At 36.2% G+C, this 72,089-nt stretch overlaps 1 pseudogene; it reads left to right on the top strand.

Annotated features, from left to right (window-relative positions):
- Positions 1 to 46,078: 46,078 nt before the first annotated feature.
- On the top strand, positions 46,079 to 57,383 carry LOC140877757 (uncharacterized; annotated as a pseudogene).
- The last annotated feature ends 14,706 nt before the right edge of the window (positions 57,384 to 72,089 follow it).

Genomic DNA, 72,089 nt, shown 5'->3' with positions numbered 1-72,089 from the left:
AGAGCTTGTGTCATCGACTTTCAGGGCTCGTGGGAGACTAGACTGCCATTAGTGGAGTTTACCTATAACAATAGTTTTCAGTCGTCTATAGGTATGGCTCCTTATGCAGCATTGTATGGGAGGAGATGCAGATCTCCTGTGCATTGGGATGAGGTTGGTGAGAAGATTTTACTGGGTCCTGAGATCGTGCAGCAGACAGCTGACATTGTGACTCAGATTTGGGATCGTATGAGGACTGCTCAGTGTCGTCACAAGAGTTATGCAGATACTCGACGACGAGATTTGGAGTTCGCAGTAGGTGATCATGTGTTTCTGAGAGTGTCACCTATGAAGGGAGTGGTACGATTTGGCCGGAGAGGTAAGCTTAATCCGAGATATATTGGAACTTTTGAGATCTTGGAGAGAGTTGGCACTTTGGCCTACCGTTTGGCCTTGCCACTAGGGCTTGCGGCAGTGCACGATGTCTTCCATGTATCCATGCTTCGGAGATATGTCTCTAACCCGTCGCATGTGTTGAATTACGAGCCCCTGCAGTTGCCACCTGATCTAGTTTATGAGGAGAGGCCAGTACGGATCTTGGCTAGGGAGGAGCGGAGACTTAGGACGCATGTCATACCGATGGTCAGAGTCCAGTGGCTGAATCACTCGGAGGAGGAAGCTACTTGAGAGACCGAGGCAGACATGAGGACTCGCTACCCGGAGTTGTTCGGGTAAGTACTTTAATTTCGAGGAAGAAATTCAAATTAAGGGGGGGAGAATTGTAACACCCAGTATTTTTAGTACGTAAATTCGCATGCATAATTAGGGATTTTATTTATTTAGAATTTTAGATTATGGGTTAAATATTTATGTGAAATTATTTGTGCATGTTTTAAGTTATTTTTAAGCATTTAACCCATAATTAGTGATGTTCATGAATTATGGAAATTTAATTATTTTATCGCGTAGACGGCACCGTGGACGGACGAGATGACAACTTTCTACCCAAATTATTTTATGAGTCTTTTAGGAGCCCAAAAATATTATTTTGAGTTTTATTTCCTCAAAATTATCAGTATTTAATTTTATATAATTTTAGGAGTCCATTTTTACCCAAATTTAGCCAAAATATTGACTTTTAATTACCTTTAAAATTCCCTAAAATAAATATTTCGGGATTTTAATTAATTTTTATGTTAGTTAGTATTTTTAAAAGTTAAGATTATCTTATTTATGTTATTATCTCCCTATATTAGTTATTAAAATCCTATCTACCCAAATTAAATCCTAAATCTACCCCAAACCTCACGTTCAATCCTTTTCTCTACAACCTAGCCGCCTCCCTCCCCCATTATTCATCTCCTTCATTGACCAAGTAGCCTCCAAGAAGTACTACATAGCCTCGATATTTTTGAAGCATCAAGAAAGGTTGTTCGTCGTACCGTCGTCCCGGAAACGTTCTACGCACTTTGCCCTATTAATTCTACGGTGCAAGGCATGTTTTCTTTCACTTTTCTTTCACCATATCAGTGTTATATGTGTGTGTTGGGTATGCATCAGTTTTTATTCAAGTATTTTCAGAAAATAATAGAGATGGGTTGAATGTATTCACTTGTTCATGTTTTTGTGAATCATGCTCACATTTTTGGCTAGGGGGCGTGCATGGCTGCTGGTCAGGGCTGTCAAGGGGTTCTTCGGGGTCCTTTGGCTAGCTTGTCTTGGTCGGTTATGGGCTAGGTAGAGGCCTGGGCGAGCTGGTGCAAGAAGAAGCCATGGGGTGCGCAGGTTAGGGTTTCTGGAAGGGGGGTTCGGCCTTGGGCTAGGGTGAAGGGCTGAGGCCGAGCCAGGGCCGGTTAGGACCGCCCAGACGTGGGCTACGTCTGGGCGGTGGCACTCCGGCTAGGGGCGGCCGGAGCTGGCCGGCAGCAGACCAAGAAGGTCTGCTGCTCATGGCCGCAGCTAAGGTAAGGGAGGGGGTGTTCGGGTGTAGGGTTTTGGGGGATCCGGGTCGGGTTGTTGGGTCCGGGTCGGGTTCATTAGTCATGGGTCAAGTCTAGTGGGTCCGGGTCCGGGTTAAGTGAGTCGGGCTCGGGTATTTTTATTTTTAAGTTTTAAGTTTAATTAAGTGTTAAATGGGCCTAATTAAATCCAAAAATTTAATTGGATTCCATTTAATTATTTGGGTTAAATTTAATTATTATTGGGCTTAAATAAATTTAATTAAGTTAGTCCAATAATTTTTATGGGCTTGGGGGCCCATGGAAGTTATTGGGCCAGTCTTTGGGCTTTTGGGCCCATTGGGCCAGATTAAGTTGTTATTGGGCCAAGTATGTGCTAATGGGCTTTAATTGATTTATTTGGCTTAGAAATGTGTTAATGGGCTTAAGAATGTTAATGGACCAGTCTCAGTGTTAATGGGCCAGAATTTAAGAAATTGGGCTTGAGTGTTAGGGTCAGCAGTCCAGCACAAACCATGAGAAATTTCATGTGTCCTAAATATATATTTAATTATTTTATGCATGAATGTTATTTTAGTATTTATATGTTAGTATAAAAATTAAATTAAATATATATGAAGGACACACATTTTATTTAAGTACATGCATTCATGAAATAATTTTATGGCATGATTTAATGTTTAAGGTTGAGCTAGAAAATAATTTTTATGTTGGAAGTTGAAGTAGTGTGACAATTTAAGGGGGACAAGTCCCCACATGTTAAGGGCAGTTTACTGTCAATTTAAGGGTAGTTTACTACCAGTAAGAGGTGATTCGTCACCGCCGCGTACGTTGGTTTTAAGAGACTGATCAGTCGAACTTTTAAGTTTAAGGTTACACTACGGATATGACCATGCGATGTTAGAAAAATGTTATGCTCAACAATGTTTATGTATGTAATATATGATTATATTTAAGATCAAGTTTAAGTAAGATTTTAAGTTATAATTCATAATTTTTAAGCATGCTCATTCATGTATATGTTATGTATTAGTATTCCAATTATTTAAATTATTTTAAACCCTTGTTATGTTAGCATGTTGGGTCTCTAGGCTCACTACACTTATATGGTGTAGGTGAGTACGTAGAGGAAGATGTAGTTCCTACCGGTGGTGAGGACGTATGAGCGGACATACAGTGATCCCCCGTGACCATCGGCTGAGTCCTTATGAACATTTTTAAGAATTTTTAAACTCTGTTTCTTATTTACTTCTTTTATGTCTTTCCAGTGGTGAATTTTAGTACTATTTTTATTAAATAATTTTTATTGCATGCAAACTTTTAAGTGGATTGTTTGACAGTATTTTATTTAAGTTTGACTCAGTTATTTAAGTAAAAATGTTGCATTTTATTTATGTTATTTTTAAATCTGTTTATTCTGTGCATATATGTATGGGCATGTATGTACATCTATTTTACTTAGTATTAATATAAAAAAAAAAATTCCGCATATGTTATTTTAGAATGTTTGGGTCGTTTCAGTTAGAACCTAATGGGGGGGGGGGGGGGGGGATTTTGGTTCTATTGGCAACTTTAGCAATTTAAAGCAATTATGCTAGTACGCAAGTGAAAGACTTAAAACAACCAAATATAAGTGCGGTAAATAAATGCGTAATGTAAATAAAGCAGTAAAAGGGATAAGAGATGTTTATGGAAGTTCGACGATAAATCGTCTACGTCTCCCCTTCTTGGTTAAGATCGATTAACCAAGGATCCACTAGCACTTCAACGTCTTAGCCTTGATGGCTCGAAGTATAGTCGTACAACTCAACACGATCACCGTGCCGATACAACTCGAATACTTGGCCTTAAGGGCTCCAAGGATAGCCTCAACACAACACACTTGGCTTCATACTCAAGTGTTTACAACGATAGCACAACACACTTGACTTCACACTCAAGTGTTTACAACAATAGCACAACCAACTCACAAACTATTTTTACAAACACTCTCAAATATATCACACAAACACTTTGATAGTGAGAAATTGCTTGCAAAAGAGAGAATAGATGAGTTGGGATGTCTCCAAATAAACTTGGATGGCCTCTATTTATAGTTGGCAAAGATTTGAATCTGATTTGAGTGCTTGGAGCATGTGTTAAGAAGTCAAGGAGTGACAAAAAGTGTTCGGCGCCGCTGCCTACTTTTTCCCAGCACTGAGCGGATTTTGTGGAAAAATCATAACTTCATATCTAGCCGTTGGATTGCTCTCAAATTTGGACAGAACATGTAAAACTTCCTCATCACGATTATGACTAGTGAAGATTGGATTTCAATGTCTAGAAAATTCCCAGTAATTTTCGGAAGTTGCTGCTCCATACTTTGGCTTCTTCTTGTCTTTTTCTTCATATCTCTTAACAATGTTTCATCCATTCAATGAGCAATACAAGACTTTATAAATACATGTATAGCTTCAAAATAGCTTCCAAGAATTTAATCATCAATAAATCTAATCTGTAAAATCTCACTTTAAATGGTTAGTAACAATTAACCGAGTTTTGTAATAATCAAAACATAATATTATGAGACTTGTTAATGCATTAAAAACATTAATCTCATAACACGAGATTTGTATGCGTTTAAGGCGTAACAATCTCCCCCTTTTTGATGATCACAAAACTTGGTTAAATAGGAGAAATAAATGTACAATATTAAATAAAAAATTTAAATTTGTAAAATATAATTTCATGAATAAAACTCCCCCTAATTTAAACAATTAGTTAAGAAGAGAATTAAAAATTTGTTTATCAAATAGCCAGTTTTATTCTCTATGCATTTAAGCAAACTAACTCTCCCCCTTAGTTAAAGTATTTAACCAAACTAATTCTCCCACTTTTTGTGATAATCAAAAAGACTGGAAAAGTAAATGCAAAACATGATAATTTAATATAATTTCTAAAATGCAACACATAAATTTCACATAAAATGTGAGCTTTATAACTTTGAATAAATACAATTAATTTGTATTATCCAAAATTAAGTTGCTCGAATTTTATATTAAGCTCCCCCTTAATATGACATTAAATTTATTTATGTCCACAAGCGATTACAACTCAATCATGCCAAGTTCACCATGCAAACGAATAAAAGTATTTTCATCTAGTGGTTTTGTAAAAATATCAGCAATTTGATTAGTTGTGTCAACATATTGAATTTCAACTTCCTTTCGTTCGATGTGGTCACGAATAAAATGATGACGAATGTCAATATGTTTGGTGCGCGAATGTTGAATCGGATTCTTTGTAAGACATATGGCGCTTGTGTTGTCACAAAAAATAGGAATTTTTGAAAAAGATACACCATAGTCGAGCAATTGATGCTTCATCCAAAGAATTTGCGAACAACAACTACCGGCAGCCATATATTCGGCTTCGGTCGTTGACAACACAACACAATTTTGTTTCTTTGAAAACCAAGAAACTAAACACTTTCCTAAAAAGAAACAAGTTCCACTAGTGCTTTTACGGTCCACCTTATATCCACCAAAGTCGGCATCACAGTAAGCTTTTAAATCAAATAAAGAATTTTTCGAATACCACAAGTCGAGATTTGGAGTATTTGAAAGATATTTGAAAATGCGTTTTAAGGCGAACAAATGTGATTCCTTTGGACATGATTGAAATCGTGCACACAAGCAAACACTAAACATAATGTCCGGTCTACTAGCAGTAGCATAAAGTAAGGATCCAATCATACTACGAAAGGAAGATTGATCTACAAATTTACCATTTTCATCCTTGTCGAGTCTGATTGCTGTGCTCATCGGTGTGGATGATGATTTTGTGTTCTCCATCCCAAACTTCTTTAGAATATTTTTGATGTATTTGCTTTGGTTCACAAAGAACCCATCCTTGCACTGTTTGATTTGCAATCCGAGAAAATAGTTAAGTTCCCCCATCATGCTCATCTCAAAGTGTTCTTGCATAAGCTTGGAGAAATCTTGACAAAGAGTTTCGTTAGTAGAACCAAATATTATGTCATCAACATAAATTTGCAAAATCAATAAGTCATCTTTAGCATGTTTGGTAAACAACGTAATATCAATCTTTCCTCTTGAAAAACCATTTGAAAGAATGAAAGTTGATAATTTTTCATACCAAGCTCGAGGAGCTTGTTTCAAACCATACAATGCTTTGTTTAGTCTATACACATGATCAGGCAATAATGCATCAACAAAGCCATCAGGTTGTTCAATGTACACTTCCTCTTTTAATTCACCATTAAGAAATGCACTTTTGACATCCATTTGAAATAACTTAAAATTTCTAGAGCAAGCAAAAGCAAGTAGCATGCGAATAGATTCTAGTCTAGCAACAGGCTCATAAGTTTCATCATAATCTATGCCTTCTTCTTGACTATATCCTTTAGCTGCAAGTCTAGCTTTATTTTTAGTGATAGTACCATGCTCATCAAGTTTATTCCTAAAGACCCATTTAGTACCAATAATATATCTATCATGCGGCCTAGGAACAAGATACCAAACATCATTACACTTGAATTCATTTAATTCATCTTGCATAGCAATAATCCATGAATCATCTAATAAAGCATCATCAATGCACTTAGGTTCAACATGCGAAACAAAAGCAAGATGATTGCAAATATTATTAAGTGAAGAGCGAGTGGTTACTCCCTTCGAAGGACTACCAATGATAAGATCCATCGGATGATCTTTGTGAAGCGTCCAATCCTTCGGAAGTGGTGTTTCCTCAACAGAAACATCTATATCATTTAAGCTTGAGGAATTCATCTCTTCTTCGAGTAAATCTACGTCATCATTATTAGTGCGAGAAACTATAGACATAGATTCGTAAAATATAACATGCATTGATTCTTCAACTAGTAAAGTGCATTTATTAAATACTCTAAAAGTCTTACTTGAAGTAGAATATCCGAGAAAGATGCCTTTGTCGGACTTGGCATCAAACTTACCGAGGTTGTCCTTACCATTATTATGAATATAGCATTTTGATCCAAAAGCTCGAAAGTATGAAATGTTAGGCTTTCTCCCTCTCCATAATTCATATGGAGTTTTCTTGAGAATTGACCTTATTGATACACGATTGATAATGTAGCCGGCAGTGTTCAGTGCTTCAGCCCAAAAAAATTTTGGTAGAGAATGCTCACATATTATGGTCCTCGCAATCTCTACAAGTGTCCTATTTTTTCTCTCAACGACCCCGTTTTGTTGAGGAGTCCTAGGACAAGAAAAATTGCGAACGATGCCTTTCTCTTCACAAAAATTTGTAAAACTCTCATTTTGAAATTCAGTTCCGTGGTCACTACGGATCTGTTTGATAGAAAGATTTTTCTCATTCTCAACACGTTTGACAAAAGTTTTAAAATAATCAAAGGCATCATTTTTGTGGGCTAAAAACAATGTCCATGTGTAACGTGAGAAATCATCCACAATGACAAATGCATAAAGCTTCCCTCCTAGGCTAGCGTTCCTCGAGGGACCACATAGATCTAGGTGAAGAAGTTCAAGGAGCATAGAAGTTGATACAAAATTTTTGCTTTTAAAAGATTCTCTTGTGTGTTTGTCAAGTTGACACGCATCACAAACAGAAGCTAATTTTAAATTGAGTTTTGGCATACCAACAACTAAGTCAAGTTTAAAAAGTTTTTCTATGGTACTAGGACCAACATGACCTAGTCGTCTATGCCAAAGAATGTTGTCATCAACATTCAAGGATACAAGGCTTTTGATGTTTGATAAAGATAAATTATTTAAAGAAACCTTGTATACATTTTCACTTCTATATCCTTTGAAATTTATGGATTTATCAGTCATGAGTGATATAGTGCAGTGTTGGGGAGTGAATTTGACTTCATAACCTCTATCGCACAATTGACTTATGCTTAGTAGATTATGCTTAAGTCCTTTCACTAGGAGTACATCATCAATTAAGCAGGATTTAGAAATACCTATTGAGCCGATTCCTTCAATTACTCCTTTGCTGTTGTCTCCAAAGGTGACAGTTCCCTTCTCCTTTGGTTTGACGGATTGGAGTAGATCTTTGTTCCCAGTCATATGTCTAGAACATCCACTGTCTAGATATCATATGCTAGGAAGAACAGTTTTCCTATTTCCCTGCAAGAATTGATTTTGGTACCCTTTAGTTCTTTTGGGTCCACAGTGTTAGAAAAAACAGATACAAAATAAACTTCTAAGAGTTCAGTCTCTCATAGCAACATCATCGCCACTTTCTAAGAATGCTCCCAGTAGTAGGTAGGGCTATGACCTCTTTAAAAACCTATTTCCTTGGACAGAGCAGCGTTCATCAGGAATACCAGTCGCAATTCAAGGCAGTTTAAACCGGTTTATAATGAACTCCCTTAGATCATGATCTCATAATGCCGACTGATGAGTTGTTAAGTACTCTTAGGCCTCCATTTCATATAGCTCTTTTGATCATATTAAAATCTTAAAGATCTACATTTATATCTAGCATGACCAATTTTACAATAATAAGAGCATGTAAGGGGTGATCTCATTTTGGCTTTAGCAATAAGGCTAGTAAAATCTATTGATTTCTTACCATACCCTATTCCACCCTTATCAAAGCTACATTTTTGCATGCTTAGTAAATTATTCAACTTGTTACTACTAACATTGAATTTACAAAATGATTTTTCTAAGGTAGCTATGTCATCCTTTAATCTTAGGTTTTCATGCTTCTTAGATTCTAATTCATTTTTGAGGTTTCTATTTTCTTTTCTAAGTGATTTAGCCATGTCAAACATAAGCTTATAATCTTGTAGTAATTAATCGTAAGATGGTACCTCATCATCATCGTCGGAGGCGATGTCATCATCCTTGTCCATGAGACATATGTTGGCTTCCTCCTCATCGCTATCTTCATAGGCTTCCATCTCAAATGTCTCATGTTTGAGCTCTAGGAGGTCAATCTTTGTTTCCTTGACCTGGTTGGTTCCCTCGGGGCATATCTCCAATTTATCCCATATTTCTTTAGCGAAGTAGCACATTGATATTTGGTTGTACTCGTTCATATCTAAAGAACAATGCAAAATATTCATAGCTTTAGCATTTTGAGAAATTAATCGCATTTCCTCCTTGGTAAAGTCATCCATTCCCTTAGGAATTTTAATCCCTTCAACCTCTTTCATAGGTTTGTAGGGACCTTTTACCGTAACTTTCCAAAGATCATAATCTACGGATTGAATATATAGGGACATTTGATTTTTCCAATATCCGTAGTTTATGCCGTTGAAAAGAAGAGGACGATTGATTGATTGCCCTTGAGCATAATCGCTTGCTAGATTTTCCATAGAGACTTTTTGAAATATTTTTCAAAAGTGTGGCTCTAATACCACTTGTTAGAACCTAATGGGGGGGATTTAGGTTCTATTGGCAACTTTAGCAATTTAAAGCAATTATGCTAGTACGCAAGCGGAAGACTTAAAATAATCAAATATAAGTGCGGTAAATAAATGCGTAATGTAAATAAAGTAGTAAAAGGGATAATAGATGTTTATGAAAGTTCGACGATAAATCATCTACGTCTTCCCTTCTTGGTTAAGATCGATTAACCAAGGATCCACTAGCACTTCAACGTCTTGGCCTTGATGGCTCCAAGGATAGCCGTACAACTCAACACGATCACTGCGCCGATACAACTTGAATACTTGGCCTTAAGGGATCTAAGGATAGCCTCAACACAACACACTTGGCTTCACACTCAAGTGCTTACAACGATAGCACAACATACTTGGCTTCACACTCAAGTGTTTACAACAATAGCACAACCAACTCACAAACTATTTTTACAAACACTCTCAAATAAATCACACAAACACTTTGATAGTGAGAAATTGCTTGCAAAGGAGAGAAGAGATGAGTTGGGATGTCTCCAAATGAACTTGGATGGCCTCTATTTATAGTTGGCAAAGATTTGAATCTGATTTGAGTGCTTGGAGCGTGTGTTAAGAAGTCAAGGAGTGACAAAAAGTGTTTGGCGCCGCTGCCTACTTTTTCCCAGCACTGAGCGGATTTTGTGAAAAAATCAAAACTTCATATCTAGCCGTTGGATTGCTCTCAAATTTGGACAGAACATGTAAAACTTCCTCATCACGATTATGACCGGTGAAGATTGGATTTCAATGCATAGAAAATTCCCAGTAATTTTCGGAAGTTGCTGCTCCATACTTTGGCTTCTTCTTGTCTTTTTTTTCATATCTCTTAACAATGTTTCATCCATTCAATGAGCAATACAAGACTTTATAAATACATGTATAGCTTCAAAATAGCTTCCAAGAATTTAATCATCAATAAATCTAATCTGTAAAATCTCACTTTAAATGGTTAGTAACAATTAACCGAGTTTTGTAATCATCAAAACATAATATTATGAGACTTGTTAATGCATTAAAAACATTAATCTCATAACACGAGATTTGTATGCATTTAAGGCGTAACAGTCACTATCGCTTGCTTCAGAGCTATACTGCTATGAAAGTTTAGTGAAGGTGATGATTATAGGTTTTCACACTTATAGAGGCGTGAATAAAATTTCAACTCTGCCTCGTACTACTGGTTCATGATTTCGTTCTTCTATTACTGGCTTGAAATCACCTTATGCTTCTATTCTGCAAAGTCTTCTGTTCTATCTTCTTTAGCATATACGGAAATAAACAATTCTGTTTACTTACCTGCCAAACAATTTCAGTACTTCTTCTGGCAACTTCACCAACTTCTTGCTAAGTCCTGAAGTTGATATAAAATCAAGCTGATTCTATGTTCATCTGAATATTCTTCTCTTGAACAACTGATCCAGCTCTTCAAATCAACTCCTTTCTAGACATAGAATATTCTGTATCTTTTTGAGTTGATGATTCATAGCTTTGGAGTTGTTCAACTCACATACTCCTCAGTGCATTCGGCTCAAAAACTTACCTCAACACTGTTCTGTTCTGTCTGCGATTCTGTTTTGTCTGAGTTTCTCATGCTATCTGCATAATCTGTCTTATTCGATAACAGAAGCAATATATATGGCAGAGATTATAACATACAATGTCAGTATAACATACATATAATCTCATGCTTCTGAATAGAACACATGCTTGCATATTCTTATGATTTTCTTATAATACATGCTTGCAACGAATTCACTAACTCTAATGAATTCAATAACTCAGGCATACATATCAGCATATAAGCATGTAATTCTTATCTCAATAAAGCAAGTAGTGTTCAATCAAACAATCATCGTCGCATACAATTCTGTAAAACAAGTAAAGCATACTCATGCAATACTATAAATGCATGCGACTCCATCTATCCCGCTCAACTTCTATCTTAGTCCAAGGCTTTACGCTTTGATACCACCTGTTGTGGGAACCTCGGGTTTCTAATCTCATCTTAGGACAATAAACGATTAATTAACAATTAATCAAACAATACATGAATAATAAACCAAGAGCTAAAAAAAAATTTTTTTTTTTAAAGAAGGCCCCTCGCTCGATCGGTTAAATGTTACCGATCGAGCGGGCATAAAATTGTAACTCTTGAGTCTGAATCCATATTGGCCTCGCTCGATCGGTGAACTTTTGCCGATCGAGCGGCCAAGAAAAATGGATTTCTCTACTTGAAAAATACAGGCCTCGCTCGATCGGTGAAGTTCACCTAATCGAGCGGGCACCCTATTCAGAAAATAACAATGTAACTTTGCTGTACAATTTGATTCCAAATCTCATACCAATTTCATATAAACTTCTCAACATGATTCTAGATAATTTACATGCATTCAAACTAATATCAAGTGATCTAGAATACATGAATTCTCAAGTATAAATCAATACTTGGCAAAAACAACATATACAAAGGTTCTTGCTTTCTAACATGTTTACCAAATCATAAATACATGTCATCTGCTTAAAACCCGAGTCACCACAAGCTATGTCTCTTCTTAAGCTATCCAAGCCAACTCTAGCTTGATCTTGCCCCAACCTGATGCAATGCACACATACAAACAAAGCAACAGCCGGATAACTCCGGTGAGAATAAATCTTAGTATGAAAGACATGCATCTACATCAGTTAAACATATAATTCATTCATATCATGAACGTTACATAATAACATAACATGCTAGCATTTATAAACGCATATTCTAAACCATAGAAATCTCTAGGTTAATGCATAAATGCAATGAATGTGCCAAGGAATAGGCTATCAAATCTGATATCAATAAATCGTAGTTTTGGGATCTCGGGGAAATAAAATCTTTAACCGACCACCGACTCCCAATCGAGGTGGTGTTAAATCTCTCAATTCCCCTGACTTTGGTGCAACTATAGTGAGTCATCTAGCTCTGGAAACATAAATCTATATTCCATGCCATGAGTCATCTGACTCTAAAAGTAAATCTACATTCCATGTCACTCACTACAGTTCTCCAAACGTCATCTGCACTCTAGGCCATTCTGCCCTCTGTGCTTTTTAGGCTAGAGTTCAAGATGAATGCAACATGTTCTGTATGCATTAAATGCTATAAAACACCTTGAACACATTAATCATATAATCATATGAGCATATAATCACTCAACGATACCGAAAAATCTGTAAGTATCACATGTAATACATAAAACATGTTCAATACAGAAAATACTATAAATTAAAGAAGACAAGTAAACATTTACATAAATATTCTGGGAATTCAAGAAGATATCTATCTTGAATAATCTATCTTATTTATGTAAACGTAAACAATAACATATATGAAAACGTGCATGTATGTGATTTCAGGCAACTCGATAATCAAAACAACCTCGAGTTATTCTGCCCATCTTATTAATGTCTATTCATACATTTCCTTCTGAATCTGAGAAGCTCTAATTCTGGACAATAACATCAAAGAACTCTTATCAAAATCTGCTCATATCATTGCAATCATTCAAGGCGAACTAGCTTCAAACCTTCTTCCCTCTTTCTTGGTTTAAAGGCTAACTTCTCGAACTCGTCAACTCGAACACGATCTCTTGCAATTCAAATCTGAAATGCATTGATATATCATTCAAGAAGAGCTTTCTATATCATTTCATTCTTATTTAGGATCAAACAATCTAACAACTTGATCCCATGACAGAAATTCAAACCGACGGCGTAACGGATCAAAACCAAAAATTCCAAAAGCATAAACATCATCTTGTTAATTATTTAAGCTCAATATCATCACCAATTCATCCACTTATACACGTGACCAGCAGCTCTTAAAAATTCAGATTGTACAAAATTCTTCAATAATTCAAAAACATGTCCAAACGACGATCTTTTCTCGATCCGTCTTAGATATGCTATCGTCGGATATACTAGAACACGTTTATACAATCAAATCATAATTCTAACAACAACTTAAAATTCAAACATGGTAGAACTTCATAAAACTTACGTCAAAACGTAGCACTCGGAGCTGTGATCGCAAATATATGCTTAATCGGAAATTCTATCGGGCGGATTGAATTTAATCGGGACTTGAAGGGACAAAAATGGCTTAACCCTTCGTTTTTTTTCTTCTCTCTCGTTCAATTCTGAACATTCTGATCCCTTTGTCACGTTTTTATGGCCAAGTTGCAAGGAATTTGCAGTTTGGTCCCTGAACTTTGGCCTAATTGCAATTCAGTCCCCGAACAAGAGATTTAATTCAATTTCAATCCTAAATAATTTAAGAATATTAGAATTTAATTCTAAACTCTAAATATTCTCAAATTAAATATTCTCGGATTAAAATTAAATCATTTCGGACCTTATCGCATTTTAGTCCTTGAACTACTCAATATTTGCAAATGGTTCCTTGTTCGGATTTCATCCTCAAATTAAATCCTTGATATTTATAATCTTGGAATTACATCTTAAATTCCATAAATATCAATTGCAAATATTTTAATCTTTTAATTTAAGAATTCCGGATATTAAAATCTTAAAATCCGAAAAATCCTCAAATTAAATATTTCTGGCCCGAAATTGAAATCTCTAATTTCCATACATTCTTAAATTCATCTTTTCTCTCTTATTCAAAATTTAAATCTTAAATCCCGTAATTAAGAACTTAATATTTTCGGGCCTTACACTACGATTCAAAAAAAAAAAGAGAAGGTATAAAATGATGTCTATTGATAGGGAATATGATACTCGATATTGATGATTTCTTGAGTATTCCCGAAGAAAACCGCATCCTTGTTATTTGTACGTTCTTGTTTTTGAATTTGAATTGTTGATCCATCACAGGTAGTGAATCTTTTTATTATAAATGAAGTTATATTGTTGTCGTACCAGAGATGAACTATCGAATATGGATCCATCCAAGGTTCAGATGTGAATCTTGAGTGTCTGGAGAGACTTTAAATCTCTATCTAAGATCAGGTACGAATCTTGAGTGTTTGGAGAGACTTTAAATCTCAAATCCAGGATTGTATACGAATCTTGAGGCCTGGAGCGGCTTAAAACCTCAATGAAGAAGTTTGTTTACAAATTATGCAATTTAATTTTTATATCTTGAAGTTGATATATGTTGATATTGCATGTTTATGTCTTTTATACTGAGAATAATATTCTCATCGGAGTTATCCGGCTGTTGTCTTGTTTGTAAGTGTGCATGACTACAGGTGGGCAAGGGAGAGTCAAACGAGATTTGGATGGCTCGAGTTTGAGATATTTAGAGTGGAGACTCGGGTTAAGAAGTCGATGAATATAGTTAATGCATGTTAGAAGGTTTTTAGTCTAGTTTGAGATTGGAGCTAGATGTACAAGTGCTGTATTATACGTTTAGAAACTTGTATATGATTATTGTTATGCCTAAATATGCATGAGATTATGTTTAGAACTTGATTTGTATATCAATGCATGTGTTTAGACTTGTTTAAGCATATTTGGAAAGGAGTTTAAGATCAAAGTTTGAGCTGCCAAAACAGGGTCATTTTCTGTCCAGAGCAGCGCCCGAGCTGCAGTTTTTAACAGCCCGAGTGAAACCCTGAACCCGTGCTGCTGTTTTTGAATTTTGAGGGAGCGCTCGAGCGGCGGTTTTTGACCGCTCGAGCGCACCCCTAGTTAAAATAAAATAAATTTTTTTTGCTTTGATCTTTCTCCTTGCTTGTTTAATTACTAATGCTTATTCATTCATTGCCCCTTAAGAATCGAGATTAGCAACCCCAGGTCCCCACAGTAACACTGTTGTGGTATGATTTGAGAAAATCCTAGTATTCAATCTTCAATTGTGGATACGGTGAGGAAAAGGGTTGATCGCAAGAAGAAAAGAAAAGCACCGATGTTTGTGACACCGCCTAGTTCGACGCCCAAACCTAAGAGGAAGGGCAAAAACCTGTTTTGACTATCAATTTATCGTAGTTTATGTTCTACTGTATATATATACTAACCATTTTATTTATGTTTTTTTCAAATGTGTTCTTGTGTAGGATAATATAATTGAATGTATTGATGATAATAGCAATAGTCCAGTAGAAGATGATCTACTGAGATACAAAGGTAGACTCGATTACTGTGGCCATGAAGAAGCAACTGATGAAGAGAAAAATTTGTTGGCAAACTATCTTTCTAGGGAGGCTTTGAAGTACGCTTTTTATTTAATTATTTTTATTTTTGTTTCTAATATATATAGATGTATAAATCATGTTTTAATACGAAAATACATGTAAATTCTTATATACAGTGTCATCATTTGGGAGGAGGACACAGTAATACTAGGAGGAAAAAAGTTTTGTGAATTTCTGTTTGGTAAACCTGTTGATTTCGAAATCATTAATGTTTATATGCGGATTATGCAACAAAAGAGTAAGGAAAATGGGTCTGAGATATTTTGCATGGACACAACGGTTCAGGTTCGTAGCAATCCTAATATTTTTATATTATTTTTCTTATGTTGCGAGAAATTCAAAAATATGATGCATTGTTTGTGTGGTTTGTTAGAGGTGTTGGAAAACTGGCGAGTTCCCAGACCAATTACGATTGATACCCGGTGCAGCGGAAGTTTAAAAATTTTTCATGGAACGTTTCCATGGTATGGGTATCAACCGTTCATCGATTGAATTACGTGTGTGTGTAAAATTTAAATAACAATTAAATAAATTTTACCTCAAATCTCGCAACGAGATTAATGGACACCAACAGAACAATTCTGCTCTTGTTGTCTCTCCCTGGAACCGATGAACGCCTTCAATCAGGTCCACGAACAGAGGTTTAATCCCTCTGATAGATTGCACTAGAAAATCTATCAGAAGTTTTCTGCGAAGAGAATAAACGAATCTGATTCGCTATTCCTTACTGCGATTCAAAATCACAGACCGGAATTTCTCGGGCAGAGGGGAAGGGTTCGGCCGATTTGTTGAGAGAGAGGCTAGGGTTCGATTTTTGCTCTGTCTCAAAAATTATGACCTGTTGTGTGTAATTTCTGTACTGAAATAACTTATTTATAATGCAGGCCACTAACACCTTAGGGCCCATTAGTCATAAGCTGGGGCCCGACAAGCAAAGCCCGCTCGTTCAGAAATTAATATAAAATTCATCGTGACTCCGATTGATGAAACGATTTCACCAATGTGCACAGAAACCATTTCTGCACGTTTTAAAGTCAAAATAAATTTTCCTGAATCCGAATTCAGTGGTTTCCAAAAATGTCCATCCCTATGTCATTTTAGGAAATCCTACTCCCTTACTCTTATTTAAGAAGTCCAACTCCTTAGTTCATTAAATTTAACTCTTTAAATTTAACTATCTCAACGGGGATTAAAACTCCATTACACTGTGTGACCCTCAATGGTTCAGGGATACAGCTAGCCGTGGGCTCACAACTCCTTGTGACTCGGAACAACACTTTCCGACTTGCCCAACGAATCATGGTAAAGCGCCTAGCAACATCGCCCCATGATTCCCTAGGTATCACTGATAGTGCCTACAAGAACCAGTAGATTTTGGTTAACGTACAGTACGGTCCCTTCATCCAAATATCCCGATCGAATCAACAACCATTGGTATATCGAGAGTCGCTCAAGATTCGATAACTATGCAATACATCTTGAAGATCAAATTAGTGACATCGCATGTGCTACTAAGAAACCATTTCTTAAATCACATCAAGTACTCTGGCCAGAGATTTGTCACACTAATATCTCAGATCGCATAGGATATCCACACTCGCAAGTATGTGGTGAATCCTTGACAACAATGCATTGACTCCTATATGTGTCGTAACTGTACCCAATCTCGACACCTGATGACCCCCTCAGAGTCGGTAAACGAGTCAAAGCACAGTACTAGCATATAGAGTCTCCATGATGTTTCAAGTCGTAAGGACTAATGGTGTACAACCAAAACCGCGGACTTTATCCACTCGATAAGTGATAACCACTTGGAAAGTCCGGATAGGGTAGTTCGACTATTCATCCTATGAATATCCATTTGCATGCTTCGAACATCTCCATGTTCCCTACCAATGAAACGTGGTACTCCGCATCGCAAATGCTAGTCTCAAACTCGAGCGATCCTTATCCTTATTATCGGACGGCTCAATCGACTAGGAACGGTTTTAGAACATACAGTGACTATAAGATGTATTTCATGATAGACATCTCCATGTTCTACCACATCTTACATACACTATAGTATATTCAAGGTCTTTATCAAAACAACAATAGTATATCACAATATAACAATATGAAGTAATATAAAGTCATTGCCATAATAGTGTAAATAATATTAAACAAAAGATTGTTTATACAAAGAGTCATCAAAGCCCATAGCCACACAGTTGGCTCACTGGGCACCCACTCTTACAAGAGGGAAGTCTTTTGGCAGTTGGAGAAAATAGGCACTAAATGTAAGTTGCGTAGCGATGATGATTATGACGCCTTTGTTGCCATTTTGACATCTTACACGAGGGGAAGACTGAAAATGTTGAATGAGGAACTATTTAGAAGATGTAAATATATAATTTTCCCTCTGAATCAAATGTGGCATTGGTTTCTACTTGTTTATAGAACTTCTGACGGTGTATTTAGAATTTGAAACTCAATGTGTGACCCAACTTCAAATGGAACTACGTTTATGTGAGTAAAACTATGACCATATTACATTGTATATTTGGTATTGAGAATCATTTTTTAAAAAATATAGCTTTTGCAGGATACGTTTTTGGCTGGATGCATCCACTCTCAATAAGGTTTTGTTGTGGACAGCGAGGCAGTGGTGAGTGTAGCGTGTCGTGATCAAGGTGAAACACTTGAATACGGCGTCTATACATGCATGTGGGTCGAGTGCTTGGCCCATGACACAGATCTAATGTGGGAGTATAAAAAAGATATGAAAATGAGTGCTTATCGAGCCCGTGTTGCAGCCTTTATATTATCCGATGTGAATGGATTATTGAAATAGTTCTTAGTTATGTGAATTTTTTATGGTGGCAACCATATGCACGTTTTTATGGTGGCAACCGTATGCACATTTCGGTTTCATTTTGATGGTGGCAACAATATGCACATTTCACATTTCGAAATTTTCATTCCATGTAATAGACTGAATATCGATGCTTGTATGGAAATGTAGTAGACTGAATATATGAGTATTTACAAACTCTATATAATGCAAGTACATATGATATATTAGGTACAAATGCATGCATAATAGGTACACTTGATCGTAATATATGTACAGATCGTGAGAAACCAAGCATATTTTCAGTAATTGTTGATGAATGGAAACAATTTTATTTCACAAGTACACATAATAAATTTACGAGGTACAAATGCGTGCACAATAGATACACTTGAGCGTCATATAGGTACAGATCATGTGAAACCAAGCACATTCAGTACTATTTGATTGGTTGTAGATAATTTAATTTTCTAAGTACACATCATAAGCCTACGAGGTACAAATGCATGCATAATAGGTACACTTGATCTTAATATAGGTACATATCGTGAGAAATCGAGCATATTTCCAGTAATATTTGATGAATGTAAATAATTCCATTTCACAAGTACACATAATAAATTTACGAGGTTCAAATGCATGCCTAATAGGTACACTTGAGCGTCATATAGGTACAGATCGTGGGAAACCAAGCATATTTCCAGTAATTGTTGACGATTGTAGATAATTTAATTTCCCAAGTACACATCATAAGTCTACGAGGTACAAATGCGTGAATAAAAATTACGTTTAGTATTTAATGAAGTACTGTTGTGAAAATTCCTCGCAAGCGTACGAGTGTCAAGTTTTAATATAGTGAATGAATCAAGTATCGTTCCCTCAGAGAGTAAATTGAAAATATTTAGTGTTTGTAATTAAAATAGTCTAAACTTTATCTAGAAAATCAATATATGAGAATTTTGCAGAATAATAAAATAATCACTGAGTTTTTAGCAAGCACGCACACAAATTCAAAAATTAATTCAATGAGAGAAAACAGTCTAGAGGTTATGATTTCACCTGTTTTCAACAACATCTACTCTTAATTAACTCATCTTCATGAATTTCATTCAATTAATAGCCAAGAACACTAAAGTGTATTATTCCTCTCTCCCGAGCAACGAATAATTTGTATCTGCTAGAGGTCAATTCCAATATCCCTATTAAAAATCTAATTGTAGTGATATATGTAAATCAATGTTCTACATAAGACTCCATTAACGCTATATACTCTCCCGAGTTATATAAACAATTTACGGTGTATTTTCTATTGGTCCTATCCAAAAGTTCCTCTCCCGAGCATCAATTTCGAATAAATATAACAGTCCAATTATTGATCAATTAATTTAAAAGAGTATCAAAACTAGAAAAACAATTAATTTAGGGAAATTCAATCCAATAAAATTAAGAATTCGTAAAAGTGTCTCAACTAGGCTACATCAACCTCTAGACTATGAAAAGTTTAGTTCATAATCAAATTCTGAATAAAACAAATCATGTTCAAAAATCTAGACATCAATTCAACAATTAAGAAAGATAAAAATAGAAGAACAAATCCGTAGTCGCTCTTCCGTGTCCGGTTGATCGATCTTCGTGTTCTTCCTTTGATGTAGTGCAGATTTCTCCTCCAATCTTTTCTCTCAAATCTCAAGTTTAAGCTCTAAGAATTCTTTGATGTATTGTGGCGGCTCTCCCTTCCTATTGTGTCTTTGAAATCTCTTTTATATGTCCTCGAAGCCCGCCGAATAAAGCCCGAAAAAGTCTCAAAGTCTCCTTCCCGAAAAATTACAAAATCTCACTTTTGGACGGCGCGGGCGCGCAGTAGAATGGCGAGGGCGAGCCTGAGCCTCGAATTTGGCTTCCCTTTTTCACGTCCAGGCGGCGCGGGCGCGCCCTCCTCTCGCATGTGCTGTTCTGCAGCGCGCGATAATTTCAAAAAAATCATATCTCCCAAACTAACCGTCGGATTGAGCTGAAATTTTGACAGGAACTTCAAAACATCCTACAATTTATTATGAACGGTGAAGATTGGATTTGTATGTCTCAATAATTCCCAGTAATTTTCTGAAGTTGCTGCTCCATAATTCATTCATCCGCTTCTTCTCGCTAATTTTGCTCCAATCCTTGCATCTCATAAAAACAACAACTAGCGCGCATAAAATCCACTCGATACATTAAAAAATCCAATTAAAATCATATATAAATTAAGTGCATAAATTACAAATTCCCCCAAACTTAGACTTTTGTTCGTCCCGAGCAAAAAAATAATGAGTATAGTTAGCCTCCGAATTTTTACATTCCAAGATTAAATACACATGTAGGCAAATTTTCTCAAGAGTTCTTGTGTGTGTGTGATTTGTCAATCTCATCTATCCACCCAACTTTCAATAAAATCATGCAATCCGTAAGCTTCACATATTCATTAATCCCGCCCTCAAGTATCAAGACACTCTCCACCAAGTTCAACTTCTAATTGCACAGATCAACAGGACTTTTTCGGTTAACATTAGGCTCAAGTATAATCAGCAGGAGAAAAGCATCCATATGTATATCAGTATAAACAAGGACTCAGGATTCAAAGCAAAGGGAATTGAATATTTTCAATTTGTGCAGGATGATGAGTAGCTAAAATTTTTTATTTGCATTACCAGACATTAGTCTTGTCTTTCTTCTACTCCATACATCTCCATCTCTTTTCCTTGTATTTGGACTAGAATTTCAATCCTTTTTTTTTTCTTTTCAAGGCCTCCCCTCACCTTACTTTCTCCGCCATTACTTTTCTTGGAACTTTTTAGCTACTCAATTTATTTTGGATTTTTCATGATTTATATGACTAACAAATGAATAATGGCTAAAAAGGCTCAACGAATTCAAAAATGCCTAAATCACTTCTGTGCTCTTAAAAATCTACCCCAGTTTCAAGTAAAAATCACAAGAGTTAAGAATCAAATCCTCTAATCCACATCACAAATCCACATAATTTCTCTAATTTCTAGGAGTATCGAAAATCATGGCATTCTTGCATGTAAGTAAGAACTCAAGATTAAATAGCGCTAACATGAACTTTTCAGCACAAAAAATTATTTTCATCATAGGCCAATCACAATTGCATATTATGTCTTCAAATCAACCTAACTCATGAAAATTTTCAAATTTCACACATCCCCCCATACTTAAATTGTGCATTGTCCTCAATGTACAACAGTAAATCAAAACAAGGACACATACCTTGGGCACCGAGCGTCAGTACTCGGCACCATCTTAATCACTCAAAACTCTTCATCAGGGTTGGCTCCTAAACTTTTTCACCTACACAATTCAAATTCATTATTGATGTCTAGTTTCCTCATGATAAAAAAAAAATAAAAACAACTAAAATTAACAAATAAAAATAAAGCAAATAAATAAAAAAAACTTGGGTTGCCTCCCAAGAAGCGCTTAGTTTATAGTCTATAGCCCGACTATACTCTGGTTCTAGCTCATTTCAGTCTTGTTGGAGGATTTTTCCTTTTCCTTTACCCTCCAAACATACTCAACGATCCTCTTAAACTTTTATTTGTTTTTCTTCTTCTTCTTTGGAACCTTCGGATCATTTTCTCTTGGAAATTCTACTTTTCTCTCGACTTCATAGCAGCTCTCCATCTTCTTTGATTGTTCAATCAGGAATACCTTCTTCGTGGATGGATTTTCAGTCTCCTTGAACACATTAAAAGTAACTTTCTCACCGTCTACACCCATCGTCAACACACCTTTTCTAACCTCTATCTTGGCGTCAGCAGTAGCCAAGAATGGTCGCCCCAAAATCAATGGCAAATTTTCGTCCTTCTCCATATCTAACACTACAAAATCCGCAGGAAAAATAAATTTATCTATTTTTACCAGAACATCCTCAATGATTTCAAGCGGATATGTGATAGATCTATCAGCTAGCTGCAACATGATTGTTGTGGGCCTTCACCTCGCCAAGTCCTAAGCTCCTGAAAACAGATAAAAGCATTAATTTAATGCTAGCTCCTAAATCACAAAGTGCTTTATTAAAATTAGAAGAACCAATAATGCAAGGAATCGTAAAACTCCCTGGATCCTTTAATTTTTGTGGTAGCTTCTAGTGCAGGATAGCACTGCACTCTCAGTCAAATTCACCGTCTCAAACTCTTCCAACTTCCGCTTCTTTGACATCACTTCCTTCAAGAATTTAGCATAATTCGGCATTTGCTCCAAAGCATCAGAAAGGGAATGTTGATATGAAGTTTCTTAAAAATCTCCAAGAATTTGGAGAAATGCTCATCAAGAGTCTTCTTCTTGAATCTCTGCGGGTATGGGAGTTGAGGCTTATACATCGGTTTCTCTTCAAGTTCGGGCTTCTTCTCTTCAACCGCTTCCTCAATTTTCTTCTCTTCAACAGCAAGTTCTTGGACTCCAACTTCTTTTCCACTCCTCAACTCTATGGCCTTACACTGTTCTATGGGATTCACCTCAGTATTGCCTGGGAATTGACCGCGATTATTATCTTTCGGTGCGTTTGCCAATTGCCCAATGCTAGTCTCCATAGACTTCATCATGGCACCCATATTTACCACATTTGTCTCCAAGATATCAAGGCGAGACTCAGTTCTCGCCATCCTCTTACCTGATTCCTGCACAAAGGTACTAACCACATCTTCCAAAGAGAACTTACCATCACTCTTATTAGTATTGTTAGCATATGAAAAATTTTCATTATCCTGCAAACTAGGGTGATAAGTATTGGGAACAGGATTACCTCTATAGCCTCCATATCCTCGGTAGCCATTAGGATTGATATAATTAACTTCCTCTGGGGCATGTGATCCTTCAACTCCAGTTGAATCTGCAACATTCACCTTATTTAAAGTAGCTACCTGTGTAGTCAGTGCAGATAATTGGGCAGTGATAGATGTGAGAGGATCCACTGCATACACTCCAACTGGCTTCTTGACTCCCATATGCTCAGATGGTCATTGAAAACTATTAATTGTCATCTGTTCCGGCATATCATAGTCCTGAGCGGGATCCTTTGCAAATATAGTACTTCCAGCCGCAGAATCCACATTCATCATTGTAGGCGCATTCAGTCCGTTGTAGAACCACTCGATTTGCTCCCAATCTGCAAAATTGTGGTTAGGACAACGTCTTAATAATTCTTTATACCTTTCCCACGCCTCGTAGAGCTGTTCAGAATCCATCTGCCTGAATGTGCTGATCTCAATCTTCAGTTGGGTGGATTTGGCAGGTGGAAAATATTTTGCAAGAAATTTTTCTGCCATCCCCTCCCAAGTAGTGATGCTTCCTAGCGGCAGTGATTGCAACCAACTCCTCGCCTGATCCCTGAGAGAAAAAGGAAACAAGCGTAAATGAATAATATCCTCAGGAACACCATTATATTTTACTGTATCGGTAATCTCTAAGAAGGTCCGTAGGTGCAGGTGAGGATCAGCTGTAGCGCTTCCATTGAATTGGTTTGATTGCACCATGTTGATTAATGACGGCTTCAGTTCAAAATTGTTGACGTTAATGGTCCCTCGAGCAATTCCAAAATAGTGAGCCTGGATTACTGGCCTGAAGTGATCTCTGATTGGCACCAGAGGAGCTTGTTGCGCTTCTTCTTCAGCCATGTTCCTTAATTCTTCTCTTCTCGCTCTTCTCAAAGCATGTGCAGTGCGCTCGATCTTCGGATCAAAAAGTAAAGAATTCGCACTTTGAGATCGTCGCATAAACTGCAATTTAAAAATAAGAGAAAATCAATTAGTAACTTAAAATAAAATAAAAAAAACTCTAAATTAAAATCTAGACTAATTGGTAATAAGACTAAAAAATAATCAAAATTTACTCCCCGGCAACGGCGCCAAAAACTTCTTGTGAAAATTCCTCGCAAGCGTACGAGCGTCAAGTTTTAATATAGTGAATGAATCAAGTATCGTTCCCTCAGAGACTAAATTGAAAATATTTAGTGCTTGTAATTAAAATAGTCTAAACTTTATCTAGAAAATCAATATTTGAGAATTTTGCAGAATAATAAAATAATCACTGAGTTTTTAGCAAGCACGCACACAAATTCAAAGATTAATTCAATGAGAGAAAGCAGTCTATAGGTTATGATTTCACCTGGTTTCAACAACATCTACTCTTAATTAACTCATCTTCATGAATTTCATTCAATTAATAGCCAAGAACACTTAAGTATATTATTCCTCTCTCCCGAGCAACGAATAATTTGTATCTACGACAGTTCAATTCCAATATCCCTATTAAAAATCTAATTGTAGTGATATATGTAAATCAATGTTCTACATAACACTCCATTAAAGTTATATACTCTCCCGAGTTATATAAACAATTTACGGTGTATTTTCTATTGGTCCTATCCAAAAGTCCCTCTTCCGAGCATCAATTTTGAATAAATATAACAGTCCAATTATTGATCAATTAATTGAAAAGACTATCAAAACTAGAAAAATAATTAATTTAGGGAAATTCAATCCAATAAAATTAAAAATTCGTAAAAGTGTCTCAACCAGGCTACATCAACCTCTAGACTATGAAAAGTTTAGTTCATAATCAAATTCTGAATAAAACAAATCATCTTCAAAAATCTAGACACCAATTCAACAATTAAGAAAGATAAAAATAGAAGAACAAATCCGTAGTCGCTCTTTCGTGTCCGGTTGATCGATCTTCGTGTTCTTCCTTTGATGTAGTGCAGATTTCTCCTCCAATCTTTTCTCTCAAATCTCAAGTTTAAGCTCTAAGAATTCTTTGATGTATTGTGGCGGCTCTCCCTTCCTATTGTGTCTTTGAAATCTCTTTTATATGTCCTTGAAGCCTGCCGAATAAAGCCCGAAAAAGTCTTAAAGTCTCCTTCTTGAAAAATTACAAAATCTGACTTTCGGATGGCGCGGGCGCGCAGTAGAATGGCGAGGGCGAAGCCTGAGCCTCGAATTTGGCTTCCCTTTTTCACGTCCAGGCGGCGCGGGTGTGCCCTCCTCTTGCATGTGCTGTTCTGCAGCACGCGACAATTTTCAAAAAATCATATCTCTCAAACTAACCGTCGGATTGAGCTGAAATTTTGACAGCAACTTTAAAAAATCATACACTTTATTATGAACGGTGAAGATCGGATTGGGATGTCTCAATAATTCCCAGTAATTTTCTGAAGTTGCTGCTCCATAATTCATTCATCTGCTTCTTCTCGCTACTTTTGCTCCAATCCTTGCATCTCATAAAAACAACAACTAACGCGCATAAATTCCACTCGATACATTAAAAAATCCAAGTCAAATCATATATAAATTAAGTGCATAAATTACACTTATCAAGTACGTATGAGAGTGAATCGAGTACACCATGGAGTACATATGAATGTGAGTCAAGCACATTCATGTATATGATATGTTTACATAAGTATGAAACATGTGATCAAATTCTTTGTAATTTTTAGAATTCTTTAAGGATTGTGATCATTAGTATGAAACACGTTTTCAACTTCATTGTAACTAGTACAAGAATGTATATGATATGCTTGAATGATATGATTTCATGTAGTGACCACCAATATCCAAAGCATGTAACGACATGCTGACATACTTAAATCTATGAGTATTTAGACAAACAAGGTTGAATAATTTCAAATCCAAAGTATTGAATCTTAATTGTAACATAATAAATTTACGAGGTACAAATTCTTGCACAATAGGTACACTTGAGCGTCGTATAGGTACAGATCGTGTGAAACCAAGAACATTCAGTACTATTTGATCGGTTGTAGATAATTTAATTTCTCAAGTACACATCATAAGCCTACGAGGTAAAAATGCATGCATAATAGGTACACTTGATCGTAATATAGGTACATATCGTGAGAAATCGAACACATTTCCAGTAATATTTTATGAATGTAAATAATTTCATTTCACAAGTACACATAATAAATTTACGAGGTACAAATGCATGCTTATTAGGTACACTTGAGCGTCATATAGGTATAGATTGTGGGAAACCAAGAACATTCAGTACTATTCAACACAAACATCGATTTTATTGGTGTGATGAATACCATGGTGATATACACGACAACAAAACAAAGTCCAACAAGAGCACAACTATGAATCCGAGTTATGTTGACTCACCGGATCATTAATCATCATCCACCTCAATACTTGGTTTAACTCAGCAGCTTGATCACCAACTCCCTGAAAGGAACAACATGATGGGTGTTTACATTGCACGGATATGTTGTTGTTTGGGTTGTACATATTTTCTCATTGCAGTTGTTCTCATTCTAGTTCTTCTCATTGTCCTAATGAGACATGGATGTGATTTTTGATTTTGGTACTAATTTGGATGCAATAATTAGACAATTTTTTGTTCGTTAGTTGTATACCCGATTTGAGTTCAAGAGTACCATATATTAGAAATAACTATACCTAATTTCGCTATATTTGTACTCATTTTTTAGTCTCAAATTCAACATGCTATTGTCGCTTGTAAAACAAAGTACGGTGCTAAACAAAAGACACACACACACACACACACACCCCATCACAGCAACCTAATAACACAGAAAAAAAATCACAAACACAACAATATCAAAAAATTTTCAGAATACATATTCGACTTAATATGTAAACGCAAAATTTTGTCCACAAAACAAAGATGTTCTCAAAAATTAAATCACAAATAAGATTCCAACTACTTCAATTCCTCAAAACAAAACTTCGAGAAAATGTCAACAAAATAAGGCTATCAAAGCAAAACACCAACAATGCTATGACCATAACGTGTATGCCTCCTCTTTGGTAAATCCATGGATGATTGTACTTCATTCATCCTCTTCTTCTTGTGGAAATATAAACACAGTGTATGTCAATAGTGTGTGTCATATAATATATGACAGAAAGAAAAATAACTAGGCAAACATGTCATTATAACTGCACTAAACAGTAAGATTGCTTCAAGGAAAATTAAAAAAAAAAACTATTCTATAGCTTCTTTGCAACTGCGTTTATTATGCCCTCTCTTACGAAAACGACCACAATTTGCAACACGTGTTTCAACCTGAGAAGGTATCCTCTTAGTCTTCCTACGACCTGGTTGACTGCGTACATCAGGAGCATTGATTATAGATCTTTCACCAATAATGTCCTCATACATGTCAAATGTAGGTATGGGATTAATAATTCCTTTGTAGCTTGACGATACATTTCACTGTGAAAATACCGGTCACAGAAAGAGTAGAGCGACAAAGACTTCGACTTAATAGCTGCACAAGCATGCTTGCATGGTAACATGTTGATCTCCCAAGATCTACATGAACAACTTCAATCATTCAAATCAACAACAAATTATTTATCACCATCAACTATCTCAAATTTCCAACCACATGATCTTTGAACTATCAAGTTTCGTGATTCAATATATGTGCTTGTTAGAGTTTTCTCCTTCTTCGGGCTTAATTCTTGGACCATGGCTAAGGTTTTTTTCTGACGCTGGTGCATCATGTTCATGATTTGAACACGTACAGGGACGGATCCATGTTTGGCCCGTACTGGGCTATAGCCCAGCCCATTTGTTTTGTTGGTAGGAAAATTGTAATTTTCAAGCCCAGTCCAATTGTGTCTTTTACAAGGGAAAACGTATTGTTGGGTCTTAGTCTTAATTATATTAGTTTAGATAGAATAGTTATTTTACTTCACAAATTTAAATTTGGTTAATCATAATTAAATTCTTTTTCTCCCCACGGCCCTCCACTTTTGTGCCAAATATTTTCAAACCTCAAAGCGTGTGACCTTGTGTTTATCTGACTATTATTTTTTCAAAATACATTTTATATTACCAAAATAAATTGTTAATCTTTTTATTATTATGTAAAGTGTCTTGGAAATATATATTTGTATGGCTTTCATAAATTTAATATAATCTTCTAACAAATTAATAGAAAAACACTATAAATCTATTTTATCAAATATTTTATTTAATAAAAATTTATTTTGAAAGTACATTTAAAATTTAATAAAAAAATAGTTTCAAAAATGAAAGAAGAGTGAATCTAAGATAAACGTGTTGGAAGATTGCAAGAACGTTACAAAATAATTTAATTAATAGGAATTTTTTTAAAAATGATTTCTGTTATTTTGTCTTAAAAAAATTAATCCTCCCAAGTGCATTTGAAGTGATTTGAATACAATTAAGATGGTTAGTTTTTTTTAAAAAAAAAATTATATTGACGAATATCATTTTGTTAATTGTCTCCATAGTAATATATATGATAGATTCGATTTATTACTTTAAGTTTAAGCCCACCCAAATATTAATTTCTGGATCCGTCTCTAAACACGTATATGATCCACCATACCCACAATTGGAAGATAACGTGCTGGTTTAACCAAATTATTCCAACATTCAGCCATGTTATTATTCATAACACCCCAATGTTTTCCACGAAACAAAAGCATTAGCCTAACTTTCAGGTTCTGAATTTGTAATAAACTTTCTTGCAAGAGGCATGGATTCTGAGATATTGTTAATGTGTGCACAAACTCCTGATGAGAAGGGGCGTATGCAGCCTTTTTAAACACAGAAGACCAATGCTTCTTGTTTTGTAGCGGATAAATTCGCATAACCTACAATAACAACAAAATTAATGCATTATTACATCGAAATAAAAAAAATAACAGACTTCTGGAAATTCATATTACAAATAATTACCAACCTGCATTACAAAATTATCCACCAAGTGCCTCAAACAATAAACATGGTGACTACTGGGAAATAATAAATGAACAGCCTTGATGATACCAGAATGTCTATCAGAGAAGAAGGTGAAAATTTCTAACCCCCTGATATGTTGTGAAAGTAGAACATTTCTCAAATTAAAACAAAACTATTCCCAGTTACAATCATTCTCGGCATCCACTACAGAATATGTCAATGTAAAAAGATCATCATTAGCATCATTTCCCACAGCAAGTAGGATGTTACCTTTATACTTGTTTTTGATATGAGTGTCATCCAGAAAAATCATTGGTCTACAACCAGTGGCAAAAACACTGGGACATGCATTGAAAGAAATTAATAAACATTTATATTTATTAGTTAAAGCATCAATCTCGTACTCTGACACACTTTCAGGATTTGTTTCTCGAACATTACGACAATATCATCTCAATTTATCGTAACAACCATTTTTGGTACCATAGATATCATGCATCTCTAATTCCTTGCCCTTCCAAACCTTGCGTTACTCTAATTCTACTCCATAATCCCTATATATATCTTTCAACAATGAAGATGGACGACAAAATGGCTCTGCCCTTAATTTTTATTTCATCAAATTTGCAACCCAAGTTGCATCAGCTCTTGGATGTCCTCCGCCACATAAATTATCTTCTTCATATGTATGTTGTAAATTGCATTTTCTAATACCAAATAGATTGTCTGTTTTATGTCTAGAGGCATAAATTCTCCATTTGCAATTTACTTCACAACAAACAACATTAATCTTCTTGCTATCATTTTTCTTATAACAAAATGAGCATCGGGTTGCAACAGAATAATTTTTAAGATACGTTCGAAATTATGTAGCATCCTTAAATGTCTGCCTCTGCTCGCGAATGCAATGTAACCAAGAGTCAAGTGAATTTTTGTACGAGGGCTTGTTCAACTTCATTATCACTTCTGGATCTGTAATCTTCTTCAACCTTTATGAATTTCATATTCATAACTTCAGAATTCAACATACCACGACAAATGTATTGTATGAAAGAGTGGGTGCCCTGTTAGCCAACTTGTGGCTAAGGGCCTTTATGACTCTATTTGTAAACAATCTTTGTTTAATATAATTTACATTTTATATTGGCATTCACTTTATCTTGTATCATATTATTATGTTGTGACGTACTATACGATGTTTAAACAAAGACCTTGAATATACTAAAGTGCATGCAAGATGTGATAGTAGATTTGGATGACTATCATGAAACACATCATGTAAGCACTGTATGTTCTAAACGAGTTCCTAGTCAATTGAGCCGTCCGTAAATAAGGATAAGGATCGCTCGAGATTGAGACTAGCATTTGCGATGCCGAGTACCACGTTTCATTGGTATGGAACATAGAGATGTTCGAAGCATGCAAATGGATATTCATTTTATGGATGATCGAACTACCCTATTCGAACTTTCCAAGTGGTTTTCACTAATTGAGTGGATAAGTCCGCGGTTTTGGTTGTACACCATTAGTCCTTACTACTTGAAATATCATGGAGACTCTATATGCTAGTACTGTACTTTGACTCGTTTACCGACTCTATGAGGGTCAACAGGTGTCGAGATTGGGTACAGTTACGACACATATAGGAGTCGATGCTTTGTTGTCAAGGATTCACCACACGCTTGCGAGTGTGGATATCCTATGCGATCTGAGGAGATATTAGTGTGACAAATCTCTGGCCAGAGTACATGATGTACTTTAGGTTACTTGGTTTCCTAGTTGCACATGCGATGTCACTATTTGATCTTCAAGATGTATTGCATAGTTATCGAATCTCGAACGACTCTCAATATACCAATGGTTGTTGATTTGATCGGGATATATAGATGAAGGGACCGTACTGTATGCTAACCAAAACCTACTGGTTCTTGCAGGCACTATCAGTGATACCTAGGGAATCATGGGGCGATGTTGCTAGGCGCTCTTACCATGATTCGATGGGTATGTCGGAAATTGTTGTTTCGAGTCACAAGAAGTTGTGGGCCCACGGCTAGCTGTATCCCTGAACCATTGAGGGTTACACAAGTAATAGATTTCTAATCCCCGTTGAGATGATTAAATTTAATGAGTTAAATTTAGCAAATGAGAAGTAGGACTTCTTATTAAAGAGTAGAGGGAGTGAGATTTCCTAAAATGACATAGGGATGCCATTTTTGGAAATCACTGAATTCGGATTCAGAAAATTTATCTGACTTTAAAATATGCAGAAAAGGTTTCTGTACACATTGGTGAAGTTGGTTTATCAATTTGAGTCACGATGAATTTTATATTAATTTCTGAACATGCGGGCTTTGCTTGTCAGGCTTGAACTTATGACTAATGGGCCCTAAGCTGTTAGCAGCCCATATTATAAATAAGTTATTGCAGTACAAAAATTAAACATGACAGCTCATAAATTTCGAAACCTAGAGAGCTCTCTTTCCCTAGGATTTCGGCCGCCCCTCTCCCCTCTGTGTTCGAAAATCCAGTCTGCAATTTTCGAAAATTGCAGTCTGGTTTAACATATTAGATCTGTTAAATTCTCTTTGTAGAAACTTCTGATAGACTTTCTAGTGCAGTCTATCAGAGGGATTTAGAATTCTGTTCGTGGACCTGATTCAGGAGTTGATCGATCGAGTCATCAGTTTCTGGGATATACAAGAAGAGCAAAATTTCTGTTGGAGTCCATAACCTCAAGTTGAGACTTGAGAGGTAAAATTTAATTGCGTTTTATTTTACTTATTTGTTTTAATCGTTAGGATTTGATACCCATGATCTGGAATCGTTTCAGATCAGAAAATAAAATTTTTAACTTCCGCTGCTCCAGGTATCGCATCTGACTGATCCGAGAACATGTTCCAACATTGTACACATATAAAATTACTACTTTGAACTTAAAAATGTAGAAACAATTTCATACGCACCATCATGATTGAAAAAGAACTTAAAGATGTACTCACAATTTTATATGCGCAGTCATGTTTCATAAAAGACTAATCAACTAATATAGAGTTATAAAATTAATACTTTGAACTAAAAGATGTATAAACAATTTCATGTGCAAATTCATGTTTCACATGAATTACAGAAGCACACCGATTATAAATATCATAACATCACTAATAAGGTCACAGGGCAGAATAATTAAGCAATAGATGGATTTTACCTCTCCATATTGAACCCTCGTCGAATCTGGTCTTTAACTCAGCCCTCAATTCGATCACACTCAGCCTCATACACATGTGAATATGGATCATATTACAGACATAATCGTTATCATTTAAGGTAACGTACATCTTGTGCTGGGGATCTAGGTATTGTAATGACATAGACAGATGATTTATTTCTTCATATTTGCTAGAAAAACTCAAAAATATATCCTCCAAACTACATCCACTTAAAATTGAGATGACAAAAAGTTGACCTTTGCACTTATAGGTACCTAAAAACGCAAGGTTGGAAGAAGACCCATCTCCAGATTCCATTCTACCGATAATAGGGCTTTTCTCCAATTAATCAACAATGAAACGTACTTCAAGCTTTTTTGATTCTTCGTATCGTTCAACCGAGATTGTGTTCCAAACCTCGGACTCGACTCCTAAAAAACGAAGATGGATTCAAGATTTTCAATTTAGGGTTGCTTATCGTCTGCCTTCTTGCCCAATTTTTTGTGTTGACGAGAATTCTTGCGTGTGGATGTCAAGAAAAATTGGGGATACGGTAAAATGAGTGGAAATCGACGAAAATGAGGTGGCCCTCAAGATAGGAAAATTGATCGGGAAGAAGGTAAAAGAGATGAGATTTACGAGGGAGGAGGGAATCGTGATGTAGATAAAATGAGAGATAGTATGTATGGTATACAACCCTCTTGTATAATGTATTTAGGGAATTTAACTTTTAATTTTTAATGTATGATGTACTTAAGGAGTTTAAAATAACAAATTATTGAATTAGGTAGTGCAAATGTATTTCTTCTGACAGAGGGACTGCCCACAAAGTTTGGTTTGAGTTTGGGTATTTTATCACAATTTACCCTTATTCTTTCAAGAAATTCGTTAATGGTCTCGAATAGAGGTGTCTAAATGGGCTAGGCCTGTCAGGTTGGTCCATCCTACCATGCAAAATTAGTGTGTTGGGTTAACAATTTTTCAACCCGCCTAAAAGATGGGCCGGCCCGCACCACCCTGCCTAATGGTGGATTGTGGTGGGTTGCGGGTTGACCCGCAAAAACCCGCTAATTTACACGTGAGCCCGTCGCATTGACCCGCCCCATCACCTAAAATAGGCGGGTTGGGTTGGTGTTTTCCCAACCCGCCTAAAAAATGGGCCGCCCCGCCCCGCTTAATGGTTGGTTATGACGGGTTGTGGGTCGGCCCGCCCCGTTGACCCGTTTTGACACCTCTAATCTCGAACAATATGATATTAATGTGAGCATAAATTTTTCAACAACCTAAAGCAGCATTATAGACTTCTAATACTAAAAAATACTGTGTTTTGTGCTTGTTTTAATATAAAACTATAGAAAATATATTACATTTTTGAAAATTTTAATAACATAAAGTATGTAATAAATATTTGTGCTTATGTATGTGATTGGTCCTATATATTTTTCGTTTTACCCTTTATATACAATATTGATATAGCGCTTAAATTTAATATTTGTATAAAAAATAACTAAAATTATTAATAAATTAAAAGATATATTAATAAAATATTTTGACAAAATAAAAAGATACAACCATGAAACAAAAATAAATCAATATATATATTAAAAACCTATATATATAAATTTTAGGACAATCAAATTTTGGTAATTTAGAGATATTAATTAATTAATAATTTAATATTTTAAGAATGTTTTTTGATTTAGTGAATATAGATTTAATTATAAAAAAATCATTGTGTTTTACAATCAATAATTTGACGTATGATGCTTTAAAAAAAAAATAATTTGACGTATGATATTCTCTGAATTAATATTAATATATATAAAAATTCACTGGATGCATATTGATAATTGCATTTTGTATGCATTATTTCGTGATAAGTTTATGTCTATTTTATGTGCATTCATATTATTTTTATGTGTTTTTATGTGTTTTAGTGCATGTGTGTGTATTTCACTCCTCGGATTGATTTTGTAGAAAAATGGATTTTTGAAGTGTGAATTATGGAGCAGATTAAATTTCAAGATGTTTTAAAGCTTTCGTCCAAATTTCAGCTCGATCCGACGGCTAGATCTTGAGATATAAATTTTTTAACATTGTCGCTCGGCGCAGAAAATTTGTACTGCGTGCGCGCTAGAATCAAGCTCGCGCGTGCGCAAGTCGGAGTTCCAGACTTCTGTTTTTATGTGCTGCGCACGCGCGCGTGTTCTAGGGTCATATGTGTTCCGAAAAATCCTTGTTTTGAGAGAAAATTAACTGGTAGGCGTTCCGGACCATATATATACAAGATATAACATATTTTAGAGGGTTCCGGAGTTCCAGAAAGCACAACACAGAGGGAGGCGGCTACAAGGCTTGGGAGAGAAGATTTCTATTTTCTTTTCTTCTTCTTTTTATTTTTGAATTATTGTTTTTAATTATTGAGTAGTTTATTTTCAACTAAGACGACGTGATTAGGTCGAACAAATTCATGTAGAAAACTTGGATGTTTGTTTGGGATTTTTTAGAGTTGATTTTATTTTATTGATTGTCAAATTTATATTTGTCTTGTGAATAGTCTGATCAACTGTTTGCTTGTATGTTAACTGATTCCAAGTCGACAGAGGAGGTTTCGATTTTGATCACTTTGATAATCAACATATTGTAAAACCGACTAGAAATAGAATTCGATTTCAGTGTGCGGTTTAGGTGTAAACTGAATTTTCATAAATATTTAATGCATTCAAATTTGATTAAAATTATGAAAGATTAGTTTATCAATATTTGAATAGGTTTGATTGTTCTAGAAATAGTTCTTTGAACAAATTAGGAGAATTCCCGTGAATTAAGATTAAATCTGAGTCCTGAATCGACTACTTGTTACATGATTTGTTCGGTACCTACGTTTGTCTTGGTTGTCTTTGTTTTAATTATTTTTATCTTCAGTTATTTTAATTATTATTTCTTAAGCAGTTTTTATTTTAAATTCTTATTTTATTTAAATCAAATCGCTCTTTTTTATTTTGTCTAGATTAAGCTAAATAATTAATTCTTGAGAATTGACTACAGTCCCTGTGGGATCGATACTTGGACTCTCTGTCCACTTTACTATTACTTGACCTGGTACGCTTGCCTGTAAATTTATATCACACAGATTTAGCCGGTCAAGTTTTTGGCGCCGTTGCCGGGGACTGTTCAGTTAATATTAGGATAGATTATTTGCTTGAGACTAGACATTTTTTTTCTTGCATTAATTTTTTATTTTTAATTATTAATTATTATTTTTCTTACTTGTGAGGTACTTGGAGATGGATCATCGACAGGTGTTCACAAGGTTTGGCGAACAATACTCGGAGCCTTTCTATGCTTCTTGGGGGAGATTCAATGATTTGGCTAACAGGTTTAGATGTCATGATTTTTCGAACTACACTCTAGTTCAAATTTTTTATGGTAGTTTGGATGAGCTAACAAGATGTTGGGTAGATTATGGAGCTTTGGCCACTGACAGTCACTTGTTCAGCATAGATGAAAACAGTGTGATGCACTTGTTAAATGATATGGCAGATTTCGACTATCATTGGCATTGTGATCCTTTACTGCAGGGTTGGAGTCACCAATATCCTCCATATATCGACTCTAAAAATTTTTCGAACCAACCACCGGAGCGTCAAGAATAGTGTGTAGGATATTTTGAGGATCATGTGGCGCAGTTGGAGAATCTTTTGTGGCAACAGACAGAGACAAATCAATTCTTAGAAAGCCGTATCAAGTCTTGGAGTTTTTTGGATGAACAGATTGCGCTTCTTAGAGAACCAAATTTGGAGATCTGCCAAGAGAGTGAAGTAACTGAGCCAGCGCATGAAGAAATAATTTTTGAGGAATTTTCTTGTGAAGAAGAGCCAATAGTGGACTTGGAGGGGGAAGAAACATATAAGGCTACATATTTTACCTCGTCAATGGTCGTTCCATGTACACCGTTAGAAGATTCTTTCTTGTCATTGACGCCACCTCCAGCATATTCCATCCTCTATGAGCTTCAGCCTAGATTCGGAGTCTCCTTCCAAAAGAAAAAATTCATACCGAGAATTGCTGGACCGACGAGCTTTCCATGTCAATATCACGCCAAGCTTGATGGCGAAGGAAATCAAGACCCATATGTAGAGTCGTATGATTCTTACTATGGGCGGCAGCCGCTCTTTGATGGTTGCTTCTGCATAGTCGGGCTGTAGACTATAAACTTAGCGCTAACTGGGAGGTAACCCAGTGTTATTTCTTTTTGCTTTTTATTTTATTTTATTTTTGGTTTTTTGTTTTTGTTTTTGTTTTTGTTTTTGTTTTTGTTTTTATTTGATTTTTGTTTCTTTTTCATGCCAGTTTGTCATGCCTGCCGATATATCGAGACTGCTGCTGCTGTCCCAACTGATACTGTCAAGAAGGAAGAGGATGAATCGAAAACCAGGGGAGTGCTATTTTTGTTCTCATTGTGTTTTTGTTCGTCTTTGCATTTGTGTGTTTGTTATGCATTCTGTTCATTATCCTGAAGCATTGAGGGCAACGCTTTGGATAAGTATGGGGGGGGGGGTAGACTAGTATATTGCATTGTTTGTTATGTTTGTGTTGCATCTGTCATGTTTTGTGTTTGTTTGCATTTAGTTTGTTTTTGTTGTTGTTTGCATTTTTATAAGTAGGATGAGTCATAATAGCCAATTATGATGAAGTTTATTTGAAAAAATGGATTTTTGAAAAAATTTGCTCTTGACTTGACATGAGAAACTGTAGGTTGAACCGTGAATATTTTTAAGCACTAATGTTAGACCAGTGAATTGTAGCGAAAGATTTGATGAAGTTTCTGTCTGTTTGACCATTGCACGGCAATAGGTGGTTTGTGGATCTTGATTGTGTTCTATGAATTTTGAGGAGGCTCTAGTTTACACTTATGATCTTGGGCGCACCTAGAAAAAAACAATTTTCAATTCCATCCGGGCCTTGAAAGGATTAAAATCCTATAAAAGACTAAATTTAAGGCTAAGTATGCGGATTAAATGGGATTGATGCTTCATCCGGGCTATAGACGAGGGGATTAGAAAGAAAAAATAGAATGATTTTTCGTATCCTATCCAGTTATAGCTAAGTCAGCGGGTAATTATTGGGGCTAAAGCAATACCGGGTGCAAAATTCGGAGGTGTGTAATTCATTATCTCAAGGGAGGTGTGTTTAGTCTAGAGGTCGTTGGAAGGAATGGGCACTATATTGTGATACTTGCACTGATTTGTCATAGGTCTCTAAACAGATTTGAGATGAATTCGATCTAAGTTGCATGAAACCGAAATGACAGTTCACACACACACGTTCACGTTAAACCAAAAGTGTATTATGAAAAGTTGAGAGCATGTCTGTGTTTTTGGTTTTGTGATTGAACTTCTCGGAGGCTGTGCACATTTATGAATCGTCCTTACTTATGTTTTTGTTTGCATATTATTTTTGCTTGTCTTGCTCGAGGGCGAGCAAGGTTTAAGTATGGGGGTGTTGATAAGTACATTTTGTATGCATTATTTCGTGATAAGTTTATGTCTATTTTGTGTGCATTCATATTATTTTTATGTGTTTTAGTGCATGTGTGTGTATTTCACTCCTCGGATTGATTTTGTAGGAAAATGGATTTTTGAAGTGTGAATTACGGAGCAGCTTTGTTCGAAAAATCAAATTTAATTTTAGAATAATCGAAATCCTATCTCCACCGTTCAGATTAAAGTTCAAGATGTTTTAAACCTTCTGTCCAAATTTCAGCTCGATTCGATGGCTAGATCTTGAGATATGAATTTTTGAAAATTGTCGCTCGGCGCAGAAAATTTGTACTGCGCGCGCGCGAGAATCAATCTCGCGCGCGCGCGAGTCGGAGTTCCAGACTTTTGTTTTTATGTGCTGCGCGCACGCGAGGCCTATGCCGCGCACGCGCGCGTGTTTTAGGGTCATATGTGTTCCGAAAAATCCTTGTTTTGAGAGTAAATTAACTGGTAGGCGTTCCAGACCATATATATACAAGATATAACATATTTTAGAGGGTTCCGGAGTTCCAGAAAGCACAACACAGAGGGAGGCGGCTACAAGGCTTGGGAGAGAAGATTTCTATTTTCTTTTCTTCTTCTTTTTATTTTTGAATTATTGTTTTTAATTATTGAGTAGTTTATTTTCAACCAAAACGGCATGATTGAGCCGAACAAATTTATGTAGAAAACTTGGATGTTTGTTTGGGATTTTTTAGAGTTGATTTTATTTTATTGATTGTCAGATTTATATTTATCTTGTGAATAGTCTGATCAACTGTTTGTTTGCATGTTAACTGATTCCAAGTCGACAGAGGAGATTTCGATTTTGATCACTTTGATAATCAACATATTGTAAAACCGACTAGAAATAGAATTCGGTTTCAGTGTGAGGTTTGGGTGTAAACTGAATTTTCATAAATATTTAATGCATTCAAATTTGATTAAAATTATGAAAGATTAGTTTATCAATATTTGAATATGTTTGATTGTTCTAAAAATAGTCCTTTGAACAAATTAGGAGAATTCCCGTGAATTAAGATTAAATCTGAGTCCTGAATTGACTACTTGTTACATGATTTGTTCGATACCTACGTGTGTCTTGGTTGTCTTTGTTTTAATTATTTTTATCTTCAGTTATTTTAATTATTATTTCTTAAATAGTTTTTATTTTAAATTCTTATTTTATTTAAATCAAATCGCTCTTTTTTATTTTGTCTAGATTAAGCTAAATAATTAATTCTTGAGAATTGACTACAGTCCCTGTGGGATCGATACTTAGACTCTTTGTCCACTTTACTATTACTTGACCTGGTACGCTTGCCAGTAGATTTATATCACACCGATTTAGCCAGTCACACACACACACACACACACATATATATATATATATAATATGCGAGCCAAATTTATTTTAATATTTAATAAATTAATGTTAATGATATTGATTAATAAAATAAAATTCATTGCATAAAAAACAATAATAAATTTAATTCATGAAAAAAAAATACTTTTATCGAATTTTCTTAGTTATATTTGTTATTTTTAAATCAATTATATTTGTTATTTTTAAAAAAGTTATAAAACTTTTGATATTAAAAAGACCATAGTTTTATATTCATATTGTTGTGAAAAAGTAAAAATTTACGGTAAAAAGTAAATACTCCAAAAACTTAAAATATATCAAACTCTACACTTTATAATATTTTTCTCTCAACTCAATTGTATTTTTCATCACAAATGAAGACCTATTTATAGATCCACATTTGAGATTAGTCCAAAAATAAATACATCATCATCTACATCATCACACACTAATTTTCCACATTTTACAACTCAATATTCAACATTCAACATTCAATATTCAATATAATATTAATAATAATAATATTTTTCAACACTCCCCCTTGTGATGATGATCGTGATATGATGACTGTCTTCATTACGTGTTTTATACTGCCTCGTTAAAAACCTTACTAGGAAAAACCCAGTGGGATAAAAACCATAGTAAGGGAAAAAGAGTGCAGCCACGTAAACTCCCCCTCATGTTAACATAAGTGATTCTTCAAATATTCCGCAGATTGCGCATCCCAATGTTGTATATATGCTTTCTGAATATCATCGTGGGAAGTGCCTTTGTGAAGAGATCTGATGAGTTTTCACTTGATTGAATATAACAGATATCAATATCTTTATTCTTCTCAAGCTCTTGAGTGTAGGCAAAGAACTTTGGAGGTATATATTTTGTTCTGTCACTTTTGATGTATGCTTCTTTCATTTGAGCAATACATGCAGCATTGTCTTCATACAACGTCACAGGCTTCTTGTCTACTGATAATCCACAAGAAGTTTGGATATGTTGTGTCATTGATTTTAGCCAAATACATTCACGGCTTGCTTCATGTAGCGCAATAATCTCAGCATGATTTGATGAAGTTGTTACGAGTGTTTGTTTCTGTGAACGCCAAAAAATTGCGGTGCCTCCATGAGTAAATACATATCCGATTTGGGAACGTGCCTTATGTGGATCAGATAAATATCCAGCATCGGCATAACCAATGATACTTTGATTGGTGTCTTTTGAGTACAAAAGTCCCAAATATGTCGTTCCTCGTAGATAACGAAATATATGTTTAATTCCATTCCAGTGCCTCTTTGTTGGATATGAACTGAATCTTGCCAATAAATTTACAGCAAAAGATATATCTGGTCTAGTGCAATTTGCAAGATACATAAGGGCACCAATGACACTTAGATATGGTACTTCTGGACCAAGAATAACTTCATCATCTTCATATGGACGGAATGGATCCTTTTTTATGTTTAATGATCTTACAACCATTGGAGTACTTAATGAATTTGATTTATCCATATTAAAACGTTTAAGGATCTTTTCTGTATAATTTGCCTGGTGAACAAAAATTCCACATTCTTTTTGTTCTATTTGCAAACCCAGACAGTACTTGGTTTTTTCAAGATCCTTCATTTCGAATTCTTCCTTCAAGTACATCATAACCTCTTGAATTTCTTTATTCATTCCAATGATGTTTAAATCATCAACATATACAGCAATAATTACACATCCGGATGTTGTTTTCTTGATGAAAACACAAGGGCATATTGGATCATTTACAAATCCCTTTTTCATCAAGTGCTCACTTAGCCGATTATACCACATTCGGCCGGATTGCTTCAACCCATATAATGATCTTTGCAATTTTACAGAATAAAATTCTCTGGGTTTTGAACTTTGTGCCTCAGGCATCTTAAATCCTTCAGGGATCTTCATGTATATATCACTATCAAGTGATCCATATAAGTAAGCCGTAACAACATCCATCAGACACATTTCTAAATTTTCAGACACTGCCAAACTAATCAAATATCGAAACGTAATTGCATCCATAACAGGAGAATACGTTTCTTCATAATCAATTCCAAGCCTTTGAAAAAAACCTTGTGCAACAAGTCTAGCTTTATATCTTACTATTTCATTTTTCTCATTTCGCTTTCGAATAAAAACTCATTTGTATCCAACAGGTTTTACACCTTCAGGTGTGGGGACTATAGGTCCAAAAACATTACGTTTATTTAGCGAATCCAATTCAACCTGGATGACATCTTTCCATTTTGCCCAATCATGATGAGTTTTACATTCACCAAAGGTTTTTGGTTCATGATCCTCGTTTTCATTTATGATGTCACATGCCACATTATAAGAAAATATCTCATCAATATCTTCTATATCTTTTCGGTTCCATATTTTTCCAGTATTAATATAATTGATAGAGATTTCACGATTCTCGTCAGTTTGTGGTTCTGACAGAACATTTTCATCATCAGGTATTTCTTCTGGAACACCATTTTCTATTTTATGATCATCGTGTTTCTCTATGCCTTTTCTTTTCCGAGGATTTTTATCCTTGGAACCGACTGGCCTTCCACGCTTTAAGCGTTTTATGACATCATGAGTGTCTTCAATTTGTTTCTTTGGAATTTTAATTCGAGCAGGGGCATTTACAACATGTATATATGATTTTGTTACCCCTTTTGTGTCTGCAAATGCATCTGGAATTTGATTTGCAATTCTTTGCAAGTGCACAATTTGCTGTACATCTTTCTCACATTGTTTGGTCCTTGGATCCAAATGTAACAATGATGGTACATACCATGTGATTTCTTTTTCGATGTGTTTCTTTTCTCCCCCTAACATTGGGAAGATTTTTTCATTAAAATGACAATCAGCAAAACGTGCTGTAAACACATCGCCTATCTGAGGCTCAAGATATCGAATGATTGATGGGCTATCATAACCGATATAAATACCGATTTTTCTTTGAGGACCCATTTTTGATCGTTGAGGTGGTGCAATAGGCACATACACCATACATCCAAAAATTCTCAGATGAGAAATATTTGGTTCTTTACCAAATGTAAGCTGCAATGAGGAGAATTTATGATATGCACTTGGTCTGATGCGAATTAATGCCGCAGCATGTAAAATTTCATGTCCCCATATATAAATAGGGAGTTTTGTTCTCATAATCATTGGTCTAGCAATCAGTTGTAAACGTTTAATCAATGATTCAGCTAATCCATTCTGTGAATGAACATGAGCAACAGGATGTTCAACAGTAATTCCCATTGACATACAATAGTCATTGAAAGTTTGGGAAGTAAATTCTCCAGCATTATCAAGTCTTATTTTCTTGATTGTATAATCGGGAAATTGATTCCGCAATTTTATTATTTGAGCCATTAATCTTGCAAATGCCACATTCCGAGTTGACAATAAGCATACATGTGACCATCTGCTAGAGGCATCGATTAATACCATAAAATATCGAAATGATCCACATGGTGGATGAATTGGCCCACAAATATCACCCTGAATGCGTTCAAGAAATATGGGTGATTCTGTTTGGATTTTAGCTGGCGATGGTCTTATAATAAGTTTTCCAAGAGAACATGCTTTATATTGAAACTTATTATTCTGAAAGATCTTCTCGTCTTTCAATGGATGACCATGCGTATTTTCAATAATTCTTCGCATCATTATTGAACCAGGATGTCCCAATCGATCATGCCAATTGATTAATATTGAAGAACTATTAACCACCATATTTGATTCGATTGGCCTTATATGTGTATAATGCAATCCAGTAGGGAGCATTGATAATTTTTCAACCACATATTTCTTTCCTGATTTATATGTGGTAAGACACATATATTTCTGATTTACATCAGTTATCGTCTCAGTATCATATCCATGAGAATATATGTCATTAAAACTCAACAAATTTCTTTTCGATTGTGGTGAATATAAAGTATCATTTATCAAAAATTTTGTACCATTTGGTAACAAAAATTGTGCTTTACCACAACCTTCAATCAAGTCTACAGGACCTGATATTGTATTCACCATTGTTTTTGTTGGTTTTATTTCCAAAAAATATCTTTCATCTCGCAGAATAGTGTGCATTGTACTACTATCCGGTATGCAAATTTCCATGATATTATTTCCATGTTTGCTCATAGCATTTTCCATATCAAACTTCACAAAAATGCAATAAAGAAAAATTAAGTGCAATACAAATGCAAAATATAACATGCTTTATAATACAAGAATGCATAAAAATACAAATTTGTTACAATCTAATCCCACCAATCTTTTAATCAATGTCTTCGAAATCATTCAAAAAATCTGCAGCATTGAAACTAGTTGAACCAATTAAATGGTCACTATTTTCAACAAAATTGGTCTCTTTTCCTTTCCCCTTTGTCGATTCTTTATAGAGCTTACATAGGTGCTCAGGGGTTCAACAAATATGTGACCAATGTCCTGCAGTGCCACATCTATAACAAACACTCTCAGATCTTTTTGAGTGATTTCATTTTCACTCGTATTTTCATGCTGCCTTTTTGGTGGGTGGTTCGTGACGTTCTTTTGAGATGAGTTATTGAAATAAGTATCTCGATTATTTTCATATCCACGGCCACGACCACGACCGCGATAATTTTTACGTCCACGCCCACTTCCTCGACCTCGTCCACGACCAAATTCTGGTCTATGTCTTTGATTTTGGTTTTTATTTTTCATTACGACATTTACTTCAGGAAATGTCATTGATCCAGTGGTTCGGGATTGATGATTTATTATTAACAATTCGTTGTTCTTTTTCGCCACAAGAAGACATGCAATGAGTTCAGAATATCTCGTAAAACCACGCACTCTATACTGTTGCTGTAGAGTTATATTTGATGCGTGAAAAGTGGAAAATGTTTTTTCAAGCATTTCCATCTCTGTGACTTCAAGTCCACAGAATTTTAATTGCGAGACTATTTGATACATCGCAGAATTATAATCACTGACTTTTTTAAAGTCTTGGATTCTCAACGAATTCCATTCATCACGGGCGGTCGAAAATATCACTTCTCTTATATGCTCAAATCTTTCTTTCAACCCTTTCCATAAAATTATTGGGTCTTTTTCTGTGAGATACTCATATTTCAACCCTTCATCAAGATGTCGGCGTAAGAAAATCATTGCTTGCTTTATCTTGTGAGGTTGATATATTAATTTCTTTGATGATATCACTTAGACCCAATGACTCAAGATGCATCTCTACATCGAGAGTCCATGACATATAATTCTTTCCAGTGATATCGTGCGCAACGAATTCAATCTTTGCCAAATTTGACATGGTGGTACTAGAAAAATAACAATGCATTTTATTAGTTAATTTCTATTAGTATGATAATACAAAATAATGGAAGGACGAAAATTACAAGTGCGTATATAAATAGATAAAAAATCTGTGGTGAAAAATCGCCGGTGAGTACAAAACTCGTGAGCATGATGATCATAGTCGTTATGAAAAATAGCCTTAGAAAGGTCAAAAACTCCATCTTCTTCTTTTTCGAAAAAAAAAACCGAGGAGAAAATATTTTGAGGGAAAGAGTGAATTTGGTGTGATTGAAAATGAGTTTGAGTGAACATATTTATAGGGCAAAAATTTAGCCGTTTGTGACCGTTGGGGGTAAAGAAAAAAATCGAGTATGTGTTGAATAAAAATTTGTGATAATGATGCAATGCATATAATGATAATCATAATTAAATAATTATGTATATCATATCACATTATTATAAGGTCAGTGTCGTAGACAGCCTTTTATATAATGTTGTGAAATTATACCAATATAGTTAGTATAAAGTCAAGTATAGTATATCATATCACATTATTATAAGATCGGTGTCGTAGACAACCTTTTATATAATAACATGAGATTATACAAATATGGTTAGTATATAAATACACAATAATATATATCATATCACGTTATTATAAGGTCAGTGTCATAGACAACCTTTTATATAATAACATGAAATTATATATTAATATAGTTAATATATATACATAATAAATATATATCACGTTATTGTTTAAAAATCTTAGAGGCTTTTATACTTGTCGTATCCCTTACTGAGAGTGTGGGATGTCGTCTTAACATCCTCCCAGGATTTATAACAAGTTTTGATAAAAAAACATATTTTTTCATAACATGATATTATATATTAATATATACACAATAAAAATATATAAACAATAAAATAAAAATTCTTACTTGTTGAATATTTTTGACTTCTTCTTGTATTTTGGAGCGTCGGAAAATATAGAGAACCTTCGAGCGATCGTGCTGATAACGTGTTGTGAAAAAGTAAAAATTTACGGTAAAAAGTAAATACTCCAAAAACTTAAAATATATCAAACTCTACATTTTATAATATTTTTCTCTCAACTCAATTGTATTTTTCATCACAAATGAAGACCTATTTATAGATCCACATTTGAGATTAGTCCAAAAATAAATACATCATCATCTACATCATCACACACTAATTTTCCACATTTTACAACTCAATATTCAACATTCAACATTTAATATTCAACATAATATTAATAATAATAATATTTTTCAACACATATAAATTTATTTGGAAGGAAAAAAATATTTTTTATGGATCAATAATAATTTATAGGTACGGGTTGATTTAATAATGTTAATGAAGGATAGGTTGTCGTTATTGGGAATGGTATTATTGACAAAACGACGCCACGTGTCCTTCTAGCTTTCTCCATCTGTCCAATCATCAACTCCCAACGACCAACTCAGCTCCAAAATTGAATCAATCAATCAATCATTTCACTCACCACAACGTCTTTCCTTTCTCTTTCATGGAACTTCTCTCCTCCTCCTCCTCATCTTCTCCCTCAAAACCTCCCCTCTCCGCCCCCGCCCCACAATCCGCCGTTCTCCATCCCTAGCTAGCCCTATGGCGATAGTCACCGGCGATCAGTACCTCGAGTCGCTCGTTAAATTTGTTGAAAATCAAGCGGAGAGTCTGATCGAAGGCACTCTCGTCTTGAAATTGAATCCCGTCGGGTTGAGGTATGTGCAATCCAGGCTGGAAGCGTTGGAGGAGCTTGAGAGCTTGATTGCTGGAGCTCCGGTCGATTATCTGCGGGCGTATGTTTCTGATTTGGGTGATCACCGCGCGCTTGAGCAGTTGCGAAGAATTCTAAGGTTGTTGCCTTCCTTGAAAGTGGTTTCGGTGCTCCCGTCGCCGGGCAGGGATCCTACGCCTCTCTATTTGTTGCCGTTTGGATGTCTTAAGGTTTTGGAACTCCGGGGATGCGATCTCTCCACGTCGGCTGCCAAGGGCCTGCTAGAACTGAGGTTTACGCTGGAGAAACTGATTTGCCATAATTCTACCGTGAGTGCCTTTTTATATTTTATTTTTTGAAATGCCTTTTCTGAAACTTTGATGCTCTGAAATGGAGGATATCTTGTTGTTCAGTGGTTTGAGAACAAATATCAAAATGTATGTCCATTGTTTCTTTTGTAAAAATGAATATGATTTAAGTTTTGGTAGTTAAAGGTATTTGAACTGCTGCTGGAATTGATTTTCCTATTTCATATCACAACTGGATTAGGATGCTTTGCGGCATGTATTCGCCCCTAGAATTGTGGAGATAAAGGATTCGCCACAGTGGAACCGCTTGTGTTTTGTGTCATGTGCGTGTAATGGCTTGGTTCTCATGGATGAGGCTTTGCAGCTTCTTCCTGTCGTGGAGATTCTCGATCTCAGTAGGAACAAATTTGCAAAGGTGGATAATCTCTATAAATGCAGCAAACTGAAGCACCTCGATCTGGGATTTAATAGCCTGAGAAGCATTTCATCATTTGGTGAGGTAATTTTTTGAAATTTCCAGAGAAAGAGATATTTTTAGTAAGTGGTGACTTGGATGATTTTCTTTTTGTTTATTATCATTGTTCACATTATTCGTCACGGATCATGGAAAGCTTCTGGGCAAGAGGGGCAGAACTTTTTGGAGGGTCGTAGTTTATGTCATATGTTGTTCGGTGTGGTTAGTGAGAAATAGAAAATTTTTTTATGACTTTGAAGAGTCGAGCGAAGAATGCCAGGAAAAGATCAAGATTAGAAGACCTGCTTGGGTTGGGTCTCATATAGAATTTGAGAATGTCTGAATCTCAGATTTATTGAGAGACTGGGCTTTTGTCTATTGTTGATATGATCAGATCTTGTTTAGCCTTTTGTCGTCTGCGGACTACTAGTCCGCTTATTGTAATTAATATTCTTTACATATACAATAAAGTATCGTTTCTTATAAAAAAAAAAATTGTTCACATTATCGTGCTGCATTTATGTAGACGTTTCAATTGCAGAGATTTGGATATTAACTATTCAATTAAGCCAATATATTTCCTCACTACTTGTTTAAAAAGTTATAAGTAGCTTCAGTTAAAAATGAGCTTTGATTCTAAAACTTTATTGTGCAAATATGAACATAAGAGTAGGAAAGTGAAGAAAAAAGCCCTGTGTCTGATTCATGTTCTGTATGGTTACTAAAGATATTTGGTTTTCATTTCTGTCCAGCTATAAGTTTTGGACCCACTTCAGATGTTCTTCTATGTAGGTCCCATGTCAAATTGTTAAACTTGATTTGAGGAACAATGCTTTGTCTACACTGCGTGGAATTGAGAATTTGAAGTCGCTTGAAGGGCTGGATGTTTCCTACAATATTATTTCAAACTTCTCTGAGGTGGAGATACTTGCTGGCCTTCCATCACTTCAGAACTTGTGGTTAGAAGGAAATCCTCTTTGCTGTGCAAGATGGTTCCGAGCCCAAGTTTTCAGCTTTTTCCCCCTTCCACACATAGTAAGCCACAATTGATTTAGCCACTGTTATAATTCACAATTGAAGAATTAGACGTCTGATCATCTGTGGACTGTGATGCATATATGTGCCAATAATAATTCCGAAGTTACATTGAATTTAACCGTTGTTATATTTGCTTGTTTACTGTAGCTTAAACTGGATGATAAGAGAATATCCCCAAGTGAGTTTTGGAAGAGGCAAATTGTAGTCACTAGCAGGATGAAGCAGCCTGCTAGCTTTGGATTTTATGTGCCAGCCAAGGATGAAGCTGATTTAGAGGGGAGAAATACAAAGCGGGTAGGAAGCCATACAGTTGCAATAGGCTCTCTTTCATTTTTGTATTAAACTTTCAACTTACCAGAAAGAGTTTACTTCATATTTGCTCGTACAAAGTCAATTTCTTTGCTTTCTGAAGCGTGCATGTTGTTTAATGATTTGCAGAAGAGTATCTCTCGAGTTGTGAGCATTGACAGTGAAAAACAGTTCATGCGTGTCTGTTCTGATCCAGATTCCATGTCATGTGATAATGAGATTCAAAGCAAGGATGAAAATGCAATTTCAGACGATGAAGCTGAAATAGAACATATGATGAAAAGAATTGAACTTAGGAAAAAAGAACATTCCATTCAATGGTTGCAGGAATTTAAAGAATGGATGGATCAAGCATCTAGAAATGTTCATGGTAACAAATTTAGGAGTAATATCTTAAGTAATAATAAAGAAATTCACGTAAATGGCAAGTGGACAGACGAGAACCTTGGAGAGACCTCAAAATATATCTCTGACTCTATTCAGCATTCTGGGGATGAAAGTAGCACAATGATGCTAGAATCTGAAACTTCCTTTGCAGATACATCACCTGTTGTCAATTCCCAACAGCATCTTGATAGACACAGTGACACTACATCAAAATTGTTCTTGAAGCACCCGGGAAAGGATGGTTCTGATGCCAACAATCTGAGTGGTAATCTGGAAGGGCTGAGATCTTTAAATGATGAAGTGATTATGTCTGCTGATGCTGTTTACTCACGCTTTAATTCGCTTGCTTCTGGAGGGGATAGCATAAGTACCGAAAATTTAATATCCCCTTCAAATGGAATAAATAGTATCATGGTGTCCCGTTCATCATCAGCTTGCCCAAGATCTCCCCCTCATTACCAAGAAGATATTTTGCATCGACGCCAGAACTTAGAAGAAGAACTTTTGCAGCTATCTGCTGAATCCTTCTCTGTGGCATCCTCTGATAGCAATTCAAGCTGCAGTGAAGATGATTCTGCTGAGTTTGACCCAAAAATAATTGAGGTCAATCAGTCCTTTGATGAAGATATTTCTGGAACAAATGCAGAAGATTACTCTCTGGTTTCCAACCCAGGTGACATAAATCATGACACAAATCCATCTATGAAGCAAAATGGAACACTCATTTCAGGTCCCTTTACTGGAGGAAAATATGCTGGTACCAAAGGTAGAGAGTTTGAAGTTTCAACCCATGCTTCAGGCGGTAGCATCACTGATTCTTTGGTTGATAATGATATTGTAAATATTCATGAGGGAGAATCTGATTTTTTGCAGAAGAATAAAAGCAGAAGGAAACCAAGAAGAAGAAGGGTTTCCTTACCTGAAGAGGATGATGCCTATGGCGACATTGACTCATCGAAGAAGTTCAGTGACCATGTGCAAATCTACAAAAATGATATAGAAAGTGAAAGGAAAGAATTATTTTGCTCTAATGAAATGTGGAAATTCGTTCCAGTTAGGATAAATGGTGACAGTAAGACCCCCATCGTGCATAACTGTTATGTGGGTGTTCTTTCTGGGTTGTATACATCAAGTAAAGAGACAGATAATTTTATTGAGACCTATTTCAATTCGAAGATAGCCGATTCTGGGGTTGGTGAAATTTCTATGCGGCTTATGCTATGCTGTTGTTTGTTTCCTGGAAGATCAGGTTATTATGAAAGGTTATTTCTTGTTCACTAAATCATTATGATCCAATTTACTCTGGGAATGTTTTCTGATTTTTAGTTCCTTTGAATATATTTGTTGAAATGTCGGCCATACATGGTTATTTCTATCTTTTAACCTATAAAACAACATGATGTTTCTGTTTAACTCATGGTATATTAGTTACCAAAAATATAGGTCTTTTAAGATCTCTGGAATCTAGAGGCCCTTCACATTATGTGTAACTTCACATTATTAATTATAATCATTCTGCTTTCTTTTTGTTTGTCGGATTGGTTTGTTAACATTTGAAACTAACATTCCATCAATGACACCATCTGGATTATCCATCATAGAACCTTGAGTAGGATTCTTATGAGCAATGTGAAGAAACATCGATCAAATGTTTGTTTAAAAGTAGTCTGTACCAGTGAAATTCTATTATTATTGTACCCATGGTAACCGCCGTCTTATGTTTAGAAAAATATGGAAGTCAGAAATTATCGCTATTGATTTTTCCTGAATTTGTAGATGAAGATACAAGCCTTTAAGCTTAAATGTACCGAATCTGCACAGATTATAATGAGAAAGATCATAATTAGATTTGATCCCATACAGAACTATTATTTAGTTATGTATTAAGTGATTTTCTTATTTGGATCTTTAGGAGTGACACAAATGTTTTTATTTTATATTTTATGTTGTAAGTTTATAGATCGTTATTTTACATGCATCCTAATCAAGCTTTGGGCTATTGTTAATGGACTGTGGTTGTATTAGCATTTTGGTGGTCCATAGGTTTCTATTAGCTTATCGGTCGTGAATATTTAGATCATTTTAATGTTTTGGTTATGGTGAGTCCACTCTCCGGTTGATGTATGCAGGGATGTAGCTGTTCTATATTTTACTCATTGTAGGTGCATGTGGTGGGCCAGGTTAGCTTTGTAGTGGTATGAGCTTTTAGCTAGAAATGCATTTATTTTATCATCTTTTGTTTTCTTTTCTACTGTGTAAATTCTGCTTATCTGGTGGTTCTATTTGATGACTACTTGTAGGAGATGCATCACTAGAGATTGTTGGTTGTCACAGTGTTGGTGAAGTTAAAGAGGTTTTTGTTGGACTAGGACTTCAAGTTGTAAGGTAGTAACTTGCAGCTATATGCTTTTTGTCCGCCCCTTAGTTTGTAACAGCATGTGTATTTTGTTGGCATATATAGGGTTCACTTCGAAGGGAATTCTACATATGTTTTCATAACCAGCTGTATGAAGAGATCGAGAGAATTGCTTGATGTGTTTGATTTCCTCAGACTCATCGGGAATCAATAATCATTGCTCTCTGACAAGGTAATCTCTAAAGCATTTCCCTTTGATGTTTTGAATTCTGAAATTGTTTCTGACTTTTATATTTATCTTGCTTTGGGCGTTAACTTTTTATTTTATATGATGCCATGTGTTTAAATTATAATGGCAGCTTTGAGCAGGTTCAGATTAATCTTTTTGAGGAGACTGTATTCAGAGGTTCAGAGCTCAACATATTCCAGTACTCCATTGTCTTTTTTTGGCACGAAAGGTTGGAAGGTATGGCATGGTTTAACTTGAACTTGCCCAGTACTGCATTATGTACGTACTTAAGGTAGGGATTTTAGTATTAAATACAGCAACACTGTTAAGAGTCTTTCAGTAAGCACAGCATATTTTTACAAGAGTTGAACCGGGAGAAAATTGAGGATATGTTTGGTTTTTTTTTTTAGAAAGACCTTGTAATATTTAAAATTTTCAACATTATTTTATTTTTTTATGTTTTCTAGAAACACATGTCACATCTTCCAGCATAATTATTTCCAGTGTTGAAAATGGCGGGAGGCGGTGGCGGGGCGGTCCGTGACCGCCTACCGCCTCGGCCGCCTAGGCGGTTGAATTTTTTTTAAGCATTTTCTATGGGTAATCATATATAGTCATGCAATGTAATAAAAAATAGTATGTAAAAGTAGGTGAAATACGCAAAAACTAACCTAAAATGCTTGCTGGTGGCGGCAACGGCTGGCTGCGGCAGGCAGCTTGAGGTGTGTGTCGGAGGGTGGGGAGCAAAAATGAAAAACAAAAAGTGGCTAGTGTTTTTGAAATAAGTCAATAACTAGGGTTTTAAAATGGGTAGACTTTGACTAGGTTTTTAAAATTTATTGACTTTTGACTAGAATTTTAAAATTAGTTGACTCTTGATCTTTGACTGAATTTAAAAATGTGTTGACCGCCTTGGCTACCTCACCCGCCCGAGCGCCCGCCACCGCCGCCTCGCCCGCCGGACAGCTTGGGCCGCCTAAAAAGGCCGCCTCATGCCAAGGCGTGGCGGTTGAGGGCCGCGGTGCCTAGGCAGCCGCCTCGACCGCCATTTAGAACACTGATTATTTCTTTAAATTCATTTTTTCATCCTCCCCAAAAGTATCCTATTGTTATTTACATTGTAACTTGGTGTATGGTTTACGGTTTTATATGCCCACATACTATGATAAAATCAATTATGAGAGAAAGCTACCTGATTCGACTGACTAACAATAAATGTTTTTGGCTTAAAAACAATGAACTTCAGTTTTCTCAAAATAAAGCCCCAAAATGATGGAAACAATACTAAAAACACCCTGAAATTTCATATTTCCTGTGAACAGTTCTTCCATGAGCATAATTTATTCTTTTGATCCCTCGACTTTCCAAGATGGACTTTTACCACATAAATTTCTCTTTCGTTGGGCATTTAACTACCAGAATTAAACCTTTTATCTTTGTATCAATATTTGGGCATCCATTGCTGGAAATTACGGAAGAATTCTAGTTCTTGGCATTCCATGCCAGTGATGCCACATAACTTTTTAATAAATTACATGGTGTTAAAAAAGCAGAATTGGTGCTTGAAGTTTATTTGGGGAAATTTTATTGATTATAAAATAGCTTTGGACTAACTTTCAACTAACCTGAATTTGTACCTTGAAAATGTTGATAATTTTTTCAAGAAACATTATTAATTATTTTAAAAAATAAATTAAATGAATCTGAAAAAGTCATTCAGTGAATTAATGAGGGACTTAATATCAGTAAATTTGACCAAGCGGAGGGACAAGTTAGAAAACATTCAGAGTACTCTCAAGAGAGCATGCGATGGAGTTGTTCCTTGAATTTTTTTACATGTAGGCTTTACCACTTTACTGGTGATTAAATGTAAAATAAATTTGTTAATTTTTTTTACATTTTAGTCCTGTACTCATTTCAGTCAAGCGCTTTAAAGGTTTAAAGAAAACCATGGAGAAAAAATATTGGGAGTGGCAGTACCAGGATCCAAAGACAAAATTCCAAATAAAGAAGTTACAATTACTTCCACATTTAGTTCTATACATGACATCATTCATAGACAGAATTGCCCTTAGAGATGAAGGTGAGTGAAGTGTATAACCAATGCTCACAACATTGGAAAGGATGAAATATTATTGATTTTGCCGTAAATAGAATGAGATGTTATCAAGACACATAATTTTATCTTGTGTCAGTACGGTGGGAATCCAGATTCCACGTAAAACATTTCAGCTAGCCTAAAATATAGGTAAAGCAAATGATCGGGAGCTGAAAACATAAATTAGGAAAGTTGAGATACTGGTTAATTTTGTTCTGTATATCCAGCATATATAAGAAGTAAAATTGGTTGTGTTGTTTCGTTCTCAATTCATATTAATGGTAGACCTAAAGGAAAATTTAAGGGGAGAAGGAACTTAAGCAAAGAGACCCTATTTCCGTTCCCATTTGATTTGATAGTGGATGTGTTGGCAAGAATGATAGATAAGGCTAAAGAGTTGAACGTGATTTGGGGTTTGGAGTGGGCAAGGATAGGGTGGAGATTTCTCACATTTAGTTTGCGGATGATACATTATTTTTTGAAGGAGGATAGACATGTCAGCCTTCTGGTGGAAATTTTGAACACTGCTATTTCCGGAAAAATCAATTTGGGTAAGAGTGCCTTATTAGGCCTGAATTGTGTTGAGGAGGAGGAGGAGGGGCTAGCAAGGCTTATTGGGTGTGATAGAGAATCATGGCCTATTAGATACTTGGGGATTCCTTTGGGAGACAATCCGTTATAAATTTCATTAAGGGAACTAGTGTTTTCATGATTTCCAAGAAATTAGCTACCTGGAAAAAAGGGTTTTTGTCCAGGGCATTCTGCCTATATGTTTTTTTGTCTTTATTCAGGATACATTGTGGGATTACGGATGCCATTCAAAAGATTATGAGGGATTTATTGCGGGACGGTGGCGACGGGAAGCATCATTGTAGGTTGCTTAGGACCAAGTGTGTAGACCTAAAGAGCAAGGGGGCTTGGGCATCGGTAATTATTGTTTGAGAAATTAAGCATTATTAGGCAAATGGGGTGGAGATTTTCTAGGGAAAGGGAGTCGCTTTTGTGCAAGATTATTGTTAGCTGATATGTGTTGCAAGAGAATGGATGAGATGTGGGTCTAGCTAAGTTTTCCACTTTCAGGAGTCATTGGAAATTCATCTCTAGGATTTATCTGGATTTCATTCAACATGTGAGGGTACATTACGAGATTCTGGGAGGGTCAATGGTGGGGGGGAACTCTTCCTTGTAAGGTTTGTTTCCCTTTTTTGCGTCAGATATCGATTGCTCATAGCCGTCCTATATCTTTCTTCATTTCTTCAGCTTGGTCTCCCGGTCTTTCTTCTCCTTCTTGGAATTCGCACTTTCGTGGGGATCTTAGGGATGCGGAATTGTGTGAGTTGAGTGTGCTTTTAGGTTTTTTGTAGAGGGCTATTATCGTTCGGGGTTCTTCAGAGTATAGATCATGGGTGTTGGATTCTTCAGGCATTTTTTCAAATCTTTCTTCGAGTTTTTTTTCCCAGGTTCTACTTTTCTTAGCTCTATGCTCTTTCACTTCATTTGGAAACTGCCAATTCCTTCTAAGGTTAGAGTGTTCTCGTGGATTGCTGGCCTTGGTAAATTTCTGACTTGTGAGGTGATGCAGAGAAGGGGAATCCCTCATGTTCTCTCAGTCCTAACTGGTGTGTGCTATGCAGGTAGGATTTGGAGACTTGGGACCATTTGCTTTTACACTGCCTTTTTGTCAGTTTGCTTTGGAGCAAGGCCTTGGTGGAGTTGGATTTGGTTTGGGTCGTTCCTAAATCTACTCGGTATTTTTTCCATCTAGATTTAGGCTGTGAGTTGTGAAGAAAGGGACGGATTTTCTGGAATATGGTTGTTCATTGCATCTGTTGGTCTGTTTGGTGGGAGAGACAGGAGGATTATTTATGAACAAGATGAATTGGCTAATGATTATTGAGAAAATATTATGTTTAGGGTTCCTTGTTGGCTTCAGTTGACGGCGGATTTTTAATCATCATCTGTTTCTGATCTTTCTAGGGATTGAAGTCTCATTTTTCGTTAGTTGGCTCCAGTTTCTAGATTTTTGGTAGTTCGTTGTTGGAATATGATCTCTGGTCCACCTGGTCTTTGTAATGATCTTGATTTCTAATATTAATACTATCAGTTTCTTATAAAAAAACAAAAAGAAGTAAAATTGGTTATTATTACTAGTGTATTGCATGCTTGTATAATTTGTTTGTAATTAATTTGATTTATATTCAAGTAAGAGTACTATCATAGTTGTAAAAATTATTGATGGACTAAACTGTAATTTGAAATGTCAAAATTAAAAAATAAGAAGAAAACAAAATGTAATATCTATATCACATAAGGACAATTTTAGTAAAATAAAAGATGGTGTCTAAGGGGCAGATTCTTTATATAGGGAAATATATATACCTTAGCATTTGTTAAGAAGGAACACAAAAAAATGCATTTGACTTTTAGGGTGCAGCATCCGATAATACTGCTTGTCTAATTTCACAAATAATTATCGAACTATACACTGTTTTAATTTCTGGGATGATAAATACTGTTTAATAAAATAAGAATAGGTGGTATACTGTAACAAGATAAACTTGTTGCTTGATTGTCATGTTTGAGAGCAGTGGAATTATGTGGACATCATGATAACACTTGATAGTTCATTGTAGGATGCACGGGTCAATGTGATATTTCTGACTGCAGTGTTAAGAACCTTGAGTTTCATAGCTTGTAAACCTGCTGCTCAGTTGTGACTTTGATTGCACCTATGCACACACGCGGACACACCTATTTTTCTCTTTCCTCTCTGTTTTGGCTGTGAACAGATAGCAGAATTACTATGTTAACAGCTCTCTGATTAATATAATTTGTGAAGTGGGATTGTATTTACCTCTCAAATAGTTTTCCTTTTGTACAGATGATATGTGGCTACCAAGATCGTTGTTCATTCTTGATGAGAATCTGATTTTGTGTACTGAAGATCTCTCACAGTTTGGCACATTGTCCCCCAGCTATTTTTCCCTGGATTCATGTGGCACCATCGGTAATGTGTCTGAGATGGTAATATTTTTGAACTCCCATTTACTATTTATGCATTTCATGGTGCGGCCTTGTTGTAGCTCAACTGAAGCTGTATCATTGTGATTTCTATTTAACATTGGGCTCGAGTTTGACCATGATTGTAAAATCAACTGTGGTATATTTATTCACTGGTAGGGATGTTGCCGACATTGGTTGACTGTGTTCTAACTTTTAAAAGAAGAAACATGGCTTCTGATAAGGTTTACAAGATATTACTAGTGTATAAAACCCTAGAAAATCACTTCACTGGACCTCACTGCTCCTTTGGCAGCCATTCATCGGCTTGTTTAATATCTTTAAATAAGTTGTTTCCCAATAAGAAAAATTAAATATAGGAATCAAAGCGCTTTATTTTTACAGGTAATTGATACCAAGGATAATCTACTTGTCATCTTACTTCTGGAATGCAAATCTGAATTCCTCCCTTCCGAGAAATCAAGCACAACTGAAGACTCTGTACTGGTGAACAAAAAGCCAGCTTCTGATCCTTTAACATGGAAGCTCAAGTGGCTCTCGACCGATGCTATGCTCAACTTCGTGGCTTTGCTAAAGGCGATCCATGCACAGGCCCCCGCATCCCTGCTTGTTGTAAGATATAAATCGTGATTGAAGTAGGACGAGCTTTGTTTATTTATTTATTTATTTGTTTGTTTATTTATTATTTATTTATTTCTCTCTTCTAAATTTTGTTTTGTTTCTATTACTTACATTATTTTGTTCTGGGGTATTTCCCGGTTCGAGTTCGTTTCTTCTTTACTTGTAAATGAAACAGTTTTGCGGTTTGTGTTCGTTGATATGTTCCTTTTGAATTTAGAAGTGCTTCAGTGTAAATATGTCAAGTATACAGTCGTTTTGTGAATAACATGGACTATAAATCTTTGATCGATTGATTGGTTTATGTACCTATTCGATAAAAATTTATGCATCATTTCAAAATAAATGAAAAATATGTATGGTTGAGTGAGATTCAATGCGTTTGACTGTAGTTTGTTTTCATATTAATTTATTTTTGAATTTATGTATCTGTTAGATCACTTAAATACTTGATTCTGTAAGCCGAAGGAAACATTGTCACCAACTATGAGCCATTTGCATTTATTTATGAAGTGGGACTTTTTCTTAAAAAGAACCAATACTTCGGTCAGTCGGTGTTTAGGAGAATGTGGAAAAAATATTTATTTGTTATTAAAAGTCACAATATTTTTTATTAAATTAGAAATCTTTGTATTTTTTAAATCAAATTATTTTTTAAATCAATTAAAATTACGATGAATTTTGGGGTTTTTTTTTCTTGAAAATTGCAATTTTAGTCTGTGTTAGTCTGTTTTTTGTTTTAGTCTTAACTTTTCAAAGTTTGATCTTAGTTCAATAACTTGATTTTTTTTTTGGTTTTGTTTTGTTTTGTTTTTTCATCGCAAGTAACTAAAAATCAATTGAATATTAATTATGTGACACTAATACTCTCATATATGATTCATTTGACAATAATTAATCATGTGTTATACAACTTAAAATTCATTACGCAAAAAGAAAGAGAAAAAATAAAGGAAAACCGATATCCAATATTCAAAAAATCGAGAGAAAATACTTGTCATCTTGTTTTATTTTGATTAAATATATTTTAATACATGTAAGATAAACTTAATTCTAATCACAAGAGTTTTGTAGGAGAACACGAGCAAATGTTTCTGGATGTTCGTAGATTTAAATACTCCTTCGTCACCCTTTCTTCCTTGGTAGGAAGGTTTACACTAGAAGACTTTGAATTTTATAACTCTTGCAAAATTCCGATCCAAGACTAGGTCTTACCACATTGCCTATCTCAGAACTCATAGTAACTCAACAACAGAAGCAGTCCTAGAATGAATTTAATAGAAAGTGTTTACAACTCGATTACAAATGCACAAAGAGATCCTTCAATGATCAAATAATATCTTCGAATGTGTGCTTCGAGTTCTTGATCAGTTTTGCTTGATAAACTGTGAAAGCTTTTGGTAGACTGTTCAATAGAGTTTGTTCATGTGAGAGCTTGCAAGAGAGTATCCATAACTGATCTTGATGCCTATTTATAGGCTTTGACGTCAACGGTCATAATTTTTAAATAATATCTGTTGTCTTCAAGTTCTTCCTATTGCACTGTTTGTATTTCCACTTCAACATTCTCTACTGCAGTAGTACACTTTTGATTGCGCGGAGGTGGTTGCAGAATGTCAGAGTTCAGAAGGCTTTATCCGCTGAGGTAGACTGAATTTAACAGATTATTCATGGAATGTTGGTAGACTGACTGCGCATACTTCAGCTCGGTGATGAGAGTGAAAGAGTGGGTGCCCGGTGAGCCAACTTGTGGCTATGGGCTTTTATGACTCTATGTATAAACAATCTTTTGTTTAATATAATTTACACTTTTATAATGGCATTTACTTTATCTTTTATCATATTATTATGTTGTGACATACTATAAGATGTTTAGATGAAGACCTTGAATATACTATAGTGTATGTAAGATGTGGTAGCACAAGGGGATGGCTGTCATGAAACACATCTTATAATCACTGTATATTCTAAACAGTTCCTAGTCGATTGAGCCGTCCGTTAATAAGGATAAGGATCGCTCGAGATTGAGACTAGCATTTGCGATGCCGAGTACCACGTTTCATTGTTATGGAACATAGAGATGTTCAAAGCATGCAAATGGATATTCATGTGATGAATGATCGAACTACCCTATCCGGACTTTCCAAGTGGTTATCACTTATCTAGTGGATAAAGTCCGCGGTTTTGGTTGTACACCATTAGTCCTTATTACTTGAAACATCATTGAGACTCTATATGCTAGTACTGTGCTTTGACTCGTTTACCGACTCTATTAGGGTCATCAGGTGTCGGGATTGGGTACAGTTACGACACATATAGGAGTCGATGCTTTGTTGTCAAGGATTCACCACATACTTGTGAGTGTGGATATCCTATGCAATCTGAGGAGATATTAGTGTGACGAATCTCTGGCCAGAGTACATGATGTGTTTTAGGTTACTTGGTTTCCTAGTAGCACATGCGATGTCACTATTTGATCTTCAAGATGCATTGCATAGTTATCGAATCTCGAATGATTCTCGATTTACCAATGGTTGTTGATTCGATCGGGATATTTGGATGAAGGGACCGTACTGTACGCTAACCAAAATCTATTGGTTCTTGCAGGCACTATCAGTGATACATAGGAAATCATGGGGCGATGTTGCTAGGCGCTCTTACCATGATTCGATGGGCAAGTCAAAAATTGTTGTTCCGAGTCACAAGGAGTTGTGAGCCCACGACTAGCTGTATCCCTGAACCATTGAGGGTCACACAAGTAATGGATTTCTAATCCCCGTTGAGATAATTAAATTTAAAGAGTTAAATTTAGTGAATAAAGAAGTGGGACTTCTTATTTAAAAGTAGAGGGAGTAAGATTTTCTAAAATGACATAGTGATGGACATTTTTGGAAACCACTGAATTCGGATTCAGAAAATTTATCTTGACTTTAAAAGATGCAGAAATGGTTTCTGTGCACATTGGTGAAATTGGTTTATCAATCTGAGTCACGATGAATTTTATATTAATTTCTGAACATGCGGGCTTTGCTTGTCAGGCTTGAACTTATGACTAATGGGCCCTAAGCTGTTAGCAGCCCACATTATAAATAAGTTATTGCAGTACAGAAATTATACAACAGAGGTCACAAAATTTTCGAAAACCCTAGTTGTTCTCTCTAGGTGTGGCCGCCCCCTCTCCTCTCTCTGTTCGAAAATTCCAGCCTGTGAATTTCGAATTTGCAGTCTGGTTTAACAGATCAAATCTGTTATTTCTCTTCGTAGAAACTTCTGATAGACTTTCTAGTGCAGTCTATCAGAGGGATTAAATTTCTGTTCGTGGACCTGATTGAAGAATTGTTCGTTCATCAGTTCCTGAGATATACAACAAGAGCAGTTTAATCTGTTGGTGTCCATAATCTCGCTTCGAGATTTTAAGGTAAAATTTATATTGTTTAAATTTTATATTATCAATTTTAATCGTAGGAATTTGATACCCATATGGAATCGTTCCATATAAAATTTTAAAACTTCCGCTGCACCGAGTATCACTTTCTTTTTCGATCCGAAGAATGACCGTATTCCAACAGTGGTATCAAAGCCAGGTTGTTCTCGGATTTTACGATTAAAATTTTATCGATTGTACAAAGCCTCGATTTTTCAGAAAAATAAAACGGAAAAGAAAAAAAAATATTTTCGGGGCTACCCGCTGCCCGAAGGCAGCGAGCAGCGCCGCGTGCAGCCCTGCGCGCAGCTTGGCTGCGCGCAGATGGGCTGCACGCAGCAGCCCTGCGCGAGCTAGGGCAAGCGTTGCCCTAGCCCGCGCAGCTGGGCTGGACGAGTCCAGCCCAGCGACGGGCGGGCAGCCCGGGATTGTCCCGGGCTGCCCAGAAATTTTTTTTTTTATTAAAAATTAAATTTTTTCGTGAATTATGAATTCTAGCCCAAAATGGTTTTGGGCCCAGTTTTGGGCCCGATTGAAAATTGTTTCAATTGATCCACGAGGCAATGAGTCAAAATTGTTTGAGCCCAAAATTTTTAAGAAAATTAATTTTTGGATAAATTTGGAATTTTGGAAATTTATAAATTTAATTCCATAAATTAAATCTTTAATTATTAATTTTGGTACAATTGATAATAAAATATGATTTTATGTATAAAATTGGATTTTATATGTAAAATATGATTTTATGGATAAACTAGATAAAATATGATTTTATATATAAAATAAGATTTTATGTATGAAATATGATTTTATCTATTTATATTTATTGTCATTGCATGATATCCAATAAATTAATTTTTGAATTAAATATTATTGGATAAAGATGATCGATTGTCATGACCAATATTATAGGTGTATGTTAGGTTGTTTACATTTGACTTTATTATTGATTGTTGGGTTTTATTAATGGGCCTGGTTTATGGCCCAAATTTGATTTTATCATTTGTAATAAAAGTGGGCCTGGTTTATGGCCCGTTCCCACCCCTACAAATGTATCCCTTTATTTGTCATAGTAATTTATTGTAAATTCACTAGAAATAGTGGGAGATTTTGAAGATGGAGGTGGGACCAGCAAGCAATGATAAAGACTGAAGAAATGTAAATTGGAAGCACAATGTAATAGGATTGCATTGCATACTTGCACATCACCTAGGATTGGACTTAGACTCGTGATTGGCAACCACGAGTCGATTAGTAATGGAATCGATCATCCTAAAATATAATATATGATATTATCGTTGTATGCATGTTTAGACTAAATTGTATGAATCCCGCAAGCATACAAATTTTAAATGATGAGACAAATTTTCAAAATTAAAAATCCCTCATTTTAAATATGATTTAAAATTGATATCAAGATAAATAAAGGAAATTTAAATATTGTTTAAATGTTCCTACCTTCCATCAACGATCAATGTATGAGATGCTACCCGCGGATACGGTCTGGCTCATATTATTAGGGGGGCTCGTTCGTCGGAAAGCTGTACATTGGATCGACACATGTTGTAAGTTGGATGGAACTCCCATGGGATTGACTCATATTATTGGGGATCCACATGGCGACCGTCCATCACAACTTAATATTGATGGATCATCTTGACATGTCACAATAAACGACGTCATATTATTGGGCCCTTATTGGACATGAGGTAAAAACATGGAGGTTGCTTTGGAAGCAATTGGGCTCTACCTTTTGAAAATTATGTAAGAGTGGGTGCCCAGTGAGCCAACTGTGTGGCTATGGGCTTTGATGACTCTTTGTATAAACAATCTTTTGTTTAATATTATTTACACTTTTATGGCAATGACTTTATATTACTTCATATTGTTATATTGTGATATACTATTGTTGTTTTGATAAAGACCTTGAATATACTATAGTGTATGTAAGATGTGGTAGAACATGGAGATGTCTATCATGAAATACATCTTATAGTCACTGTATATTCTAAAAACCGTTCCTAGTCGATTGAGCCGTCCGATAATAAGGATAAGGATCGCTCGAGTTTGAGACTAGCATTTGCGATGCGGAGTACCACGTTTCATTGGTAGGGAACATGGAGATGTTCGAAGCATGCAAATGGATATTCATAGGATGAATAATCGAACTACCCTATCCGGACTTTCCAAGTGGTTATCACTTATCGAGTGGATAAAGTCCGCGGTTTTGGTTGTACACCATTAGTCCTTACGACTTGAAACATCATGGAGACTCTATATGCTAGTGCTGTGCTTTGACTCGTTTACCGACTCTATGGGGGTCATCAGGTGTCGAGATTGGGTACAGTTACGACACATATAGGAGTCAATGCATTGTTGTCAAGGATTCACCACATACTTGCGAGTGTGGATATCCTATGCGATCTGAGGAGATATTAGTGTGACAAATCTCTGGCCAGAGTACTTGATGTGATTTAAGAAATGGTTTCTTAGTAGCACATGCGATGTCACTAATTTGATCTTCAAGATGTATTGCATAGTTATCGAATCTTGAGCGACTCTCGATATACCAATGGTTGTTGATTCGATCGGGATATTTGGATGAAGGGACCGTACTGTACGCTAACCAAAATCTACTGGTTCTTGTAGGCACTATCAGTGATACCTAGGGAATCATGGGGCGATGTTGCTAGGCGCTTTACCATGATTCGTTGGGCAAGTCGGAAAGTGTTGTTCCGAGTCACAAGGAGTTGTGAGCCCACGGCTAGCTGTATCCCTGAACCGTTGAGGGTCACACAGTGTAATGGAGTTTTAATCCCCGTTGAGATAGTTAAATTTAAAGAGTTAAATTTAATGAACTAAGGAGTTGGACTTCTTAAATAAGAGTAAGGGAGTAGGATTTCCTAAAATGACATAGGGATGGACATTTTAGGAAACCACTGAATTCGGATTCAGGAAAATTTATTTTGACTTTAAAATGTGCAGAAATGGTTTCTGTGCACATTGGTGAAATCGGTTCATCAATCGGAGTCACGATGAATTTTATATTAATTTCTGAATGTGCGGGCTTTGCTTGTCGGGCCCTAACTTATGACTAATGGGCCCTAAGGTGTTAGTGGCCTGCATTATAAATAAGTTATTTCAGTACAGAAATTACACACAACAGGTCATTATTTTGAGAGACAAAATTTTCGAACCCTAGCTCTCACTCTAATATTTTCGGCCGCCCCCCTTTGCTCTGTCAGAGAAAATTCCGGTCTGTGATTTTGAATTGCAGTCAGGAATAACGAATCAGATTCGTTTAATCTCTTCGCAGAAAAACTTCTGACAGATTTTCTAGTGCAATCTGTCAGAGGGATTTAAACCTCATTCGTGGACCTGATTGAAGGAGTTCATCAGTTCCTGGGAGATACAAGAAGCGCAGAGAAATCTGTGTGGTGTCCATTAATCTCGCTTCGAGATTGGAGGTAAAATTTAATTAATTGTTATTTGAATTTTACACACACAATAATTTAATCGTTGAATGGTTGATACCCACACCATGGAATTGTTCCATGATAAAAATTTTTAAACTTCCGCTGCACCGGGTATCAATCGTGATTGATCTGACCGCCAGTTTTTTCCAACAGTGGTATCAGAGCCAGGTTGCTCAGATCAAACGATTAAATTAATCGATTGTACAAAATTTTTGAGTCTCGGTTTTTTGAAAACAAAATAAATATTTTAAATAAAAAAAATTTTTTTTCGGGGCAAAACCCGGGCAGCGATTGGATCGCTGCCCGGTGGGGCAGCAATCGTTGCTGCCCCGGGCGGCGCACGGCGCCGCCCAAAGGGGGCGCACGGCGCCGCCCAGGGCAGCGCTGTGCGCTGCCCAGCGCAGCGCTGGGCGCTGCGCAGGGCAGCGCTCGGCGCTGCCCAGGAGCGGCGTTCGGCGCCGCCCAGGACGGCGCACGGCGCCGCCAGGGCAGCGAGAGTCGCTGCCCTAAGGGGGCAGCCGGGCTGCCCCCGGCCCGCGCCCCGGGTGCGGGCCGGCCCGGGAGTGTCCCGGGCGGCCCGCGGGAAAAATTATATTTTTATTAAAAATTAATTTTAATATGTTAAAATTTTATTTTTGGTCCGGTCAAAAATTGTTTTTGATTGGTTCACGAGATTTCGGATCGAATTGTTCGAGTCCGTAAATTTTAAAATTGATTTTGGATAAATTTGAATTTTTGGAAAATTTTAATGTTTTATCCGTAAATTGAATTTTGAAATCAATTATTTTGGTACAATTGATGATAAGATATGATCTTATGATATATTGAGTAAAATATGATTTTATTTGTAAAATTGGATTTTATAGATAAAATATGATTTTATTTGATATAGAGATAAAATATGATTTTATATGTGAAATGAGATTTTATATATAAAATATGATTTTATCTTGTTTAAATTTGAATTGCCACTGCATGTTATCCAATAAATTAATTTTGAATTAAATGTTATTGGATAAGGATGATCGATTTCCATGACCAATTTTGTAGGTGTATGTTAGGAATTTACATTTTGTTTTTATTGTTGTTGGTTTTATTAATGGGCCTGGTTTATGGCCCGATATGAATGTCATATGTAATAAAAGTGGGCTTGGTTTATAGCCCGTTCCCACCCCTAAAAATGTATCCCTACTTGTCATTGTTATTTATTGTAAATACATTAGATTTAGTGGGAGATCAAGATTTGAAGACGGTGGGCCCAGCAGACAATAAAGACTGATGAAATGTAAATTGGAAGCACATGTAATAGGATAGCATTGCATACTGCATATTACCTAGGATTGGACTAAGACCCGTGATTGGCAACCACGGGTCAATTAGAAATGGAATCGATCATCCTATATAATATTTGATATTATGATTGTATGCATGTTTAGACATAAATTGCGTGAATCCGGCAAGCATGCAATAAAATGAATATGATGAGACAAATATTTTTATAATTAAAAATCCCTCATTTTAAATATGATTTATAATTTATATCAAGATAAATAAAGGAAATTTAAATTTGTTTAAATGTTCCCACCTTCCATCAACGGTCAATGTATGTGACGCTACCCGCGGATACGGTCCGGCTCATATTATTGGGGGGGCCCGTCCGTCGGAAAGCTGTACATTGGATCGACAAATGTTGTAAGTTGGGTGGAACTCCCATGGGATCGGCTCATATTATTGGGGGATCCACATGGCGACCGTCCATCACAACTTAATATTGATGGGTCATCTTGACATGTCACTTTAAACGGCGTCATATTATTGGGCCCTTATTGGACATGAGGTAAACACATGGGGGTTGCTTTGGAAGCAATTGGGCTCTACCTTTTAAGAATTATGGTTGGCTGATATTATTCGGGACCATAAGTTTGTCAATTGGACTCCATGTTCTCACTAAGGAAAAAGTTTCCCGTTTTCACTAGAGGGTGGTGAAATCGTTAAAATAGTGGGAGTGAGATTCATAAAATTAAATTCGCCTATTTTATGTCTTAGTAAATTGTTAAACAATCATTGATATATGTCTGTTTTTCTTTTCAGTATTTCATACAATGAATTCGCGAAATCCATTATTCTCGATCCTCGAACAAAACAAGTTGACTGGCGCCAACTATACGGAATGGTTCCGGAAGTTGAAGATTGTCTTAACTTCGGAGAAAATGCTCTACGTGTTAGAGAAAGCACCTCCGAAGGAAGCACCAGCTGACATAAGTCCGGAGGAATTGGCCAAACTTGATGCATGGTGTGACCATGACATCAAGACCAAATGCTATATGCAAGCCTCGATGTCTGATGAACTCCAGAGGCGATTTGAGGACACGGTGAATGCTGCTGACATTCACGTGCAACTCAAGGAACTTTTTGGGGCTCAGTCGAGGGCTGAAAGGTTCGCTACTGTTAAGGAGTTGATGACGTGCCGCATGCGTGAAGGGACTTCGGTCCGTGATCATGGGGTACGAGTGATTTGGCTCATACAGAAGTTGGCGACCCTAGATTTGGTGTTGGAGCATGAACTCAATGTGGATTTATTGCTTCTGTCTCTTCCTTCTTCATTTGATGGATTTGTGATAAATTTTAATATGAACAAGATAGAGGCCACCCTAGAAGAGATGGTCAATATGCTCGTTACATATGAATCCACACTTAAGAAGGATAAGCCAGCTTTCTTGGTGGGCTCCTCATCTTTTGCTAAGAAGGGGCCAAGTATGAAGGGCAAGAAACGTTCTACCCCACCCAAGAAAGTCGAGCCCGAGAAGAAGCAAAAGACAAAGGCTTCAAACAATGGAAAATCCAAGGATGTTTGCCATTACTGCAAGAAGCCGGGTCATTGGAAGCGCAACTGCAAGGAATATCTTGAGCAGTTGGGAACTGCAAAGGGTATGTTCTATATTGAAATAAACATGTCACTTAATACAACTTCTTGGGTATTGGATACCGGATGTGGATCTCACATTTGCAATGATTTGCAGGTGATGACAAGAAGTCGCAGGCTTAGAATGGGTGAGACCCAGCTGAGGCTCGGGAATGGTTCCAGAGTTGAAGCTACGGCCATTGGAGATGTTTGTTTGACTTTGCAGAACGGTTTTAAATTATTGTTAAGAGATGTTTTATTTGTGCCAGATTTAATTAAAAACATTATTTCTATTTCTATGCTTGATAGAGATGGTTATTCTTGCAATTTTGTGAATGGGATTTGCAATATTTACAAGAATGAATGTTTAATTGGAAATGGACAACTTGAAAACGATCTATACAACTTAAAACTAAAAGACGTTCCAGTGAATTATGTTGATAAACCGGCGACAACAAACAAAAGGAAAATCGATAGTCAAAACCCGGCAAACCTTTGGCATGCTAGGCTAGGTCATATTTCCTCAAGGAGGATGAACAAGCTAGTGGGAGAGGGCATGTTTGATATGTCTGATATTAATTCTCTACCTACTTGTGAATCCTGCCTAAAAGGAAAAATGACTAAATCTCCTTTTAAGGGGAAACCTGAGCGTAGTCAGAATCTGTTGGATTTGATCCATACAGATGTTTGTGGTCCATTTAGAGTAGGGACTCAACATGGCCACACCTACTTCATTACCTTTACTGATGATTATTCAAGGTATGGGTATTTATATTTAATGAAATATAAGTCTGAAGCATTTGAAAAGTTCAAAGAATTCAGGGCTGAAGTAGAAAACAAGCTAGGTAAAAGTATTAAAGCACTTCGATCGGATCGAGGTGGAGAATACTTGAGTACCGAGTTTTTGGACTATCTGAAAGAGAATGGGATTCTCTCTCAGTGGACTCCTCCTATGACACCACAGCTTAATGGTGTATCGGAGCGTCGTAATCGAACTTTGTTGGACATGGTTCGATCTATGATGAGCTTCACTGAGCTTCCATTTTCGTTTTGGGGCTATGCGCTTGAAACGGCGGTATTGTTGTTGAACAACGTCCACACTAAAGCAGTGGACAAAACACCATACGAGTTATGGAATGGCAAAGCTCCTAAATATTCGTACTTGAGGATTTGGGGATGTCCTGCTTACGTGAAGCGAACAGTGGGAGATAAGTTGGATAGTCGATCCAGCTTATGTTATTTTGTAGGGTATCCGAAGAATTCAATCGGATATTATTTCTATTATCCTGCTGAAACAAAGGTGTTTGTTTCTAGGAATGCCACCTTCTTGGAGAAGGAATTCTTATTGGATAAGAAAGGCGAGATGATGGAACTCGAAGAAGTTCGAGAAGAACCCGAAATACAAAATAACGATCCTACACCTCAGGAACCATTGCTGGACACGCCTGCACCTAGAAGATCCGAAAGGACTTCTAGACCTCCAGTTCGATATGGTCTTCTTCTTGAAGGGGATCAAGATGAACCCGACATTGGATGTGATCCAAGAAACTTCAAGGAAGCAATTTCTGATGCGGATTCGAATTTATGGCTTGAAGCTATGCAGTCAGAATTGGATTCGATGCATACAAACCAAGTTTGGTCTTTAGTAGATCCTCCCGATGGAATTGTTCCGATAGGGTGTAAATGGATCTACAAAAGAAAGCTTGGGCCTGATGGTAAGGTATTGACCTACAAGGCGCGATTGGTGGCTAAAGGTTATACTCAAAGGCAAGGAGTTGACTATGACGAAACATTTTCACCAGTTGCAATGTTCAAGTCCATAAGAATCCTAATTGCCATAGCTGCATGGTATGACTATGAGATATGGCAAATGGATGTGAAGACTGCTTTTCTTAATGGAGACATTAAGGAGGAAATCTATATGAAGCAGCCTGAGGGGTACACATCCATGGGAAGCGAGCATAAGGTATGCAAGCTTCAGAGATCAATTTATGGTCTAAAACAAGCATCAAGAAGTTGGAACCAGAAATTTGATGAAACAATAAAAGATTTTGGTTTCATCAAGAACCCGGAGGAACCTTGCGTGTACAAGAAAGTAGTTAAGGATGCGGTGACATTCTTAGTACTTTATGTTGATGACATCCTACTCATTGGGAATGATGTAGGGATGTTGCAGTCAACAAAGATATGGTTATCAGGTAGATTTTCGATGAAGGATTTGGGAGAGGCATCCTACATTCTTGGGATACAGATCTATAGAGATAGGTCTAAGAGAATGATAGGACTCACTCAATCAACCTACATCGATACCATATTGAAACGGTTTTCAATGGATGGGTCCAAAAGAGGACATCTACCCATGTGTCATGGAGTTTCTCTATCCAAGTCTATGTGTCCCAAGACTGATGAAGAGATAGAGAATATGACACATGTACCATATGCGTCAGCTATAGGTAGTATCATGTATGGGATGATATCTACCAGACCGGATGTAGCATTTGCTCTGAGTGTCACGAGCAGATATCAGTCTAATCCTGGTCAAATGCATTGGAAAGCCGTGAAGGACATTCTTAAGTACTTGCGAAGGACTAAGAATATGTTCATGGTTTATGGAGGACGAGAACTCAAATTGGAAGGCTATACCGACTCTAGCTTCCAAAGTGATGTGGATGACTCGAAGTCAACCTCTGGATTTGTGTTCATGCTCAATGGCGGTGCTGTCTCTTGGAAGAGTTCCAAGCAGGACACCACAGCGGATTCCACCACTGAGGCTGAATACATTGCAGCATCAGCTGCTGCTAAAGAGGCCGTTTGGATGAGGAAGTTCGTCCAAGAGTTGGGCGTCATTCCTGAATTTGTTGGTCCAGTCCCGGTGTACTGTGACAACACGGGTGCCGTTGCTCAAGCAAAGGAACCAAGGTCTCATCAAAGATCCAAACACGTACTGAGGAAATACCACATAATCCGGGAGATTGTGGAAAGAGGAGACATCATTGTCGAACGAGTGGCCTCTGCAGACAATATCGCTGATCCGCTTACTAAGCCCTTGCCAGGACCATTGTTTGACAAACATCGCGAAGCAATGGGTCTACGTAGTATGACTAGTTGGCTATAGGGCAAGTGGGAGATTGTAAGAGTGGGTGCCCAGTGAGCCAACTGTGTGGCTATGGGCTTTGATGACTCTTTGTATAAACAATCTTTTGTTTAATATTATTTACACTTTTATGGCAATGACTTTATATTACTTCATATTGTTATATTGTGATATACTATTGTTGTTTTGATAAAGACCTTGAATATACTATAGTGTATGTAAGATGTGGTAGAACATGGAGATGTCTATCATGAAATACATCTTATAGTCACTGTATATTCTAAAAACCGTTCCTAGTCGATTGAGCCGTCCGATAATAAGGATAAGGATCACTCGAGTTTGAGACTAGCATTTGCGATGCGGAGTACCACGTTTCATTGGTAGGGAACATGGAGATGTTCGAAGCATGCAAATGGATATTCATAGGATGAATAATCGAACTACCCTATCCGGACTTTCCAAGTGGTTATCACTTATCGAGTGGATAAAGTCCGCGGTTTTGGTTGTACACCATTAGTCCTTACGACTTGAAACATCATGGAGACTCTATATGCTAGTGCTGTGCTTTGACTCGTTTACCGACTCTATGGGGGTCATCAGGTGTCGAGATTGGGTACAGTTACGACACATATAGGAGTCAATGCATTGTTGTCAAGGATTCACCACATACTTGCGAGTGTGGATATCCTATGCGATCTGAGGAGATATTAGTGTGACAAATCTCTGGCCAGAGTACTTGATGTGATTTAAGAAATGGTTTCTTAGTAGCACATGCGATGTCACTAATTTGATCTTCAAGATGTATTGCATAGTTATCGAATCTTGAGCGACTCTCGATATACCAATGGTTGTTGATTCGATCGGGATATTTGGATGAAGGGACCGTACTGTACGCTAACCAAAATCTACTGGTTCTTGTAGGCACTATCAGTGATACCTAGGGAATCATGGGGCGATGTTGCTAGGCGCTTTACCATGATTCGTTGGGCAAGTCGGAAAGTGTTGTTCCGAGTCACAAGGAGTTGTGAGCCCACGGCTAGCTGTATCCCTGAACCATTGAGGGTCACACAGTGTAATGGAGTTTTAATCCCCGTTGAGATAGTTAAATTTAAAGAGTTAAATTTAATGAACTAAGGAGTTGGACTTCTTAAATAAGAGTAAGGGAGTAGGATTTCCTAAAATGACATAGGGATGGACATTTTAGGAAACCACTGAATTCGGATTCAGGAAAATTTATTTTGACTTTAAAATGTGCAGAAATGGTTTCTGTGCACATTGGTGAAATCGGTTCATCAATCGGAGTCACGATGAATTTTATATTAATTTCTGAATGTGCGGGCTTTGCTTGTCGGGCCCTAACTTATGACTAATGGGCCCTAAGGTGTTAGTGGCCTGCATTATAAATAAGTTATTTCAGTACAGAAATTACACACAACAGGTCATTATTTTGAGAGACAAAATTTTCGAACCCTAGCTCTCACTCTAATATTTTCGGCCGCCCCCCTTTGCTCTGTCAGAGAAAATTCCGGTCTGTGATTTTGAATTGCAGTCAGGAATAACGAATCAGATTCGTTTAATCTCTTCGCAGAAAAACTTCTGACAGATTTTCTAGTGCAATCTGTCAGAGGGATTTAAACCTCATTCGTGGACCTGATTGAAGGAGTTCATCAGTTCCTGGGAGATACAAGAAGCGCAGAGAAATCTGTGTGGTGTCCATTAATCTCGCTTCGAGATTGGAGGTAAAATTTAATTAATTGTTATTTGAATTTTACACACACAATAATTTAATCGTTGAATGGTTGATACCCACACCATGGAATTGTTCCATGATAAAAATTTTTAAACTTCCGCTGCACCGGGTATCAATCGTGATTGATCTGACCGCCAGTTTTTTCCAACAAATTATGGTTGGCTGATATTATTCGGGACTATAATTTGTCAATTGGACTCCATGTTCCCACTAAAGAAAATGTTTCTCGTTTTCACTAGAGGTTAGTGAAATCGTTAAAATAGTGGGAGTGAGATTCATAAAATAAATTTTGCCTATTTTATGTCTTA

This window comes from Henckelia pumila, chromosome 2 (assembly GCF_033568475.1).
Source record: "Henckelia pumila isolate YLH828 chromosome 2, ASM3356847v2, whole genome shotgun sequence".
NCBI lineage: Eukaryota > Viridiplantae > Streptophyta > Magnoliopsida > Lamiales > Gesneriaceae > Henckelia > Henckelia pumila.
This window is presented reverse-complemented; position numbering and strand designations above follow the sequence as displayed.